This window comes from Acomys minous (assembly GCF_964271855.1).
Source record: "Acomys minous genome assembly, chromosome: 18".
In the NCBI taxonomy this organism is placed as follows: Eukaryota; Metazoa; Chordata; class Mammalia; order Rodentia; family Muridae; genus Acomys; species Acomys minous.
Genome location: NC_140501.1, coordinates 16692921 through 16765009, shown reverse-complemented (window position 1 = coordinate 16765009; position 72089 = coordinate 16692921). Strand labels below are relative to the sequence as shown.

General features: G+C 38.4%; 1 protein-coding gene and 1 long non-coding RNA gene across 2 annotated transcripts; one reads left to right on the top strand and one right to left on the bottom strand.

The window, feature by feature from the left end:
• Positions 1-20750: 20750 nt before the first annotated feature.
• On the bottom strand, positions 20751-41634 carry LOC311589366. Its single transcript, XR_014776521.1, has 4 exons — positions 41574-41634; positions 39621-39711; positions 34346-34422; positions 20751-21759 (listed from the first exon to the last, which is right to left on the bottom strand). It is a non-coding gene; the product is annotated as an uncharacterized lncRNA (long non-coding RNA).
• Positions 41635-41718: 84 nt separating this feature from the next.
• Positions 41719-44624, top strand: LOC311589365 (E3 ubiquitin-protein ligase TRIM52-like). The gene is made up of 2 exons (XM_084767675.1): positions 41719-41869; positions 42210-44624. The coding sequence occupies exon 2, from the start codon at positions 42263-42265 to the stop codon at positions 42923-42925; it is 663 nt and encodes a 220-aa protein (XP_084623801.1). The 5' UTR covers positions 41719-41869; positions 42210-42262; the 3' UTR covers positions 42926-44624.
• Positions 44625-72089: the final 27465 nt, after the last annotated feature.

The following is a 72089-nucleotide window of genomic DNA, read 5'->3' as shown; positions in this document are numbered from 1 at the left end:
CTCAACAAATAAACAACAAGCCAAAAGAATTTCTTTACACGATAATCTGTGTTTCACAGAGGAAGCTGTTTGCCAAAGGAGGGTACAGACCCTGTGCTCTAGGTGAAGCATGAATAAAAACTTGGGAAGAGAAGTGTCTTGGTTAACTTGGCGTGTGTCCACACAAATTTGAAACCAGCCTGACCTCTGGTCATTTCATTTATCAAAGTATCCCTTTTTGAATAAAGATAGTTTTGGTTGACATCTTTTCCTTTACAAACAATGGGATCAGGCCTTTGGTCAATATGTGTATACTTGATATTATCATACATTGAGCAAAAGGTTTTCATGTCATAACAGGGTATTTTCATACAGAATGCCTGATGCATGGCCATCAGCACAGTGACAAGAAAAAGTAAAAAGATGAAGGAGATGGAAGAATATAGGAGAAAAATATCTAACAATTGTGTTGTCATTTTCTGTTTTTCCAATTCATATCAAGTATTCTTTCCTTTAATGCTTTACTCATATTACCACATGAATCCTTTGTTTTACTCATATTAGCACATGAATCCTTTTAACACTCCTCCCTTTGAAATGCATGGTATTTTAATTCCAATTTATAAATGATAAAGTTGACAGTGCTGGCAAATAACCTGTTCAAAGCTACATGACAGGGAAGTGATGACAGCAGAGCTATCTGAGTTGTGGGAGGATGTAAAGATATAGTAGAAACATGACACCCATGCAAACAACTACCCTTTCATAACAAAAAGGTGACATTTAATCTTTGAATTTGCTCTTCTCATCTCCTAATGCAGAAATGAAGTTTAGAGCATTCAGTGGGTATCTTTAAGCTCAAAGATTGTACATATTGTCTATGTTTCATATTCAATTTTAATCTGAAGTGTCCTTGAGTAATCACATGTATGGTCAACACAGCATTCTATGTATTACTTGAGACTGCAAAAAAAAAAAAAAAATGGAGGTGATTCATCTATACTTGAAGCATTCCTTCTCCTACATTTTCCATCATGGTTTCTTTCAATTTTGGGTGACTAACACACTTGCATATTAGAACCTTTAAAATGAATCATTGCCACTGTTTTTCTTTCTTCCTTTGCAGGATCTTTACCAAATTCACACCTCTCAAGCATGATATTATTTCCCATTTTATAACATGCCCATAGAACTCCCACTAGAATATTTTGAAATTGTTATAGGTTTCTTTCTCCAGTACAATGGAAGACTTAAATAATTTCTGACCACTGTAGGGACTGCAACGCTTCAAGAAACTATTCTACATTCCAAAAGAATCTCCTCCTTCTATGTCCCCATCATTTCTTTTGATTCCAAGTACATAAATCTACAGGACAAGAATATCCACCTGGAAAAGAAATTGGTGAGGCAGCTGTTTGTTCCGCCAATCTTGCAAGCTGCTATTTCTCTCATTGACTCTGTTTTGTTGGGAGAGTTATGTGGTCAAAGGATCAAGAATGTATCTGCACCACAGGCTTATTTTAGCTACCCTATTATTCAGTTTTCCCTGAGTGTGGGTGCTGTTTTGTGCTGACTTCAAATGAGTTCATTAGGCTATTTAGTGAATTCTAACACTGAAATATTTTTGAATGCAGTAGATACTTTACTCCTAATAAAATATGTAAACATTATTTATTTTTGGCTTCCATTAAGAATGCTATTACAAATTGCAGCTTGCATTTCTGATTCTTTTCCCCAAATAAATCAGTGTACTCTTTCCAAAGCTTATGTCATATGACCCTGACATTTGAATCACTGCAAAAATGTTTCTTGGAAATGTTTTTATGTCTGTTTTGGTCGAAGTTTCAAAACTTCTGTCTGAGCAACCACTCACTTCTTTATATCTCTTCCTGTTTGTATGTCTACATTTTTAAAGGCTTTGTGTTCCATTCTGTCATATCAAGTGCGGGAAATGAGTAAACCTACTTCAACACGCTCAAGAATAGAGTGCTGCAGTTTTGGCTATGTAAGGACAGCTTTTTTCCTAGTCAGGCTCTCTTGGGATGATAGTAGGTACCAGATAGCTGTTGAAGGGAGTTTTCCCTCTTCATCTATTTTATAATTGTGCTTTTCTCTTCTCTAATTTATAAGTGTTGAATCTTCTCTATTCTAGATTTTCTACTAACTGCTTTCAGATCCATACATCCTGATTTTGTGTACATTGTTTCTGCTTTTGTTTTTCCCAATTTTTCTTTTAAAATATCTTTATTGATTTTTTGAGAATATCATATAACATATTTTATCATAATCACTATAAATTCTTCCCTCTAACTCCTCTCAGATCTATACTCACTGCCATATCTTCACTCAAACTCAGTCCTCTCCTTTTTTTTTTCTAATTCAATAACTCATCAACTCCAGTTTGTGTTGTTCATGTACATATGGGTACAGGATCACCCATTGAGAATGGCCAACCTACCAGAAGCCATCCTCTTAATGAAAGTTAGCTTTCCCTACCCCAAAAGCTATCGACCACAGCTTCCCAATTAGAGTGGTCCACCTTCCCTTCCCAACTCCATCTAGAATGTTGATTGGCTTGATCCTGAGCACATCCTTTTCAGGTATCCAGAGCTGCTGTATTTCATGAGTACACGTTCTGTGATGTGCAGCAGCTACTGGTTTAGTCCTTCACACCTCTGTCTCTTAAAATTTTTATGTACCCTCTCTGTCATTGTTCCTGAGCCTTGAGTGGTTGGTTTTCTTTTGGTTTTGGTGTTTTGTTTTTAAAGATTTATTTATTATGTATTCAGTGCACCTGAATCTCGTTACAGATGGTCTTAAGCCACCATGTGGTTGCTGGGAATTGAGCTTAGGACCTTTGGAAGGGCAGACAGTGCTCTTAACCTCTGAACCATCTCTCCAACCCTGTTCCTGAGCCTTGGGAAGGAGATCTGATAGATATGTTCCATTTGTTGCTGAGTACTCCACAGTCACATATTCTCTGCATTTTGATCAATTGTGAGTTTATTACACAAAGAAACTTCTCTGATAGAATTTAAGAGTTGCACTAATTTGTAGGTGTAGAGCTATGAAATTTGAAGGTAGTTTGATACTATGTCCATTTAGCAAAAAAAAAAAAAAAAAAAGTAGTTGGTCCACTTCTGGGCCTATGAGCTCCCCATCCATGGGTTCTTGCTTAGTGTAGTACCACATAAACATTTCTATCTGTGAAGTGGGCCTTAAGTTGAAGCAGAAAGTCATTGGTTACTACCATAACATTTGTACCACTATTGCACCAATGGACATCACTTTTTATGCTGGTCATTATTATACCTCATAGGGTTCAGACCTAGATAGGACTGATGATGACTCTTTTCCTCCCAGTAACCTGCATAGCACCTTCTGATACTGTGAAAACTAGCCAACAGGGAGGACTCTTCCTGGTCAGTATTGAATTCATGTGTGCCCTGTGACTAATATGTGTGATGTTTTAGCAATAGAATCTGACAATCACATTCTAGTGGGAAACCAAGAGCAATTGCACTAATCATGTATTGTTTTGGTGTCTATGGGCACCTCTGACAAACAGCTAGAGGCAAGGTAACCCACACTTGCCATTGTGATTTTCATTGGCAACCTATGATGCATAGGATGAACACAATCCTTCATATGGGATAACTTTAATTAAATCTTTTAACATATATTATATGTATATAAAAGCATATATACATATATAAACACACATATATTATAGGAAGCTAATTAAGAAGTAGGTTTTCATGTGGCTTTAAAAAACATCCTGTGTTATTTATCTTCCAACCTGTTTCTCTGTTCTACCTTACCATCCTCCTCTTCATATTACCTATACCTCTCTTTAGATCTTTCTCCTCGTTCCCTTACGATGGTCCCTCTCTAGTTTCCTGGACCTGTTTTCTTTTATGCCCATTTTATAGTGCCGTCATTTTATTCTGATTCATCTGCCTGTGCTGAAGATTTTGCTAGTGTTACCAAAGATGTTTTCTTCCTAATTTCTTGTTATAATTTTCTATACAACCACCATAGCATGCATCTTAAGTACCAAGTAATGCTTATTGTTGATTTCTATATGTAAATAAACAAAATGCTATTGACATGGGTCACATCTCAGATGACAGAGCCAGGTCCAGAAGTGTGCACTGAGATTCAATTTTTAGGTCCAAAGCTCACTCATTTGTATTGAAGATTCCCTTTCATTAAAGGATAGTGAACCATCTTTTAGGCCTTAATTTACCATTATATAAATTTTTAACTATAACCTCCAATCTCAGATTTAGTAAGGTGTTGACATTTGTATTTATGGGCTTTCCATTTTAAGTATAATTTTTCATATGATGCTTATCTGAAGTTAGCAACCATGGACATGTACACACAGCCAAGCTTATTTGACTTGGAAATTTCTATAAAGCAGACAAAGGATGTGCATGAACTCAAAGTATCTTTTAAACAGATGAATTACCACAGCTTATTATTCATGTGCAGACCCTTCAATAACTTGAAATCATTGCTTGTCACTCGATGGGCTCTTATTCTTTCCAAGATTAAGATGTTTTCTTACCCTTAGAATCATCTAGTGCTGAAGAAACTTTGAAAGGTTCCCTCTAGTTCCATTGCATTTTCATCTCCTAGTTTTTTTGCTCACCTGATTTCTTTGCTTGTTTAATTATTTATTTGTTTATTTAATATATTTGAACTCCAGCAAACCCAATTTTGTTAAACACAATAGTCACATATACTTTGGTATCTCAAGTGTTATGATTTATCCCATCCACCATCAAACTAAGAAATGTCTTGAGCTGCATTTTACAGAATGCAAGTAAAGATTTAGAGGAAGGTCATAGCAGGATAGAGGATTGCATCTGCTGTAGGCTGTTTAATGATGTCATTTTCTAATGTAATAGAAATATAGTTAAGAGACTTCCAGGAATAAAAATTCAAAGTCACTTGTGTCCTGGAAGAAGGTGACAGGCACAGCATGGCATTTATTAACAGTAAGACACATACCTCCATTTTTAGGTATACCTTCGCCTGTGTAGTTAAGCTGCCTTTGGCAGGCAGTAGCTGTCTTGCTTAGGCTAGAATTCCTTGAGTAGATTGGTTCACACAACTTTGCCTTTAAAGGTATAAATGCAAATGGTGAAATGTAAAAAGAAAACAGAAAGAAAAACAGTTTTTCTGGCATGTAAAATTGATGGAAAGAAGAACGGAGCTCAGAGCTCTAACCTTAAATCAGACAATTGTATTTGGTGATTTTTCCACTCCCTTCTTCCCAATATTTGATAGGGCTTTCTGCAATTAACTGATCTCTCTCTCTCTCTCTTTCTCTCTCTCTCTCTCTCTCTCTCTCTCTCTCTCTCTCTCTCTCTCTCATCTCTGTCTCTCTCTTTTTCCTCCTCCTTCTATCCATCCTTCCCTCTACTTGCCCTCCAGTGTGTGTGTGTGTGTGTGTGTGTGTGTGTGTGTGTATGTGTGTGCGTGCATGTAGGTGGCATTTGCCCACACCACAAAGGCCAGAGGAGGATAATGTAGGATACTTTGTTCTACCATTTTCAGCCCACTCTCATTCTTTTAAGATGGGGTCTATCACTGGATCTGGAACTATGTTGATGGTCCTCAAGTCCCAGTGATACTGTCCCACCTGACTGGCATAGGGTTACAGGTATGTGAGCCACCCTAAGACTTTTATGTGAGTGTTGGGATCATCACTCATGTCTGCATGCTTGCACAGCAAGTGCCTTTACCCACCCAATGACCTCTTCAGACTATTAACTGGGTGTTAATTCTTATCTCAGAGTACTGTTTATCTTAATATAGAAATTCTTTTTAAACGTCTTCCCCCAAATATATGTTTTTTTATGTCAAATTCTCTGAGTAAAGTAGCTATCCCCCACCCCCTGTCATTAGATTATGATCTAATGACTCTGTTCTAATGATTCTGCTCTAAAGACTCTGCTGTCTTTCCTTTATCATGGAGGACTGGGAAAGCTCCTCTATGTAACATATGGTCCTGATTATTTGGACAGGCGAAGAGGCTGCTGTGAGAACCCAGGCTTTTCATGCTTGAGGTCATGCTCCAGAGACATGGTGGGAGGCTATGGTGGTCTTTGGTCACATTGGTCATGTCAGATGCTCATTGTAGAGTGCTTGGTTTCTAAAGCCCTCTGAACCTTGCTCCCCAATTTGTTCTCTGTCTTCCCATTTGTCCCTCTCTGAAATCTTCAAGAAAATACATGCGTTTATATTTTCCTGTCTTTCTGCTGACTTGCCTTGTTAGATGTGAATATACTCCAATATTGTGCTTAGGAGCCTTGATGTGACAAGAGCTCATCTTCTGACATTTCCTGAGCAATAAAGCACTGCTGCAGCAGCTCCCACTGGAATTACACAAAGAAACAAAATAGCATCGTAGAAGAAGTACCTTGTATCCCCCTGGTATATGTTATGTACACCGTAAGTGCTAAGTGACTTTTATGTGGCTCAGATAGAATAGTGATTCTGTCTAAGGTGAGGGATCAGGATGGAAAAAATAGGCTGGAAAAGGATAGAGCAATACAACCTCATCAAGTAAGTGTAGAAAAAGCACTGCCATGGGTGTACAGGGTGTTTTTATACCAAAAGTATATCTATAGGTATGCAGTAGTTTATATACATCCATAAGGGTCTTTATCATGGGCCTCTTATAGAGGCTAAAGTCTACAGTCAGCATTAAAAATAAACAGGTATTATTAGCATATTACCTATATATAGCCTCTTATTTACTTTAAATAATTTGTAAATGTATATAATACATAAGAAACTATAGATTCTGGATAATAATCACACTGTATTATTTAGTGAATGTCAAGAAAGAAGTTATGTTTGTTTTTAATGCAGAATCATTTCATATGCAAATATTACCAGCCATGACCACCAGCCCATGGGTGAGACCATCCACAATGGGCTGGGCCTTCCCACATCAACCATTAACTTAGAAGAGGTACCATAGGCTTGCCCACAGGCCAGTCTTGTGGCATATTTTCCCAGTTGTGGTTTCCTCTTCTCAAATGACTCTAACTTGTGTAAAGTTGACATAAAAGTAGCCATCACAGTTAGTAAGCTTGCAGATTCTCAAAAGTTGAACATTAGGAACTTCATGTGTGTAGACTAGGGCTCTTGCTTCTTTGCCTGGGGATCCATTTAGGAAAAATAGATATGGTAGACTGTAAATGCATAGAGATCAGCCACCCTTTACTGGATGATACAGTTAGCAGGAGAGCTACAGATAGTTTCCAGAACTTAAAAATACCAGCTGCTTTACAGGGAAAGCATTTTAACACATCTCACATTCCTTTAGTGCATGCTGTATGAGAAACCTCCAGAGAAAACTAAAAATGAGAGTACTGGGATGTTGGAAGAGCCTGTGTCTCAGTGTCAGCACAAACTGTAATAGGGAAAGTGAGCTCTGACAGCAGTGAACTTGGAAGTCCTTCTTCTTAAAAAAAAAGAGTCTTGGAATTATTGAGAAGATCACTAAATATTTTAAGTAGTAACGGCATGATTAGATTTGCGTTCGAATGTGTGCCAAGTGGATTGGAACTAAACTGGGGTGTACTAGAAAGCTAGGAAACATTTTAATAAATGATAATGATGTTAAGTTCAATTAAGGACATGTTAATGAGATAGGAGATGATGCATATTATGAAAGAGAAATGAATGACGGGTATCATTAAATGAGCTGATAAACACAGAAGAGGCACTTTTGTTTAGTTGGGGCCTGGAGAAATGGCTCAGTCAGTAAAGTATTTGCTCTGCAAACACAAGGGCTTAAATTTGAACCTATGTAAAAATCTGAGTGCAGCACCCTGGTAGAATCACGCTATCACTGGTGGTGGTGGGGTTCTGGCCAGGGCCAGAGACAGGCACAAGCATGGAACTCATTGGTCAGCCAGTCTAACAGAATGATAGATAACAGTGATTTATAGATGAGTTATAGATGCAGTGAGAAACCCTGTCTTAACAGGCCACGTGGGGAGCAATGGAGGAAAACATCTGAAGTCAATTTTTGGTTTCCACATGCACACACATAAATGCACAGGTGCACCCACATATGATACACATGCATCATACACATACATACAAGGAAAGTACCAAATTGTCATGTGATCTAGCAAGAGTAGGACAGTCTTGAAAGATAATGTGGACCTTTAAAAGTCCTAAGCTATTACACAGAGTTCTAGACTTTTCTAGGTGCTAGCCCTCATTTGCAAAGTAGAAAGACATTCTTATATCTTACTAAATAATGATATATTTCCCTATGTAATCTTTAATACAGATTATATATTCTCTGTGTCATTGCTAATCACTCTAGACATGACGGGAAGTACTTCACTAACAAAGATATTCTTTACTTGAGAGTAAAAATGATTTAGCTCAATCTACCAATCAATTAGACACAGGAATTTTCATAGCTCATAAAGTAGCAAGGTTACAACATTTTAATAAGGGAACAATTCATCAACAAGACATAATAATTATATTTATGCACTAAATTGTGCTCTTAATTTCATAAAATAAACACTGAAAGTCATGAAAGGTGAGATACAGTAATAGTGGAAAACTCTCTCCCCTCATTTTCATCCTTTAATAGGTCCTCCAAGATAAAACTCAGCAAAACCATTCAGAGTTTAACTTCAGCATAGATCACAAAATTTAACATATATATAATCACATATGCAGATTATGGATTTTTCTCTATATGTACTTCTTTAAAATAGATAAGTATTGATGATCTCTAAAGCACATTTGGGTAAAACATCATAGTTATACAGCAGATAAATTTTTTGTTATATGGGAGATGAAGACTTCAGTTAAAACCATATATTCTACCATATATTCTTTACCTCTAGACATATGGTTAAGTGCCTGTTCACGTTGCATATCCTCCAAATATCCTTTAAAAATAAGATGAAACAAAACAGAAATAATTTGCCTTGATATACATAGGAAATATAATTATTTTGTAGGTGTTAAAATGGATATATAGCTTAGCTTTATATTTGTGTATGTTAACAATTAAATGTTACTGAACATTAAGAAATAAAACCCTTTGTGACTTTCTCCCCAAACTATAATACAGCATGATATTGAACTTAACATTCTAATTGTAAACTAACAAGAAATGCTTTTACGATTACTTCAATGTTTGTAAGGCTATGACTCACAGACAGGTTACATTCATGGTTGGGTTGCGTTTATACAAGACAGGGTGTGAATTTTAAAAATGGATCAACAAGATGGGACAGATTTAGGTGTGGACGTATTTACGTAATATGTTTAAATATGGGCATAGAGAAGTACCAAAACAAATATCTCTTTTGGCATATTCAATCCATATAGGAGCACTGTGCACTATTGTATTAATAAACATTTATGGAGATTAATTGAAAATTGGCGTCAGATAGGATCTTGGCAAATAATCCTTGACTTGAGTAAGTTAGAAACTAATGACACTTTATATATTTAAGAGAACATAAAATAATGCCATGTGCATTCTGCATTTGTGGCAGACAAGGGGAAGCTCATCCCAAGGGGCATATTTTCAACAATATGAAAATAAAACTGTTCCAGTGATACTAATGGGACTTTGGTGAAAAACAACCTATAACCTTACAACCCCAAAGCTAGAGTGGAAAATTGCAGTTATGTGTATACCCTACAATTGTCACACTCATATGCAACTAATTATTATTAAACTGTCTTTTTCCATGTCTATTTATGGTTTGCAAATACACCCTGTTACTGTTTTGTGTTTTACCCATACTTAAGTCCTGTGATATGAGATTTTAGGAGCAGACTCTGTGTCTAATGCAGCTCATATATATAGTAGACATTGTAAGGACAGACAAAGTCTTATGATATCTCTTCCCAGAACATTCAGCAGGGTCAAAAAACTGAAGTCTTCCTTATGCTTTCAAAAGCTAACCAAATATCTCCTGACTCTGCCCCTGGGTAAGGCCAGCCTGTTCAGAGGCAGTCTCTGAGCAAGTTGAGAATTGTACAGTAAATAAATAGAACACTATGAATTACCATTTATATTACAGCTAAATTGGTCTTATTAAGAGATTAACTGCAGGACAAAAGATAACTCCTAGAAGCTCAAGAACTCTCTTTTAAAAATGTATCCCCAAGGAATATTGAGGGGAAGCAGTATCATTCAGCTAACAAGCTATTTGAGTTGGGTGGGGGTGGGGCAGGGCATTGAGAAATTATATAAGAAGGGAAAAGAGCCTAGATGTGCTATGCAAAACTACAAGTTAGTAAACATTTCTTTCTCTGCCTCGTTTCTCTCTTTCACTGACACATACATTCTCTATGTCTCTCTCTCTCTCTCTCTCTCTCTCTCTCTCTCTCTCTCTCTCTCTCTCTGTGTGTGTGTGTGTGTGTGTGTGTGTGTGTGTGTCTGTCTCTGTCTCTCTCTCTCTCTCTCACACACACACACACACACACACACACACTTGTAGTCTGATATGGTATTTTCAGGGTTGGTGCTGTTCTTTTTGAGGGAACTCATAGCATCACAGACTGTAGGCAAGCACTTTTAACACTGAGCTACATCCCTGAGCCCACTAAGTGTTTTCATACTGACCAAATTAGATACATTCATATGCCACATTCTACTTTTTTCCCCCCTAATAATGAAGAAGGTTGATTAAATTGTGACTGGTCAGAACTTTGTACTCAGGTTTCTAGAATGTTAAATCTATAGGTAGGTACTTGACAGTCTCCTTCTGGAGCTTTTATAGAAAACAGTTTATTCCCTAGAAATAATTAAAAAAGAATTGTGAAACAAATATTCTTGGTCTGAGCTCCTACTCATATCTGTGGTCTTTCCAGACAGTGACTTGCCATTTCCCCTTCAGCATATATCTACCTCTTTGTTGTTGGTTTTTGAGACAGGGCCTTGGCAGAGAGCCCCACTGTCATCCAATGCTGGATCCTCTACCCCCAGCTTCCTAAGAGCTGGGGTTGCAGGGAACATCACCACTCTCAGCTTTGAAGATGTGTTTTGGCATTCTAGCAGGTAGCTGCCATGACCATGGCTCAGATAAAAAACAAAATCACAGGATTCTTTCAAGGATGAATTCTGCAGTAAAGTTCCTCATAACTGTTAGAGACTACCTACAGAGTATACATGTCCCTGGCAATAGTGTAACCCAAACAATCCTTTAGGGTTCCTTTTAGAAACAGTGGTTATATTAATCAAATCTACTCCCATTGAGTTCTTATAGTCCACCTCAATGTCTTCCCAGCTATTGAAACTAGAAGTTTTCAAACTCAGGTATGTCTGATATGTGGTAAGAGTCCTCAGATTCTCCTTAGGTTCGTGCCCATGTCTGTGAGACATTCTGCATCTTTCTTCCTTATGTCCACATATAAAAGTATACTCACTGTACCTTCTTGCTAACCACTTGAGTCTTCCTATCGTTCTGAGCACTGCTGGCTTAGCTGAGCCAACTTCTCCAATGTGGATGTTGGGGAAACCATTTATTTGCTTTCCTCAAAGCTACTACACATCTAGCATCACTGTTCATGTAATACCACTGGTTTGTTGCATTCTTCCCTCCTTATACCTGTCTAGTGATTCCTGATTGTTTTTAAAAAGTAAATAATCTTAAGCCAATGAGATGTCTCAGTGGCCAAATATCCTTGCTACCAAGCCTGATGACCCGAGTTCTATCCCCAATACCCACACAATAGAAGGAATCAACTGTAAATTATCATTTAACATGTACACATACAATGTGATATGCATAATCTCCCTCCAACAAATAAATAAATATAAATGAAAACAAATACACAATGTGGCTTAGAAGGTACTATAGGTCAGGATATTTCTACCTCAATTGTCTCATATTGTGTAATTCTCTCTTTTGAGTTATATCATCAATTCGTCTTCCAATATTTGCTCCCATTGATCTCAGGAACTTCACACATTTTTCTTCCTTTAAGGAATATTTATCGGTGTTTTATGATCACAATGGGGTTTTATTCAACCATAAAGATGAATGAAATGATGGCACCGCAGAAAACTTGGTGCAAACGGTGAGCATCATATCTAACAAAATATGCTGGGCTGGATTTCAATCTGATTGAAAGCCTTTGTCTGTGAAAAGCATGAGTCTAAGAGGTGGGCATGTTGGCACACATGGGCCCACATGGGCACACTGCTTTTGTTGTCCTCAATGAATGTATTGTCAAGTATGTGTGCCTATACACATAGACTAGTCCCACTCTCAACTTGGGGCAGAGAAACTCCTTTTTTGCTGATGGTGATGGTCAATGCAAAGACTCATATCTTGTCAAAGTGCTGAGACTAACCAATGAGGGCTCAGTTTATAGGACATCTGTATCACTTCTTTCCTTATAAGACCTTAGAGAGGGAAGGAAGGCTGTCAGACATGGAAGATAAGGAAGAGTGTCACAAAACACTGCCATCTGGACACATTCCTGTGATGACCATCAATGGACAGCCTCGTCTTTAGGTATCCACTCAAGACTGCGTTATTTAACTCTTCAACATGAAGAGAGGAGGTACCCAGGAAACAGCATTCCTACAAGAGGAGCCAATGCTGATAGTGGTTGCTGGACGAGGGAGTGCCATATCTCTCATGGTATATATAGCCACATAGGAAAAAAACCAGAGAGCAAGAGAAAGTCCAGAGGATGGATGGAGAGACACACAGGAAGGAGAAAGGAGGGGCATTCAGTTTGGGTGGTTTTTAAGACAGTGTGAAGAAGGAGCTTATTTCCTCTGGGACATTGGCTGTGAAGGAAGGTCAGCTGGGTGCCTTCTCTTCCTCTCCGAGCTAGTAGGTTTTCATCCCAGCATCTGGCTCCTAGGTCTTTATTGCTAAAACTGAACATTTATTTCATATATATAAAGTTTAAAAAAACAAAAACCAAAAAAAAAAAAAACCCTAAAGTTTGTGTGTGTGTGTGTGTGTGTGTGTGTGTGTGTGTGTGTGTGTGTCTGTCTGTGTGTGTGTGTGTCTGTGTGTTGGTGAGAATTTTGCAGGAAAATGAATGAACTGGAGAACGTCACTTGAAGTGAGGTAACTCAGGTTCAGAAATACAAATGTGTGTAATCACTCGCATGCAGACCCTTGCTTTCAGCTGCCAAATATTCATGTCCAGGTAGCAATAAACATGACTAAAGCCAGGAGAGTAGAAAGGAGTCCATGTAACTGAAAAACATCTTTAAAAAGTATTTATTATAATTTATTCATTCTACATCTTGATTGTTATCGTCTCGCTTGTATCTTCCATTCCCACCCTCCCTCCCTCTTCGTCCGTCTGTATTCCCCTCCCTTAGACGTCTCATGGGGGGAGTAGGGATGGGGGGCTAAGGGTGGGGAGGTTGGGGGAAGGGCGGGGGGGGGGAGCTCCTACCCTACTGTCTGACCACAGCCTATCAAGTCTCATCAGGAAAATCATTTTTTATGGTAGTGAAATAAGGAAGACAACAGAGAAAAATATAAAAGAAGGGGGAGGAAAAAAGGATTTTTTGATTTTTTTTTTTTTTTTTTTTTTTTTTTTTTTTTTACAGCCAAGAAGGGAGAAGCAAGATGAGGAAATGGTATGGGATGAGAATCAATGAAAATGAAATAAATAAATCCTCTCACCTGTACCTCAAATGTGGGTTCAAATGTGGGTATTGTTTGTCTCTGCAGGGGAGTCTTTTTGTGTTGCTTAGGATGACCTTAAAGTTGCCATCCTCCTGCCTTAACATCCTGAATGCTGGAAAATAAAGGCATATATCTTTCATTATAGTTTAAAATAAGATTAAACAATATCAACTTATGTTTAAAATTAAATTTCCAGTCATATAGATGACTTTCTATTCCAATAGCATGCTTATATATAACACCAATATTCATTTTATTATACAAAGAAGTTTATTTAGAGACTAGAGGAGACATTTTATTATAGGTTTTTACAAACAGTTTAGTGTTCAGCCCTCTGAAGGACAGTGCAGTTGGCTGTGTAGGTCATCCGGTGACTGAGCAGTTTTTGCGGTTGTAAATGTCCTGGCAGGAAGAAGGTAATTTCCACAGAAAGGAAGTGGAGGCTCACAAGTACAGTCAAGGGGAGACAGTGGTGACAGTTCATAAAAGAGACAGGACAAGATGCATCTGACAATAGATCTTTAAGTGCTAGTGTAACTCAGACAAATTGGTCATGATTAATCAGCTGCCAATGGTGCCGTTTCATGTCTCTGCCTTCTACAACCTTGTAGCGAAGGACACAATAGGTATTAGTCTATTTTTCAGAGATATTACAGCACCACGGTAAAAAGTGAGTTACGACACAGGGATTTTGCTGTATGAATAGCACTAAGGGATTATTAACCTTTCAATCTTGTCTTATGCTTAAGGCTTAGAAAGGTTAAGTGAATTCTTCCGGGTCACATCATTGTGGTAAAGATAGAACCAGACTTTCCTTTTAATTTCCCTTTCCATGTTTCTCAAGTCATGGGCACAATGAGACAAGAATCGGATCCATATTGCTAATAAACAGATGTCAGTAAGTGCTTCTCACAGCTCAGTTAAAGATACTGTTAAGAACTAAATTACTTGGTCTCCTAATCTGAAAGGCACCCTTGATTTTTCTTTTTTCTCTAATCACTTCTAAGGTTTCAGTTAATCTGCTGAGTTGTCTGTCCAATAGGTTATTTATAAACCACCATTGTCTCACTACTTACCCCATCAGAGAGATGCACATCTCTTGTCTGGCATACTGCAAGATCCTTACTGTTTATTTTTTTTTAAATTTTTTAATGTATATATTCACTTTACATACTGATTATAGCCCCCTCCCTCCTCTCTTCTGGGTTCCTTACTCCCACCCTCTTCCCTTCTCCCCCTCCCTTTGTCCTCAGAAAAGGGGATCCCCCTCCATCGCACTCTAGCACATCAAGTTCCATCAGGACCCAAAGAAGCTAAGTTACAAGGAGGCCCACCTTGACTCTCACTCAGATGGGGAAGTGGAACCTTCTTGTTTTCTGCGTTTCTTGTTCTCTCTATTCCACTTGCCACTCAATAGCCAGAATGAGATCTATTTCCAATCTCCTTATAAACACATTTATCTACCATATATCTACAACCTATCAATAAAACAATCTATATATTTATTTGTTTGTCTATCATCTATCATCTATTAATAATTTATTTATGATCTAATTCAGCATCTATCACACATCTGTTTCTATCTAGCCACCTGTTATCTATTTGTCATCCATCTTTAAAAAAAGATTTTTCTATTTATTTTATGTATATGAGTGCTCTATCTGCAAGCATTCTGTCTGTATGCCAGAAAAGGGCATCGGATCCCAATTTAGATGGTTGCTAACCAGTATGTGGTTGCTGAGAATTGAACTCAGGACCTGGAAGAGCAGACAGTGCTCTAAATGCTGAGCCATCTCTCTAGCCCATCATCCATGATTTTTAATCTATGTATCTAAATCACCTGTATCTATCAATCATCTATTATCCCTATGAATCTGTCTCTTTTTACTTAATCTATCATCTTCTACTTATCATATATATTTAACATTTATTTACATTTCTATCATCTCTACCAGATCTATCTTTTTTTCTGTTTACTCTTTTTTTTATTAATTTATTCATATTACATCTCAATGGTTATCCCATCCCTTGTATCCTCCCATTCCTCCTTCCCTCCCATTTTCCCCTTACTCCCCTCCCCTATGACTTTGACTGAGGGGGACTTCCTCCCCCTGTATATGCTCATAAAGTATCAAGTCTCTTCTTGGTAGCCCACTATCCTTCCTCTGAGGGCCACCAGGTCTCCCCAAGCAGGAGACATGGTCAAAGATGGGGCACCAGAGTTCGTGTGAAAGTCAGACCCCACTCTATGTTTATCACTCTATTCAATTATCATTTATTTTAACTTAGTTCACTTAGTTTGAATCTGTCCCTTGCTTAAAGCTCTTTGTGACATCCCATTTTAGTGTACATGTGACAATACATCTTCTCTTGGCCTGCAAGACCCTTGGTGATCTGGTCCTTGCTCTTTACTTGTGTCTTTAATCCACATTCTCTTATATCCTACTTGATTACTGTGGCGTAGGCACAGTGTACTGGTTCATATCTTTGATGTGGATTTCAGAGCCTACCTTCACACCATGTTCATAAATTCCTTTCCCTACCTATTTAGAATAGTCCTTATGTAAACCTTCACTTCTCTGAGGCTTTCTTATCATTAAACCTCAACTTAAATAGCATTATTTCAAAGTCTCTTCCTGAGAATAGCATTCTATTATACTTTCTCTTGTTAATTATTCTGTTTAAATGTTCACAACCCCTAGTACTACTTAGAGTTGCCTATTAAAAAAAAAACAACTGTTATATGATTTTAAAATCTTTTCTCTTATTGAAAGTAGACTTTTTTTTTCACATAATATATGCTGACTATGGTTTACCCTCCTTCTACTCCTCCAAGTTTCTCCCCCTTTTCCCTCCTAGATCAACTCCCTTTCTGTCTATCATTAGAAAGTAAAGAGGCTTCCAAGGGATTATAGTGTAAATAATATGATATGATATGGCTAATTCGGATATACTGGAACTGGACAAAAAAACAAACAGAACGAAAAGAGCCCATGAAAAGGCATAAGAATCAGCGACCCACTCATTCCCAAAATCAAGAAATCCCATAAAAACACTAAATAGGAAGTTGTAGTACCATATATTTCAGACCATAAGACATACTTTTCACCCCCAAAAGAGTTGGGGGAAATTGGGGTGTGCCTTATGATCATGTTGATTTAGAAGGCCTTGTCCTTTTGGTGTCTTCCATCCCCTCTGGGTCTTAACTCTTTCCGTCTCCTCTATTTGAGAGTTCCATGAACTCTGAGGGGAGGGATTTGATGGAACATCCCATTTAAGGCTGGGTGTTTGCTCTTTACTTATGCCTCTTGTTCTCCACATAATGTCTGACTATGGTTCTCTGTGTTTGTTCTTACGTGTAGCAGGAGGAAGCTGTTCTGATGATGGCGTTGTTCTATGAGTAGAGAAGAATAGCATTAGGAGTCATATACAGTAGTGTTTGGTGCCACCCTTGTACTAGTATATCTTGCAAGCAGGACACCATTGTTGATCCAAGGGCTTATGCCTGCCTTGGTGTTTGCAGGTCTCTTTTGGTAGCATGCAGAATGTGTTCCTGTGCTAAAGATACTAGAATAGGAGGATTAAGATCTGTGTAGGCAACAGCTCCACCTCTTCATCATCAGTGCATCATATAAGGGTTGTCCTCAGCAAAAGGACCTTACTGTCATTTTCTGGAGAGCAACCTATAGTTTTGGCAATAGCCCGTGTCCCTCAGAAATTCCTTTGTAACCTAATCCCGCCACTGGAAAATTCATTTGGTGACAAGAGCTAGCCCGTGGGGCCCTGTCTCCCCTCCTCTCCCCATTATTTGGTGATTTCATTTAGATTGCCTTCATATAAATGTTTATTTTAGGAAACTTCTACTGCATTTGGTTTCCAGATTATCCATCAAATGGTCCTTAACTTTTGCTGTCCATTCCCTTATTCCCTCTCTCATTCCCCTTTCTCTTCTATCCCACTTGATCCTCCTGTTCCAGTGCCCACTTCCAATTACATAACGACTCTATTTCCACTTTGAAAGAGATCTGTCTGTTCTCACTAGTTCCTTACTCTGTTACTAATCTCTGTGGTTCTATGATTTATAGCTTGCTGACCATTGACTTAATAGCTAATATCCACAAATAAGGGAGTACATACCATTTTTTCTGGGTCTGGGATACGTCATTCAGGATAGGTGTTTTTATTTTTTATTTTTTAGCTACATATATCTACCTGGGGATTTCATTATTTAAGTTTTTGTTTTCTGAGACAGAGCTTCTCTGTGTAACAGAGCCGTGAGTGTCCTAGAACTCACTTTGTAGACCAGGCTGGCCTTGAAGTCAGAGAGCTCAGATCCACCTGCCTTTGGCTCCCAAATGCTCAGATTAAAATGTGTGCCACCATGCCTGACATTATTTACTTTAAAAAAAATAGTTGCATAATACTCCATTGTGTGAATGTACCACATTTTCTTTCCCCAGTTTTCAGCTGAGGGGCATCTCGGTTGCTTCTGGCTATTGTGAATAAGGCAGCAGTGAATGTGGCTGAGCAACTGTCTGTAGTAGAATGAAGGATCTGTTGGGTGTATGCCCAAAAGTGGTATAGCTTGATCTTGAGGTAGATCATTTCCTACTTCCTGAGAAATTGCCACACCTTTTCCATAGTGTCTGTACAAGTTTGCCCTCTCACTAGCAATGGGTGAATGTTTCCCTTACTCCACATCCTTTTCATCATGAGCTGTCATTTGTTTTATTGACCTTGGCCATTCTGATAGGTGTAAGATAACATCTCAAAGTAGTTTTAATTTGCATTTCCCTGATGTCTAATGATGTTGAACATTTCTTATAACTGTTTCTCAAGCACTTGAGATTTTTTGTTTTTGTTGTTGTTGTTGTTGTTTTTTTTTTTTAGAAATCACTCTTTAGATTTCTATCCCATTTTAATTAGATTGTTTTCTTGATATCTACTTTTTTTTTTCTTTTTAGTTCTTGGTGTATTTTAGATATTAGCCTTCTATCAGATGTGGAGTTGGTAAAAATCATTTATTCATTTTTTAGGCTGAAGCTAGTCCAAACGTTGATGTCCTTGGCCATTCAGAAGACTTTTGGTTTCATGAGGTCCCATTTATCAATTGTTGATCTTAGTGCCTGTGTTAATAGTGTTCTGTTCAGAATGTCTTTTTCTGTCCCTAAGAATTCAAGGCTATTCCATACTTTCTCTTCTATCAGGTTTAGTATATCTTGTTTTATGTTGAGGTCTTTGACACCTAAAGTAGGCAGGAGAGATGTCCCTAACCCTCACCTACTGTAGCACTCCCAAGAGTTGGGTCCTTCACCTCACGTGAGCAGCAAAGTAGATATGGTCCTGGATGTGTATGTGGGGGGTGCAGGTGAGCCAGTCCAAGGGTATGAGCATGGGAGAGGTAGCCCTGACTCTTGTCTCCTTTGTAGTGGCATAGATGAGGCAAAGATCCCCTGCCCTCTCTTTTGCCCGTGCCACCTGTGGATAGAAGGATAGCTCGTTCTACTACTTGTCTGCAGTGTGGTGACATGTGTGAAGGAGAGATGCCCTCCTACACTCCTGCCTCTTGCCAACTATGGCACGGGGAGCTGGCCCTGAGGTCATGAGAGCAGGAGAGCTTTTCTTGCCCCTCACTTGGGAGAGTGGGCCTTGCACCTTGCATAGGCAGCATAGTAGAACTGTCCCTGGATGTGGGGATTGTGGGTAAGCCACACAAAGGTATGAGTATGGGAGAGCCAACCCTGACTCTTGTTTGCTGTGTGGTGGTGCAGACCAGAGAGAGATGCTCTTCTCCCCTCTCTTATCCTTTACCTCTCAGATCCAGGACTTTGAATTGGCCCACACCAACATCTACACTATTGACAAGCTGCTGAAGTACTTAAAGAAGCTAGCCTTACAGATCCAAAACTCTAGGATGCCAATGACACAGGACAACAACAGGATATTTGAGAGAAGTACCAGTGAGGATCTAGTATTGATAGTGCAGCAGAAACCAGATATCCTGTACAATACTAATGACTTGTTGCAATAAACATTTGCAAGCAAAGAACTGTGGACAAAAGGTTATACTGTGGGACACATTGTGACACATTACAGGTTCCACAACAACGTTTTCCTCCCACTGTTGGGGAGGAGGCTGCAAAGGTCGGTACAAGGGGAATGGGAGATGAGTGAGACTGATGCACATGATGTGAAATTCACAAAGAACCAGTAAAAAGTAAAAAAAAAAATGTTTTCCTTGCCTTTGGCCTGCATCTCTTTTCTTCTTATTCCTATTATTCTTGGATTTGGTCTTTTCAGAGTATCCACATTTCCTGGATGTTTTGTGCCAGGAGTATTTAACATTTTCCTTAACATAGCTATCCATTTCTTCTACAGTATCTTTAATGTTTGAGATTTTCTCTTCCATCTCTTGTGTCTTTTTTTTTCAGTGAGCCTTGCCTTTGAGGTTCTTTTTCTAGTTTCTACATTTTGTTTTGCATATTAGCCTCAGTTTGAGTTTTTAAAAATTGATTCTGTTTCCACCTTCAGGTTGTGAATTGTTTTATTCATTTCCTTCCTCTGTGTAATTGGGTTGTCATGGATTTGTTTACAGGATATGTTAGTTTGGTTTTTTTGAGACAAGGTTTCTCTGGTTTAAAGGATTGATTAATCCCCTTTCTAAGGACCTCTATCATATGCATACTCAGAAATCTTTGTTTTGAGTGTCAGTTCAGTTCTCATTGTGAGTCCAGATGTGCAGCTGCCATGCTCTGTCTAGAAGACAGTTTCCTTAGTCATCCACTGCCATTTTCTCTACAATGATTGATGAGTCTAGAGAGGAGGAGGTTTGATGTAGATGTTTCATTGAGGACTGAGGACTTACAGTCTCTAATTCTTTGAGCTTTGACCAATTGTGTATCTCTATGTTCATCACTATCTCCTGAGAATTGAAGCTTTTCTGATGAAGCTTGAGGGGTGAATTAATCTATGGGTACAACAATAAGTTACTAAGAGTCAGCTCAATACCATGTTTATTAGCAAAATAATAATAGTAAGGTCTCACATAGGACCAACCTAGCCACTGATTCTTGTTCTGATTATAATGCCAGATATAGCTTTCATGTTGTGGAGTTGGCCTTAAATCCAATCAGAAAGTGTTTGGTTACTCTCATGATGCTCATGCTACTGTTATTCCAGTGGGTATGTCTTGTCAGGCTAGTCATGGTAGCTTGCAGGAACCACAGCTTCATGATACTGATTATTATTTTTTTCTCCACTTGTGTATGTAGCACATTCTGTAACGTGACAGCTGACTATTGGAATGAAGCTTATAGGTGAGTATCAGCTTTATTTCTTCATGTTCTATAGCTCAAGTCTGTGGTGAGCTCAGCAATAAAGTCTTACTGTCAAGTGTTAGAGTGTAACCAATATAATTAGCCATAGTCTGTAAGGCTTGTGGGTCTGTGGGACCTCACTGGCAAGTAACTGAAAATAGGTGACCTGCTCCTAGCAGTAGACTTTATATTTGTTAGCCTGTGGTGTCTAGTAGAAGCGTTGTCCCCTGTAATAGGGTAACTACATTTTAACTTCCACATGTATTCAGAAGCTTCTACAGTAGTAAGTTTCCATATGGGTTTCCCACATGTCGGAAAGAACTCAGGGACAAAGAAAGAAGAAGGATTAGGAAGAGAGCACGTTAAAATCCCCACCCCCATTTGCCATATGGTTAAGTGTGCACTGCTAGTGGAATTCCCCAGTTGTACACAGTTTAGTCTACCATCAGTGGGCAACTAGCCATACTATAAGCATCAAACCTGAGTGGGAGACAAAATCACGGTGCATTTGTTAGTGTAGAACTATTGTTTAGCTTATTCTTCTAGTATACATGACTGAAGTTTATCTGGAATTGTAGACAAGCCTTTCCTACCAACCAAATACTCTTCAGTTGTTTACAAACAGTTGTAATTTGGGTTCCAATGGATCCATCCATGAAGACAAACAGGAAGGGAATGAACTGGAATGCTTAAAACTTTGCTGCATAAACAGTTGACCAGTGACGGGCTGCAGACCATTCTAGCCAGGTGCTTCCCAGTCCTCTCATGCTTCCCATTTTCCATTCCTGGACACAGATCAGAATGAAAGTAATCAAGTTAGTAGGTTTTTTTCCCCCCTTGTTATTTAAAGCCAGGGTAGAAAAGCCATGCAAAATGTTTTCCTCATGTCTCAGCATAAACAAAAAGCATCCAAACTTTTGTCTTTACTTCAATAACGTGTAACCACCCTGAGGGAAGAGCAGGGTAGGGTAAGTGGGGAAGGTCTTGTTTTACTGCTTGGAACAAGGAGTCTGCCCTGTAATTAACCTCACAATCTTCGTAGTTGAGACAATGTAGGTAATATGCCATAGATTCATTTGTCAAAAGTTACCTCTATTCTCTTAGTCTGAAAATCAGTGGACTCTTGAACTTGGAACGTGGTGAGAAAGCTACTATTTTCCTCTAATCTTAGGGTTTTTTTTTTCTTTTGCTTGGTATGAATTTTTCTAGTTGCATTCCCGGTTTTGGCTCTTGTGATGAGGTCTTAGGGAGACTGTGTAGGAAGCAGAGGCCAGTGATGTGATTCGAACACAGATACTTCCCGAATAGATTTTCAGTAAGCCACATTTCCTCCTGTAAACTGGCTTCACCTGGCAATGTTATGGTGTTCATGTGCAGATGAAAGGAATTAGAAAGTGAGCAGTATTTGGCAGGGCTTCTGTCACATAAGAAACGATTTGTTCATCTAGCTGTGAGCTTCTTTTTTTTTCAGTAGGAGACTTGATTTAGTTTCATTTGTTTAGCTTTTACATTATTAACCAGTGTTTTCAACAGTGTTCTTAAGCAGGCACTAATTTTCAGCACTAATTCTGCCAGTTCCATCTTACTTAGTGATTACTGCTCAAGAGCTAATTCTATAATACACACTGCACATTCCCCCGCCCACTAGCCATCCATTTCACTCCAGTGTAAAATTCCCATCCTTCCTTCTTTCAGAGAGAGAAAGAGAGAAAAAGAGAAAGAGAAAAAGAGAGAGAGAGAGAGAGAGAGAGAGAGAGAGAGAGAGAGAGAGAGACAGAGATAGAGACAGTGGCAGAGACAGAGAGACAGAGACAGAGACACAGAGAAAGAGACACAGAGAGATATACAGACACAGAGACAGAGAGAGAAAACAACTTGAGGGAGTCAGCTTTCTGTCCACCCATATGCGGTCTGGAAATCAAGCTTAGGTTCCTCAGGCTTGGTCCCAAATGCTTTCATCCCCTGAATCTCCCACAGGACCCTCATTGGAGTGATGAGGAAATGGTCCAGCATGGAAAGTGTTTGCATACCGAGCAAAAGAACTTGAGTTTGTAATCTCAGCACCCACAAAAAAGCAGGGTAAGGGGGTCCATGCTTGTAATCCCAGAGCTGGGAGGACTAGACATCACTGCCCAGACAGTTTATCTGAATCATTGAGTTCCAGGTTTAGAAAGAGACTCTGTCTCAAAACATACCAGGTAGCTTAGTTTTACAATGGAGCTTAGTTGTTTAGTGGGTAAGATGTTTTTAGGTCTAGATAGATGTTTTAAGTTGATAATGACAAGATGTAATGGAGATTGGTTTACATTCAGAATTTTAGATGCACCGAGATGGGAAAGATGTTTTCTTCAAGGCTGCAAAATACAAATAGCCAAAACACTGTGAATGTAGCATTAATATAATTCCTGATTGTGCCATGGTTCTTCTTGCTATAAGTAATCTATTGTATGTATGTGTAATAATATAAATGTAAAACATAAAAAATGTTAAGAAAACAAGAACATAGGAAGACACTCAACACCAACCTCTGCCCTCCATATGCATGCACTTAAAAGTGCACAGGCACACACATGTGCATTCCCCCAGTGCAACACACACACACACACACACACACACACACACACACACACACACACACACACACACCATTCAGGTTTTTATAAGTGGTGTTGTTTTCTTTTCACTTTCACATAGTCTGGCAATGAAGGGTCTCTCTCTCCTCATATGGGCATTTCCAGAATCCCGAGACCTGAGTAGGTGTCAGAGTGAGATGAAAATGGTTGAACTAGCTCATTCTACGTGGATCACACCTGAGTGTGCCCCTCATATCTATCTAATGAACTGGCTTTTAAAAAAAAATCAGGACTGGCCAGAGCCAATTTTTTTATACTGAAAACTGATGAATTCTCTCTAATATAGAGCTCTTCTTTCCCTGTTGGTATTGCAAGACTTTCTGCACACTCCAGGGTTTTGCTCCATTTGCTCTGGCCAGCTGCCTCTGTATTCTTTCCCACTGCAGCAATTGCAAGCATATTTCATTATACTGCTTTTGGCAGAGAGAATTGTTTCTTGATTAGTATCTGAGCCGAAAATTGTTTCTCAGTTGAGCAAAATTATCAAAGCTGTCCTAGACTTGTTTACAGTGGCTTGCTGTTTCCTCAGCCCCTTCTAAGGGCAGCTGCAGAGGCCCTTGCTAACTGTTGAGTACATTTGCTGTGCGAGGCACCCTGTGACATTAATATACCATGTGCCTGATGGTTACTGGTCTAGGGAGGCACATCTACCCCAAGGCTATGTTTGAGCAAGGCAAGAAACCTATGGCTTGAATAGCCTGGCTCAAAAAATTTTATTTTTTTATTTTTTGGGAAAATAGCCAATCAGATCCATCTCTTTGGAATTTAGAATTTGGAAACAGACCTGCCTAAGGCATTTAAACTTAGGGACGTGTATCAAACGTGTGCATGAAGAGTTGCTATTGTGTAGTGGGGGCTGAAATAATCACCCGGGGTTTGCAAGCTGAAGCAGGAATGCATCCATAGGAAAGAGACAGATGAAGTTGCTGGCAAAACACAGGGAGAGATGCATGAGAAGATGTTTTCTGTACAGCAAGGAAGGAGGCTAGGGTCTGAAGGCTCTTCTGGTATTATCCCTGTGAATTTCAACTGCATAGCTGTTATCTATACATACATACATACATACATACATACATACATACATACATGTATATCCTTAAAACACAGTCTACAGACATGTTTGTACCTTTGTGATTTGTGAAAATGAACCTCTGTTTATCAAAGAAAGCAATATCCTTCCTATGAAACTCGAGGGAGGCTAGGTCCAGTCCATGTTTGCTCTTTGGTTGGTGGTTCAGTCTCTTTGAGCCCACATGGGCCAGGTTAGTTGATCCTGTTGTTCTTACTGACTGTCAATCTTTTAAGTGACCATCAAGCTATAGTTATTCTTCCTGTCTATAAAGTCTGTCCAGAATATGTCCTAAAGATTTACCTACCTGCTTCCTTCATATGAACACTAAGCCTCCTCAATGCCAATTTTCTCCATTCAGACACTGCAAAAAATTCATTCACTTAAGAATTATACCACTCAAGGGTATGAAATAAACTCACACGGCTATTAAAACATGAATTACCAGCATAAAAAGTAGTTAGAATGTCATTCAAGACAGACTATGTGATTATTTGGTATGTATCAAAGTAAGTTAATGAATATCCACTGATGCCTAGGCTGGGCATTAGTCCCCCAGCATGTGTTCACTTTGTACCTAAAAGTTTGGGCTATGTGACTGGCTTCTCCACATTCATGTTACCTCCAAACCTTAGGAGCTACAATTCTTCTGTTTGTATGACTTCTTCTTTTGTAGAGTCCACATATAACTGAGGCCAGCATTTATATTGCTATGCCAGGCTTATTTCACTCACTCGGTCTTATGTCGTTCATCTACATCGTCACAAATGACACCATTTCCTTTTCAAGGCCAAATCATATTCCATTTTGTCTACATGCTGGATTTCTTCATTCATTCCCTGCTAGATATCAAGGGTGTTTCTTCACTATTTCTTTCTTTAATGTAAATAAGGCTACCGTGAAAGTGGAGGCGCATATATGTCTTCAACATAGTTGTTTTATTTCCTTTGGATTATATATGTGTATATAATCCACATGTTCACACACAACACACACACACACACACACACACACACACACACACATTGTTGTGGTTTGAATAAGAGTGGCCCCCATAGCCTCATAAATTTGAATACTTGGTTCCCAGGGAGTGGCACAATTTTAAAGATATAAGGGGTGTGGTCTTGTGGGAGAAAGTGTGTCATGGGTGTGGAGGAGTAGGCTTTGAAGTTTTAAAAAATCCCATTCAGAGCCCAGAGGCTTGCTCTCTCTTCCAGTAGTCTGTGGGTTTGGATGTAGAGCTCTCAGCTCCTTTTCCAGCACCATGTGTGCCTGCATGCCACCATGCTCCCTGCCACTCGGATGATGGACTAAACCTCCGACACTAAGCAAGCTCTAATTCAATGCTTTCTGTATAAGAATTGCCATGGTCATGGGGTCTCTTCACAGCAAGAGAACATTGATTAAGACATATTATATATGTTGAATTGATGGATTATATTGATATATTGATAGTTCAATTTTATAGCTTTTTTTCTTTTTAGGAAACTCATATTCTTTATGTAATATTTAAACTCAACTTACATTTCTATCAACATCCTAGCAAAGTTACTTTCTTTTACACTTTGACAACACTTTTTATTTATTGCTTTTGCTGTTGTTTGTTTTGAGAGAGGGTCTTCCTATGTAGATTATGGCCATGAACTTGATAACCTCCCTTTTCACCTTCTGAGTTCTTATATTATTAGTGTATGCCGTGAATCCTAGCTTAACTGTTTCTATGGTTAATAGTGAGGTATAAAGCCATAACTTGTGGTTTTTGATTTGCAGTTTCGAGTCTTTTCTCATATTCTTGTTGACCATTTGTATGCCTTCTTCAGAGGAAGGTCTACACATGCTCATTGTCTGATCTATCTTAGCTTGTTATTTACTTATTTATTGTGCATGTTACATTTGCAATATTTTTCTCACAATGTGGTAGCTTTATAATTGTGTTTTTTAAAATGTGTATTATCTGCATGTACACCTTCATGCGAGATAGGGCATTATAGATGGTTGTGAGCTGCCATGTGGTTGCTGGGAATGGGAATTGAACTCATGACTTCTGGAAGAGCAGTCTGTGTTCTTAGCTGCTGAGCCACCTCTCCAACCCAGTTGTTGATTCTTTTGATGCATCAGAATAAATTGTCTTTAATTTAATACAATCCAAATATTACACATTGCCTGAACTTTCAGTATTAAATCCAAAACAAAAAACAACAACAACAACAACAACAACAAACACTATGGTTAGGATTAATGTCATGGAGTTGTCTAGGCTCCATGTCTTCATTTTCTTCAGGTTTTGAATTTACATTTAAATCTTTAATCTGTTTTGTCTTATAGTTTCTATATGGTTCAAAAAAAGCAGCTAATTTTAACCTTTTGTAAGCAGCTATTCAGTTTTCTCAAGACCATTGGAGACTTTTCTCTCTGTGAATTCCTTGTATACTTGTCAAAGATTACCTGACAACATGTGATGGGGTCATTTTTGTGCTCTGTTTTCTTCTCATTGTTCTGTTGGTTGGTTTTTATATCAACTGAGTAATTGCAGCTTTGTGACTGTATTAGTCCATGTTTACTAGAGTAACAGAACTTATACAATGAATCTCTCTCTCTCTCTCTCTCTCTCTCTCTCTCACACACACACACACACACACACACACTCACACACACACACAAGATGGCAAGATTTGCCTCTTTGATTCCTGTTCTAGTCCTACATTTTTCACTTGCAGATATCCCCCAGTTTGAGTTTTCTTCATTAAATTTCTTTCCGTTTTCACATTGTGAGCTGTTTTAGTCATTTATTTCCACTGTTTTTTTTTCATAAATTTCTTGAAGGAATTTATTAATTTCCTCTTTAAGGACCTCTATTATACTCATAAGGCTATTTTAAGGTCCCTGCCTTTAGCTGTGTTGCAATACTCAGGGCCTGCTGGGCTCTAGTTGAGACGTATTGTCCTGGACTGTTACTGATTTTGTTTTTATGCTGGCTTCTAGGCATTTGGGTTTGAGAAGATTGTAATTCTAGGTGCTGATATCTCCTCTTGTGGTTTTGTTTGTTTGTTTGTTTGTTTGTTTTTTTGGTTCGTGTTTGGTACCTTGGTTTCAGTGGCTCTCTCTAGTTCTTAGGAGAGTATGGTGGCTCTGTGTTCTTTGATAGGAAATTTTTCTGGGATCCTGAGAGGTCTGGTCACTGGGGCTTCCAAGTAAAATGTTTATCTAGATACTGAGAACTGTCACTAAGGAATGGGGGTGGGCTTGGGACCAGAGGCTGGAGAAGTTCATAGGAAAGAGGAAAGCATCAGAATCCATTGAATCTCTTGGAAATGGAGGCAGAAAGCAAGTCAAAACCACAGCATAAGGCCTACTACAGAGCTGGGGATGAGAGTGGTGGGTTGAATTTGGAGGAATGGAGGAAGAGGGAAGATGTGCAGTTAGTCGACCTACTTCAGCTTTCTAGAGTGGCATACAGGTTCTCAGGGAATGCCTATTTGAGTTGGGGACTGGACTAAACCACTGAGTTGGGCGGGGGTGGGTGGGTTTGGAGGGGAAGATCTGTGTGGTCCACCGGAGGTGGGAGCTGAGGTGCAGGGAAGAGTGGATGCAGCCTGTGGTCTTCTGCAGAGGGAGGGATGGGACTGGGGCATGGGATTTGCAGAAGAGAAGGAATAAGTGAAAGTCTGCAGTTAGCCTATTTGCTTTCCTGGTCAGAGTGGCCTGTAGGCTCCCAGGGATTGCCTGCTGAAACTGGGATGTGGGGTAATGCAACGAATGTAAAGAATTAGGAGGTGAAGATCTGTGCAGACCACTGGAGTGTGTGTGTGTGTGTGTGTGTGTGTGTGTGTGTGTGTGTGTGTGTGTGTGTATGTCTGCAGCATGTAGCCTGCTACAGAGCTCTGGATAAGACTGGAAATTGGTTTTAATGATCTCAAAGAGAAGTGAAAGCTCCCAGCTTGTCTGCTTCCCTGGCTGGAATGCTCTATGGGATTTTCATATGTGTTTAAAATTTCTTGTTTGAGGAAAAAATAATGTCTTGTCTTCGATGGATCGGGATTCATTGCTTTATTTCTCGTAACTACCAAAATTATCACTCCCATAAATCCAAGTGCCCTGAGAACATATTGAAAATCTTTAAGGAGCTACTTGGGGTCACATTGTTAAAACAATAGAATCACTTTCACAGACTCTAGCTGCTAGGAAATTATTTAGCGCCATGGGCTGTGGGCTGTTTAGGTTGAGGTCAGCCATTATGATGTGCACATTTCTATTTCAAATAATTTTCCTAATTTTTCAAGTTTATATATTTAAATTGATGATAATATCAGGGTTTATATGTAGTAGTTAATCATACCATAATCTATTATTTTCAAACCTTTACAAAGAATAGATGGAAAAAATACAACAATGTATTTCTTCCATAGTAATAGTTTAAAAGAAGAAAGATATTTACTCTTGGAAATTGGCTCTTATAATTCTTATTCTCAATTATACCTTTGGGTGTCTTTGTCTATTTTGTGTGACTATAACAAAAAACCCAAAGCTTGGAAAAATTTTTTTATAGCAATCAGGCTTAGAGGACCAAAAACTATGGTATTAGCTGCTTCTTGACTCTGTTGAAGGCTTTTAGGTATATTACAACATAGTCAAGTGACATTATCATGGGACTCCATGTCAGAGGGAGTGTTCACATAGTGAAAGAAGAAGCCAAAGAGTGGGACATCAAAAAGTTCCCTCTTTTTCTAACAACCTTCTCTTGAGAAAACTGGTACCCTTCTTACTAGACTTAAACTACTCTGAGACACAGCATTTAGTATTCATGAGAGTAGCACCCCGGTGACTCAGTTACTTTTCATAAAGGCTCTATTTTGTAAAGGTTGCACTATGTAAACACTGACAAACTGAAGACCAAACTTTAAGCACATAAACCTCTTGAGGACAAACCACTCCCAAAGCATTGCTGTGGGTCCTCTGATTTTCACCATCTCCAGACAGCCAAAGAGAAGAAAGATCTGACAATGGTTTGTCAAGAAATCGTACTCACATTTCACCTTCTCATGTTCTGAAGACTCTTGTGACATTGCTACATGAAGAATAAATATGTGTTGTTCATAGTATGTCCATAGAATTTACAGCTAGATCTCTGTTGAATATTTCTTGGGAAACTGAAGTTTCTAGTTCAACACAGTCAAGGTCTTCATGCAAAGAAGTCAAATCAGTTCATGTATTGTATATGTCTACACAATATAAGCACAGTATTAATTGTTGATATATTTCCTTTCATTTTTCTTGTTAACACCCTGCCCCCCAGTTCTGAGGATTTTGTACATGTTAAGAAAGTTTTCTGCTAGTCAACTGTACTGACAATTTGTAAACAAATGGGTGTGGGAGGAACTTTGTACACATTGCTGACACCTCATTGCTTACCTACCTATTTTACTTTTTCTTTTAAAAAGTTTTTATTGTTGACAAGGCATATTACATCAAGGTTTTTATTACACATATTTACTAAATGTGCTACATATTCCTTCAATTTCTTTTAAAGCAAATTTATCTGTTTTTATTTATGTGCATTGAAGGATCCATTCTTTACCTTTTTATTCTTTCTCTTTTTTGAAATTTCTTGGCAGGAGATTTCAAAAGACAGATACAGCAGATGAATACATAAAGAAAAAGAGGTATACAGACACAATGGAATTTTATTCAGTCATAAAGAAAATGAAACTGGCAGGAAAATTGATGAACTGGAAGCTAGTATACTAGTGAGGTAACTCAGACTCTGAAAGACGAGCAGCACATGTCCTCCCCAGTGTTCAGACTAGATCCTATTTGCTATACATGCATATTTAAGAAGGGCATGAGGGGCGGGGCTAGAATACATGCAAATGAGATCAGGTGGAATATTAGACTGCAATAGGACAGCTCGGCTGAGAGTCAGGGACAATGGTGGGACGAACAGGGAGAATATTACCCAAAAATCACATATTAAAATAAATGTCATAAAGAAACTTGTTACTCTATACGGGTGGCTCTCAGCCACAGAGAACAGCACTAAGAATCTAAGGCCTACAACGGTGGGCATAATTTCTAGGCCCTTCCAACCCTTGTTTAGAACCCACCCCGACAACACTCCATGGTGTGAGAGATGAGATATATCCTATGAACCTTGTCCACATTCCTGAGATTCAAAGCTATGAATAATATCGTGGAGGTTGCTTTAAGCAACTGAGCACTGGAATGGGACTGTATGCAGCAATCATTGCTGGAACTTTTTGTATCCCCCTTGACCTCACCTATCAGTCCTGGGAAGAATCATATGGAATGCATTGTTTTGGTGTTTTTCCACAGAGCAATCTCCTGATTACACAACAGTCGTAGCTGAATTAATTGCGCTGTATATGTCTCTAGAAAATATCTCAAGATTAGTCTGATAAAGTTCTGCAACTGTTAGTGTGATTTTGAAAGGCAGCTTTGTTATGACTTGATATTTGAATTCATGGCATAATACAAGTCGCTAGATTATATAAGGGCATGAGGCTGCTAATGCAAGTCTCCCTCAAACTCCCCTCAAAGTTGGGCAAGCCATAGTCTTGTCACCAGCCTTAGAGAGAGTCACCAACACAGTAGAGATTGGAAGTAGACAGGAATAAAAGCAACGGAGGGATGAAAAGAATGGCAGCGTAACCACATCAGGCCTTAAGGCAGCTTGATGTACTTGTTCTAAAGCATGGTTTTGGATTTTCATTTTAGAGTAAAAATAAAAATGATGAAATAGCTAGGTGTGGTGGCACATGTCTTTTATTCCAGCAATTGGGAGGCAGAGGCAGGCAGATCTCTGTGATTTCTGAGGCCAGCCTGGTCTACAAAGCTAGTCCAGGAGAGCTAGGGCTCTGTTACATAGACAAACCCTGTCACAAAAACCTAAAACAACAACAACAACAACAACAACAACAAACAACAACAGCCAAAACATAAACAAACAAACAAAAAAACACACACACACACACACCCCAAACAAAAAAGATGAAATAAAGCAATAAAAATCGTATGGGAGTGAAAGCATAAAGTCTGCTCTTTACTCTCTACAATGAAAGAAAAAGTTGAAATATATATTAAATCACATTTAGAACAAAATGTGACACCAATATACCAAATAATTTCCATGTTTTTATGATGAATAAAGTAAAAGAAGGAAGATATTTTTTGAGTAAAATATATTTCAAAAGAAATGTGTGCTTGATAAGAACGCTTTCACCAACCCCTTCCTTCTGTCCTGAAGATAGGTGAGTCATACATAAAAGAAAAGAATTGAATTGCTAAAAAGAGGTTTTGGTCACTTTCCTTTAAATAATTAAATTTAACTTTTTGATTGGTTGGAAATGGCTTGCTATCTTTACTTATCTGGCACACTGGGGAAGCTGTGCCTTCTTTATCTGTCTTTATTTATTCCATTAGTGTATCAATAACCACAGCCTGTATTGCATAAGCATTGAGGCTGCCTCATTTTTTTTTTCCGGAAGAAAGTCATTCATTCGGCTGCCTTCCTCAGTAAGAGCCATGTTCTCAGCTGCGTTGTGGCAGGAAGCCAGAGAAGCAATTTCCTTTCCTTTAAACGGGGTTGGAAAGCATATGATTGTATCAGGAAGAGGCATTTCAGCTTTCAAGGTGAAAGAACACTTGCTTCTTTTAAAGATACAGCTAGAAATAAGATACAGTAGTGAAAGACAGAGGGCTGGCCAATTAAACAAATCCAGGAAGGGCGGGATATAGTCTGTCTACAGGCTATCTCAAACAAGTTAGCAGAGCAGGATAACAATAGCACCTTTTCCAAATCCTGTACTACTTTGCTCAACTTTTCATCTTGTTTTTACTTACATTTTGTCTAACATGTAATGAAAGTATATCATTTTGAAGTGTAATGGTATATTTTGGTTTATGTAGTCATTAGAAAATGGTCAGAACAGAAGAATTCATCTATCATAGAAAATTTTCCTTTGTTTATGATTAGAATGTTAAAGATTCTCACTTCACCCAGCCTTCTTTAAAATTGTATGTTTTTTATTATTTTAAACAATTTTTAAATTTAAATCAGTTTTGATCAGATCCTTCCCCTCCCCCAAGTCCTTCCAGATCCTCTCCCCCTTCCTACCTACCCAACTTTAATTTCTTTCTTAAAACAAACAAATAAAAAATCAATACCATCCCTGCCTCCCTAAAAAAATCCGCAAGACAAAAAATAAAACAACACCCAAAGAGGAAAACAAACAAAACAAAAAACCAAAACCACCAAACTGTAATGAAATAGAGGCACACACACACACACACACACACACACACACACAAAACAAAACCCAAAAAACTATGGAGTCCATTATCTGTTGGTGACCTACTGAATAAGAGGTCGGCTCAGGAGTGGTTGATGTACCCAGTATCACTTGGAAAGACTTTTTAGACCTAAACAAGTGCTGGTGTAATTGTCATCACTTAGAAGGTCTTGAATTTGTCTTCCTGTTTCAAACTGATAGTAAATACTTACCTGAGGGGTTAAAATTTAAGATAAAATTATAATTAATTTTAATTCCTGTCTTAATTTAAATGAGAGGTATTTCACTTCTATTTTATGTGTATTAGTGTTTGACTGTATGTATGTGTATGTATATGTATATGTATATGTATATGTATATGTATATGTATATGTATATGTATGTGTGACTGGTGCCCTCAGAGGCCAAAGGAGAATTTTAGAGCTCCTGGAACTGGAGCTGCAGATGGTTCTAAGCCATCACTTGGGTGCTGGGATTCAGATCTGAGTCCTTGGTAAGAGCACCATGTGTTCCCATGCCCTAAGTCACACATCTCTCTAGACCCAAAATTTCAAATGGAAGAAATTATGGAGGCTTTTTGAGCTCTAGGATAAAATAATAACAGCTGCTGAAATTATTTTTAGTTGTGATGACTCTAAGAGTAAGTGAACATGTCCAAAACATCTAAAACATTTATGTTTTGCATTTTATATTTTAGTTTTTAGTTAGTAATGCTCAATAGATCTGAAATACAAAGGTGTTACTTCTTCTTTCTCCCCTTTCTCTTCCTCTTTCCCCCTCTCTCTTCCTTTTCTCCTTCCTTCTTTCCTTCCTTCCTTCCCTCCCAGAAACAGAGTCACTCAATTTGGTCTGATCTCAAAGTCACTATGTAGGTACAGCTGACCTTGAACTCCTACTTATCCTCTTTGGATTATAAGCATGTCTCACCTGTTTGTTGCCTGTTTTCTTGATGGTAACCCTTCTGATCTGAGAAAATTAGAATCTCAGTGTATTTTAATTTTCATTTTCCTGATGGATAATAATGCTGAATACTTTGATCACGTGTGTGTGTGTGTGTGTGTGTGTGTGTGTGTGTGTATGTGTGTGTGCGTGCGCACATGTCCTTACATGTGGATATCAGAAGTGGACATTGATTTCTGTGTCCTCTATGCTCATTCTCCATTCATCTTGGTCATTGTTTATTTTTAAGACAGGTGAAACTTGTGATCATTAATTCTGACAAACTTGCTAACGAACCCTAAGTATCTTTTTGTCCTGACTCCCCACCATTGGAAAGAGAAGCACAGTGCTTTCCCACTTTATTTATTTATTTATTTTGAATGAAAATGGGTTCAGGGACATCAAATCCAGTTCTCATACTTACACGACAAATACTTCACCACTGGAACCATCTTCCTAGTCTCACATTTTCAAATATTTATTCATCATTTGTGTTTCTTCCTTTGGGAGGGAAGAAATTAATTGTTAATTTATAGGATCTTTTTACTCCTGCAACTCGAGTCCTTCACAAAACATTCTTGCTTTTGCATCTTGAAATGCTTTGCCTATGCTTCCCTATAGCAGTTTTACAGTTTTGAGTCATACACTAAGGTATTTGATACATTATAAATTAAGTATTTTTGCGTAAGATGAGAGATATAGATAGAATTTCATTGTGTTGCATGTAGACATCCAATTTCCTCACACTGTTTGTTAAGAGGGATTTTTAAAAATATATATTTTATTAATTTATTCATATTACATCTCAGTTGTTATCCCATCCCTTGTATTCTCCCATTCCTCCCTCCCTCCTGCTTTCCCTCTACTCCCCTCCCTTATGATTGTGACTAAGGGGGACCTCCTCCCCCTGTATATGCTCATAGGGTATCAAGTCTCTTCTTGGTAACCTGCTGTCCTTCCTCTGAGTGCCACCAGGCCTCCCCATCCAAGGGACATTGTCAAATATGGGGCACCAGAGTTTGTGTGTAAGTCAGTCCCCACTCTCCATTTAACTGTGGAGAATGTCCTGTCCATTGGCTAGATCTGAGTAGGGGTTTGAAGTTTACTGCACGTATTGTCCTTGGCTGGTGCCATAGTTTGAGCAGGACCCCCAGGCCCAGATCTGCCCATCATAATGTTATTCTTGTAGGTTTCTAGGACCCTCTGGATTCTTCTATTTCCCCATTCTCCCATGCTTCTCTCACCTAGAGTCCCAATAGGATGTCTTCCCCTCTGTCCCAGTTTCCTGGTAAGTGAAGACTTTCATGGGACATGCCCCTTGGGCTAGTGTCCAGATATAAGTGAGTATATACCATTTGAGTCTTTCCGTTTCTGGGTTAACTCACTCATTATGATTATTTCTAGTTCAATCTATTTGTCCATAAATTTATAGAATTCCTTGTTTTTAGTAGCTGAGTAGTATTCCATAGTGTAAATATACCACAGTTTCTTTATCCATTCTTTAAGAGGGATTTTTAAATGTATGTTTTTGACATTCTTGAAATGATATCATTTGTCTAATATATTTTATACATTCTTTCTTCATGATGTGTCACCTTTAACAAAACTCCCGTCATTCTTGAATTTCTATATGGACTATTCTGTTCCTCACTCTGGTAAGTTTGGGCATAACAGCATCTTCAACTTGTAAATGTGTATATTAAGAAGGAAAAACAGGGGAGTTAGAACAACAGGATGTGACCCGTACATTAGGGAAGCAAGGCCTCAAGTTCAATGCTGGAAACTTAAACCAACCTCAAAGTAAGTAGTAGCTTTTGGCCTCATTGAGAAAACCTCAAAGAAGCTAGAGCTCACGCATAAAATAAGAGTTAGAAATTTATTATGTCTTTTTTTTTTTTTTTTTTTTTTTTTTAGTAAATAGATTGTGTATTTCTATTGTCAAAATTGTGAAATTCTCTGATAATAAAATAGTCTAAATGCCATAATGCTTATATTTCGTAATCTATTACATAAGTTCAGGGTGTGAAATTTGTATAGCCATCTGTGATTATGGAATAGTTTCAAAGGGTGCCATATGGCAGTCTCTCAACTGCAGTGTAGTTAGTGGTAACATCACTTGGCTTGTTTTGCATGTGGGATAGATCACTCCGTTCACACTCAATAATACTATTTATTATCCAACAGCATCCATCATCCTGCCATTTGCTGGAAGTTTTTTTCTCTTTTATCCATTTAACAACACCCATCATGCAGTATTTTCTATTACTCCCATTTTTTTTGCTAAGACAATTATATTTGCTTCTACTACTGGTTTTTAAAATTTAACATACACAGAAAACTATATTATAGGGTTGGAGAGCTAGCTTAGCGGTTGGGAGCACTTTACCGTCTTGCAGAGGACCTGGGTTTGGTTCCTAGCACCCATGTGGTGGCCTCCAACAACTGTAACTGCATTGCTAAAGGATCTGACATTCGCTTTGACCTTCAGGAATACCAGACAGGCACAGGCACAGGCACAGGCACAGGCACAGGCACAGGCACAGGCACAGGCACAGGTACAGTCATAGGCACAGGCACATTCATGCATGTAGGGAAAACATTTATATACAAAATCCCAAATAAATAAATATAAAAGGGAAAGAAGAGAAAGTACACTCTATCGCGTCTATAGAGCACTGAGCAGTTTTCCCAGGTAGTTATCCCCCAGACAGCTATGTGAAAAGGCAATTTGTGTCACATAATGACTGAAATGGATATCATATTCCCATGGCTCAGAAACAAAACAAAACAAAACAAAACAAAACAAAACAAAACAAAACAAAAAAACCACGTTCAATTCAAAGAGTTATCAACGGCCACTTTTCTCAATGAAATATTGACTATTTAGAAGACATTTAAAGCTTTGTAGATTTCCTAGGGAAAATACTAACAACCTTTGTAAAAGTAACTTTTATTTCCCAAATGTAATCGTTGTCTTGGAAGCTTACTGCCTCCATCTGCTAACCTAGGGCTGGTCCAGGAAGCTTCTAGCCTCCGTACAATCTAATCTAGGCCTAGAGTGTTTTTAGCCTCTGAGATTAACTTGTGAGTAAGCTCAGCCTTTCTAGCTTTTTCTGAACTCTGGCTGGCTGGTTCAAATCTGCTGTTGTGGCACAAACTCTTCTTTTAGCTGATTGGCTCAATCTGACGTCTCTCTAGGCCTCTGACTGAATTGCTCTGCTTGGCCTCATACTAACTATAGCAATCTGTTATAATCTTCTGTCTCCTCGTTCCCTGGCTGATTCTGTCTTCACCTGTGTATAGCTAGTTCTCTCTTCAACCTGTCTTCGTAAAACTATCCCAATAAAACTGACTCTGAAACCTATGAACTGAACTGCCACAAATTTAACTCCACTGCTCTCTGCCTCTCAACTTATTCTCAACCAAACTGACTCGAATTTAGAGCCCAGGATGCCTCTGTCTCCTGAGTTCTGGGATTAATGGCATGTACCACCACATCTAGACCTAAGCTTTTCTCTTCTTGGAACTTGCTCTATAGCAGGCTGGCTTTGAACTCAGAGATACCCTTGATTCTGTCTCCTGGGATTAAAGGCTGTCTCTATTCCAACCAGATCACAGACCTAGAAGTTCTCTGGATGTGATCTCTTGTCAAAGCAGTCACATTCTGAATTAAAATTCCTCCACATATCTTAAAGAAACTCTCAATATTTCTTGGGAAAGGATCGCATGCATAATCCAATCCAGAAAATTGTAATTGTCGAAGGGTCAGTGAGAGATGCCAAAGTCCCAGTGAAGAAGTGGTTATGTGTACTCAAAAAAACTGCCTTATATGCCTTATCTTAAAGCTGATCTTGAAGAAGAATCTGAACTGAATATTACTGTGTTCTGAGTTTTCAGTTCTTTTCAAAGGACTATGAGATGAGGTCTTGGTCCCTAGAAAGGAACTATGAAGGTAATAAAATCTTTAAGAAGTAGAAACTAGTAGGAAGCTCTTGAATCATTGAGGATGTGACTCAAAGAGGATTATGAACCTCCAGCTGCTTCCTCACCCCACCTTTTGTGTCTCCTCCTGCCCATAAGGTGAGTGGTTTAGTTCTATTACACCCCATGCTGGTGGGCTGTTTGGCATAGACGCAAAGCAACAGAATTAATCGATCACAGGTGGGACCTCCAAAACCACGGGCTAAAATGACTCTTTTCTCTCTATAAGTTCTCTCTATTTCATCGCAATAACATCAAATTATTAACATACAGATATTCCGAGGTGGGCACAATGAAGAATGCAATTCCTGAATGGTGACGGAACTAGAGTCGTTGTACAGCACATGGTGTCAGTGAGGGTGTGGAGGAAATGTATTGAGGTTGGACCATATGAGTGAGGTGTACAGTAAGAGGTAAAGTGGAATAGATGGCGAAGGGGTTTGCCCCAGAAGGCTGTGTGCTGAACCGTTTGGAATTTGTTTGGAAGGTAATGAAAAGCAATTGTAAGATGTCAAGCCACTGAGCAAACTAATGAGGGGGCCTCGGCCTGGTTAAATAAGCCTAACTGACTCCGTGGCAGGCTTCATTTCCTCACTGAGCCAGCATAGGCCAACGTTTCTGTTTCTCAGAAATAGAAACTTCGGTTACAGGACAAACCACAGAAAACCAGTCAGAGTCAGCCAAGAGTTCTGGCCAGTGGAGTTAAGGTTGCCCAGATGCTGGTTTAGCAAGGCCCTAACTCAGGACTAACTCCTGACTTGGCACCAGCCAATCCCCAGTGCACCGGAACCCTTGCTTCCAATCTACACCAATGGAAATAGAGATCACCTAACTGTACCTGGAATTCCCCTAACTGGCTTTAAATGGAGCCTGCAAGCTCACTTCAGGGTTGCTGTTCTACCTGAGTGGTGAATTCTGCATGCTGGACTTCTGCAGAAACAACCACTCTTTGCTGTTTACAAACTGAGTCGGGGGGCGGGGGGGGGGGCTCTTTCTTTCAGCAAGTTTCTGATCCTAACACTAAGATTTTTATTTTAGTTTATATCTTTCTGACACCAGTATAGGAGATGCACTGGAGATGTGGCATACATGAGGGAAGATGCAGAGGGAAGGGAGTTCCAGAACAGCCAAGGCTGTTAGGCTGTTACCTGAAGAAATCCTGCCTTGAAAAACCAACAAAACAAAACAAAAAACAACCCAAACAAATAAACAAACAAACAAACCCTAAGCCAAACTGTCCCTCTCAAAAAAACCAAAAAACCCACCACCAACAAAAAAACTCATCAGAGACTTGACAAGGAATAAAAATTAATTATCTGAGTAAATCGGAAGTGCAGGTCATCAGCTTCCCAAATGATAAAATGACAAAGACAATTTGGTGCCCGAACAGTCACCGAACACTCTCTATAACATTGGAGCATCATCTTCAGCCTTCTGGCCCACTATTTCTAACAGACATATTTGTGAGGCAGGAACTATTGAGGACTTGCTTATGTTTAGGGGCTAAGACGTTTTCAGGTCTAGATAGATGTTTTAAGTTGATAAAGATGAAATATGATAGATATGGATTTACATTCAGAATTTGTAACTGCTGCCTATCTAACTTCTGCGTCTTTTAAAAATAAGATAGTTTGATTTAGTAAAATCAATATCTGTGGGCTACAAGTTAAACTTAGCCACATACACATTCATAATTGATTTTTTCCTAATATCATTACCTGTTATCCAAAATTGTTTCCTTTCTCTTAAGTTCTTTTTTTTTTCCTGCTTTATGTTGGAAGCTTTCTTCAAATGCCTAGGGAACTGTGGCTGTCAATAAAAATGTAAAAAATGAGTCATTAATTATCTAACTTGTGGGATTGAATTTGCTTCCTGCCTTGTTGGGTAACCTAGTTCCACTGTTTGGTCGGTGAACCATGTTTTGTAGTATTTTTCGACCCAGATATTTTTCATTAATCTGTTTAGATTCTCTAATCCATTTCCTTCCAAGCGTGCCCAACACTGGCTGCTGGCATTACAGTTAGATAGGAAAGGTTGTAAAATTCTCATGGCTCAATGTGTATTCAGTAAAAGAAGTCTCCCCTGTGTGTCCTGTGTTTTCTATACTTTTCTCTGATCCACCTTCTATAGTAGGTAGGCCTCAGTTTCCTGCAGAGGAAGGACTTAGCTGGGGAGGGTAATTACATATCTATTTCTTTACTTGTAGATGTCAGTTGTCTTGATGTGGACAGCTGAGCTTGTCAGTGTTTCAGAATCTTGCAATTCGTTTCTCCTCCATTTTCTCTATGATTGTTTTTTTTATCGTTTATTTAAAAAATATTTTTATTTTTATTTACCTTTCTTTAGGCTTAGTTAATATTTGTCTTTTTGTTATCTAGTGTGGCTGCAACCTTTCCTTGGGTAACATGTGTTATTTGTGATTTAATATCTTAAAAATCCAGATAATTATATAAGTAAGATGCCATGAGGAAACAAGAGTACAAGAGTGTGCTTCAATTAATTAAAAACTGAGAACAATTTAGACCATTTGGAATATCTAGGTTTTCTTTTTTCTTTTCTTTTTCTTTCTTTCTTTTTTCTTTTTTTTTTTTTTTTTTTTTTTTTTTTTTTTTTTTGACTTGGGGTTACTTTAAAATGCTTGCTTAAGCTTGGGAATCACAATGTTGAATGCTTTGCAAAAAAATGAAAAAAGAACAACAAACAAAACCCTCAAAGAGCCCAAACTTCTAAAAATCTTAAAAGCAAAGCCTTTAGAATAACAGATAATCTACATCTATTGTCACATGCTTAATATGGTTTCTCAATAACCTTGAAGGGATTTCAGTATTCTCTGTAGACGAGTTTCATTATTAATCATTTTAAATTTTATAATTGCAGGTGGTGCCAAAATATCTCCTCACTGCAGCTGTGTATTCCCAGTTCCGAGCATTCTTTCTGGTATGACTTGATTATGCTCATCAACTTTGTAAGACTCTTCTTATGTGGGTCAAAATAATAGAGAATTAAGTCTTGACACTTTTTGGAGTGGAATCAGAGCGCTAATATTAATTTTGATGGGAAGCAGTTATTTGTAAAAGAATTGAGGCAGTTTTTGTGTAGAAGAAAAAAATCCAAAGAAGGAGGAGGGGAAGGGGAGAGAGAGGGAGAGGAGGAGAAGGAGGAGGAGGAGGAGGAGGAGGAGGAGGAGGAGGAGGAGGAGGAGGAGGAGGAGGAGGAGGAGGAGGAGGAGGAGGAGGAGTACAAGAAAAAGAAGCAGAACTATTGAAACATGAGGCCTCGAGCTGGGCGTGGCAGCGCACGCCTTTAATTCCAGCACTCGGGAAGCACAGGCAGGAGGATTGCTGTGAGTTCGAGGCCAGCCTGGTCTACAAAGCGAGTCTAGGATAGCCAAGGCTACACAGAGAAACCCTGTCTCAAAAAAACAAAAACAAAAACAAAAACAAAAAAAAAAGAAAAAGAAACATGAGGCCTCCTTATTTTTAGTAGTCTGTGCCCACCAGTCGGCTTTTAATCTGTTTGTCTGGGTATCTCTGTATTTATTTAGAGATACGTTTTATGGCCAAGCTGAGTTTCACAATTGCTCTCTGGCGGAGGGTGGTGAACTCCTGACCTTTCACTTCCTGAGTGCTGGGATTGCTAGTTTGCTCTACCACCTCACAGTTTTCACTCACCTTCCGTCCATAAGGTCCCTCACTCGAATACCATCAGAATGGAGGTCCGCCAATGGCCCAGAGCGTCGCTTCCTGGCGGGCGGAACCTGTAGTACGGCACGCTGACGTCATTTCCAGGTGCTCTTTATAGCATCCGGCATAGCCCGGCAGGGAGTCGCCTGGTGTGCTTGCTGCTTGCTGCCCGAGGGTCCTGCTCGCTGGCAAACACGGAAGTGGAGGGCTGGGACCTGTCGCGTCTCCCGAGGCTCCAGTCACCTGCCGGGTTCTGAGTTGAGGGCTCCGGAGCGAGGGCAGCGGTGAGTTGGTCTCCCGTGCTGGAGTTGTAGAGAGCCTAAGTAGAGCGGAGGGCGGCGGGTTGTAGCTGGTCCGCAAGGCCGGCTGGTAGGGCGGCGAGGCCTGCCGCCTTCGTTGTGTCATGGCCGGGGCAGCGAGGCTTGGGCCTGCCGCCTTCGTGTGTCATGGCCGGGGCAGCGAAAGCCTCCTCTCGCCTTCGTGTGTCATGGCCGGGGCAGCGAGGCTTGGGCCTCCCGCCTTTGTGCCTCTCTCCTGGGCGGCGAGGTCTAGCACGTTTGTGCCCTTGGGTGTGATAAAGAAGCCCCCTCCACTTGCGCTTTCCTGCTTTGTGCTTTTTGGCAGGGCAGCAAGGGCCACCCAGCCTCTCGTTTTCGGAGGAAGCTGTGTGCTTTAAGATGGCAGCCCCTACAGGACCTCCCAGCCCCATGCAGTCCCTTCGGGAAGAAGCGGTGTGCGCCATCTGTCTGGATTACTTTAAGGACCCCGTGTCCATCGGCTGTGGGCACAACTTTTGCCGAGGCTGTGTGACCCAGCTGTGGGGCAAGGAAGACGATGTGGACCGGGAACAGCCTGCCGCGGGGCACCCCGTCATCGTTAGACAGGTTTTATACCGTGGTCCCACGGAGCAGGATTTGTTTCAGCACCGAGCACATGCTGGAGGCTGGGTTCGCGACAGCCGTCCTAGAAGGCATCGGGGCGATGCGGACTCTGTGTGGGATGACGAGGAAGAAGAGCGGTACAATTTACAAGGATTGGTACGGGATCTAAGAATTAGAGTTTTTCCAGAAGAAGTGAGGGAAGAACGCCACCACAGTGGCCACCACTATTATCACTACGGCCGCTACCGCCACCGGCACCTGTTCTACCATGGTCCCCCATATCCACTTGTGCGGCGGCAGCTCTATCCAGACACCCCGCTAAGGCCGCCACCTCGTCCCGCATCCCGGGTCTTCAGCTGCCCACAGTGCCGAAGGACTTTCCCAAGTCGCAGTTTTCGCCCCAATTTGCAGCTAGCCAACATGGTCCAGATAATTCGGCAGATTTGCCATACTCCATGAAATTAGCCAAGCATATGCTCCAGAAACGAGGACGCCCTGAAGCTCTGTTGTAAGGTAGAGGAAAAATCCATCTGTGTGAGTGGGTTTAGCTTCTAAGCTCCGCAAAAATCAGTGTGGTGCCATTGGAGGAAGTACTTAAGAAATACAAGAAGCACCCCTCCCATCTCCTGAAATCTGTGGAACTTTAGTCTCAGTGCTGCCCCAGTTGGGGGGAGAAATTAAGAAATTCCAAACTGCATCAGTGCCTGCAGCCTTATGTTAGGTATAGCGTTGGGTATGTAGCTCGGTAGCAGCATGCTGCGTCTACACTTCCAATTTATTTTGAATTAATGACTATTAAGCTTCAGTTTTAGAAAACATTAGTGTGTTCTTTGTTGCTGTTAGCTGAGAATTTACTTATGAGAGTGAGGAAAACTTATTTGCTTAGCTTCAAAATTAGGCTGCCAGAACTGAATGTTTTCATGAGCCTGGTATTTGACTACTTAAAATATTTTGAGGTTGTTATTGACTGAACTGGGAACATACTTTATAGAAATGTATGTCGGTAGTACTATAGTAATGCCATACTTTAGGTTTTTTGGCAAAAGTTGAAAGCCTGTTAAGATCTGCTATGCCATTGATATCTATGGAAATCTTACAGTTTTCTGTCATCATAAACTAGGAAAAACAGTATGCATAATTCCAGCTTGCTTTTGAAGATATGAAGACCTTTCAGTGTTTTTTTGTTAAATCTGAAGTTCTTTGTTTATAAAAGAGAGCTGCATTCAGCATTTGGACAACAATCCCAACATTAGGGAACCAGTGAAAAATTGAAACTGAAAATATGAAACTTTGAAAAATTAAAACTTTCAACAGAATTTCAACATTGCTTTTGACTCTGAAATGCACTGGCCCTGAAATGGCAATAGGCAAATACTAATATTTTCATTGTGAAATATTTAAAACAAAACTTTCCCCAAATAGTGTATGCATGTGTGAACAGATTCATATAAAAAATGCTTAATTTTGTTGGCCCAGAAAATAATTTAAGAACCAGATTTATAAATATTTTTAAACTTAAACAATTCAAGTTAATATTCAAAATAATGGATTTAATTATGACAGCTTCATACTTGTTTATCATTACACTTTGCTCATATTTGCTCCTCTGCTGTACTTCAGCTATTTTACCTTTTCACCCAGCTAGTCTCTAATTATATGACATGATATCTTGTGTAAAAAATTACTGAGCCTAAATTCTGAATGAGAAAATACATTGTTCACCATTACCATTTTTTTTACTACCCCGTCCTCTTTCCCTTCACATCCCCATTTTCTTGTATAGTTCTCCTTCATTAATGCTATTTCAAGGGGAAAAAAACTAGAATATTCAGAAATACTTTAAGTGGTGTGTTTATGACATGTTAAAATCTACACGTGCTAGCTTTGAGAGGATAAGTAGATTTCACCTTGATGCCCAGTTTTTACTGAAAAGCTTCAAGAAGAGTTTGTGGAATTTAAGTAAGTTTGATTGTTTTGACTAGAAACTTAATGTATAAGCTGTATGTGCAGATTTGGCTTTTTTTGCATTTATTTTTTAGCTTCTATTTTTTTTTTTTTTTACTGTTTCTAATTGGAAGGAAACTGTAAATGTTTTGTTAAAAGTGACTTAGGTTTTATCTCATATTATACAGTACTCAATAAAGACATTTAACTTTCACAGTGGCATGCTTATATTATCTGAATAAAGGTTTCATTTTAAAATTAGAGATTGAATGAAAATTTAATTTTAAAGGATAAATGTTGGAAGAAGTAGAATTGTAAATATTGAAAGTTAAAAGAATAGAAGTATTGAAGATAAGATGATCAAAATCCTAATGATATCAGAGCCTGCAAATAGTATGCTGGTAGGACAGTAAATAGTAGCTAAATTAAATCCAGAATGGCATCCATTCCTAAAAACTGTAGTTCTGAAACTTAACTTCACTCTAAGAATAGAGATAGTTTACATCACTGTTTTTATAGGGAACTTGTAAATACTGAGGGTTAAGTTAATGGGGTATGTGTTGTTAGACATGTGACTAAAGAAAAATACACAGAAAAAACATACTTTATTAATGTAAACTTCATATTTTTTCCCTTAAAAAGTTGATGTATTTTTTGATAAATACTATTATTCCTATAATAGTTACTTTTTTTTAATCACTGACAAAATATCTGAATTGAATAATGTAAGGGAGGATTTATTTGGGTTCACAGTTTAAGAGATTTCCATAGTATTTGGTTTTGTTGATTCTGGGCCTTTGGTGACACTGAATGCCACAGTGGTAGGAATGTGTGAAAAGCTACTCACCTCATAGTGGATAGGTATATAGCCAACAATGACATGTTCCTCTTCTGTTGACCCATGTTGGCAAGCTAGGCTCCACCTAAAAATATCTAGACTCTCCCTCCAATAATGCATTTTAGCTGAAAACCAGTCCTTCAATACAGAAGTCTATAAAGGATACTTAAACTCAAACCACAATGCATAGCAAAAAAACTAGCAAAAAATGCACCGAGGAAAGGGAAATATTGCAAGATTTTCTAAAATTAAGCTAATAATAAATGAAAATTTAGCATATCCATGTTTTTCCTTGTTAGAAAACATTAAGCACTTGACACGTGATTTCATAAATAAACTATAAAGGAAGTAAAACCTTGTAGTTATATCTAATTCTGAATTTTAAAGCAAAGGTAACAAATAAAAATTAATTCTGCAAAAATCTATAGAAATACAACACAGAACCAATTATAAAGATAAAAACTATGATCATTAAATTGAGTCTATTGTGCTTACTCCTGAGACCTTTGTCAAGATAGAGCTAATGTACTTCAGCAGTTTTTCAAAGTTGGTCCTTTGGTTTAGGGTTTCTATTGCTGGAACAAAACCCCCATGACCAAGAAGGAAGTTGGGGAGAAAAGGATTTATTCTGCTTATACTTCCACGTTGTTCATCACCAAAGGAATGGCTTGTTTTCCATGGCTCCGTCAGCCTGTTTCTCTCTCCCTCTCTCTTCCTCCCTCCCTCTCTCCTTTCTTTTAACTTTATTGGTTCTTTGTGAATTTCATACCATGTACCTCAATCCCACTCATCTCCTTGCCCCTTTATGCCTATCTTTTGCCCTTGCAACTTTCTCTCCAAAAGAAAAAAGTAAATCTCACGGATGCCGAAGTCTGTCACAGAAGTCCCATAGGCCACCCTTTTGTCCACACTTCTCTACTTGCAAATGCTAATTGCAGTGAGTCATTGGTCTGGTATGAGGCATCTGGCTTCTGCTACACTTATCAATACTGGATCCTCACTGAGAGTCTTCTAGGCTATCCTGTTGTCCTCTGTCATGGAGATCCGGCAGCTTTGGATCTGTAGGAATGGCCTCTTCACATGCTCCAGCAGTTCATCCAGCAGTTCATATTCACAGATGAGGTACATGTTGGTGTGGGCCAACTCAAAGCCCTGCATTTGGGCCTGGGTGGTAGCTTAGCTGGTCAGCCTACCAGCTCTCCTGCAGCTATAACACCCAGGCAAGCTCTCCAGCACTGCCCAGGCTAGCTCACCTAATGCCCGATGCCCCAGCCAGCAAGCGGGCAGAGCCATTTCTACTCATGCCTTCAGGGCTGGCTTACCCTTGCCCATGCCAGCAGGGCTAGTTCTACTGTGCTGCCCAGGTGAAGTACAGGGAGGGCCTGCTCTCCGATGTGCAGGCATAGCCTGTCTGCCTATAGAACCCGGGATCAATAGCTTAGGATGGCATCTCCTAAAATGGGCTGGGCCCTCCTCCATTGATCACTGTTTTAGAAAATGCCTTAACAGATGGATCTCATGAAAGCATTTCCTCAAATGAGGCTCCCTCCTCTCTGATAGCTCTAGTTTGTGTCAAGTTGAAGTAAAACCAGCCAGTACAACTGAACCCTTGTGAACGTGACAAACATATCACTATTAAGCCACAATCCTTTCTTACTTATCCCCAAGATCTCACATTAAAAACATAAATACCTTTAAAAGTCCCACAGTCTTTACAAATTCTAACATTACAATTTCTATCCCTTTAAAATAGCCAATTTCTTCAAAATTACAAAGTCTTTTAAACTTAAACACTCAATTGTGGGCTCCAGTAAAAAACAAAACAAAACAAAACAAAACAAAAACAAAAAAAGAAACCTAAATGCTTTATTACTTCAAGAAGGAAAAATCAGGGCACAGTCAGTCACAGATCAAAGCAAAAACGAACTCCAATCGTCCAATGTCAGGGACCCACCACTCACGATCTTCTGGACTCCTCTGAAGGGCTTAGGTCATTTCTCCAGCTCTGCCCTCTGCAGAACACAGCTTATCTTATAGGCTCCAGCTGGCTGCACTCCACTGCTGCTGCTAATCTTGGTTGTCCTATGGCACTGGCAGCTCATGACCCCTTCATGCCTTCAAAACCAGTACCACTTGGGTGACTCTTAACACATTACCAAGTCTGGCTGCCAGCAGGAGGTACAACCTTGGCAACCTGCTGACTTTAATGAAACATGTCCCTTAAGATTTCATCTCAGTCATTCTGGTCTCTTCTCAATCACCACTGATTTCTTAGCTCCAGTTAACAGGCATCAATTGTCCCACCACTTCAGTGGTGCTGGTCTCTTGTTAATCTTGGCCGACTCCAGCCCCAGCTGACCAGAATAACAGAATCTTAGTTCAACATAGCAAATGCCTCTGATCAAATCTTTAAACTTCTATCTGAAACTTTACAAATCAGGCCTCCATCTTCTGCACTGTTCCCAACAGTTTTATCTTCCAAACTCCTACAGAACATCCCCTTGAGCTCTTAACACTCAGTGGCTTTCCTAGCCCAAAATTCCATAGCCCTTCCACAATCCTCCCCAAAACATGGTCAGGTCTGTCAAAGCAGCACCCCCTATGCTGGTACCAACTCGTCTTAGGGTTTTTATTGCTGGGACAAAATACCATGACTGAAAAGCAAGTTTGGGAGAAAAGGGTTTATTCAGCTTACACTTCCACATTACTGTTCATCACCAAAGGAAGGCAGGGTATGAACTCAAACAGGGCAAGGATCCTGGAGGCAGGAGCTGATGCAGAGGCCACGGAGGAGTCCTGCCCATTGGCCTGCTTCCCCTAGCTTGCTCAGCCTGTTTTCTTATAGAACCCAGGGATGGCACCACCGCAATGGGCTCTTCTTTCTCAGGTTGATCAGTAATTGAGCTCCCATGGAGGCATTTTCTCAAGAGAGGCTCCTTCCTAGCTCATGACTCTAGGTTGTGTCAAGTTGACAGAAAACCGGCCAAAACTGGCCTGCTTTAACATAGCATGCTGAGAGAGAAGGGAGCAGAAGCTGAATGAGCTTGGAGAAATAATAGAGCTATCGAACTGCAATCATTAATTGTGTTCAGCGGTAAGGAAGAAAACCCGAGTTAAGACTTGCTTGTTTGACTCATTTATGGACTTTATCTCTATTCCTCCAACAAGGAGGGGAGAGACTAAACAGAGGGAAGCTAGTAAAGTTCCTCAGTATATTAGACATTTTGGCAGTGCGGAGTAAAATAATAGTGAATTTTTTTTTAAAAAAATGGTTTATTACTGTAAATTAAATGACTTTTCTTTTTAAAAAAGCAAGTAGTGGAAGTGTGTTACTAATACCAGTTGGTTGTCACATACCTCATACATCTTATTTCCTTATCCCTGGAATGAGCATCATTAAAGCTTACTGTGCCTGGAATGGTGCCTTTGGCAGATAGCTTTAAGAAGTATATAGACAGGAAAGGTTTTGCAGATGGAAATTCTGCTTTCCTCACTTTATTGCTGTAACTATTTTTCACAATTTCTTGGCCACAAACAGGAAAAAATTAATAAGGATGCTTTTAGATTTAAACTCTGTTTATAATAACTAGGTTTATTTTGTTATCACAGGATGACCAGATGTGCCTAAAAACCACTTTGTGTTTCCCAACATACATCATATTAGTCTCTACTTTTTCTCTTTTTGGACCAAGCATTAAACAAATGGTGACCAGACCATCTAGTCTAGAAAAGCATAATTGCCTACTCTGACTTTAGTGGGGGTAGAGAAACTCCTTAGAGGGAAGTGGGAATTTAGTTTCAAGATAGTAGTTTCCATGTGCAAGTGCGTTTTCCTTCTCCAAAAGGGGAAAAATGAATAGCAGAGAAAACCTGCAAAAAAAAAAAAAAAGACTTAGCATACGTTTATTTTTATAGAAACTAAAATAGTTGCGTATAATAACTTACATAGCTCTGTATTACTAAAAATAATTACCTTTTTTTGCAGACCTTAAGGTTTCTCATCACCACTTTAAAAGGAGCTAAGTGAGCTGACAGATTTCATTACTCAGAGTAATCTGTCTCATTTTTTATTTCACTTTGACATAAGACTTGGCACAAATCTGTTATAAGCAGTGCTCATTTATTGCTGCACTTCTAAGTTATAAATCTGGTTTATATCTATGGAAAATGTAGTGTAGTATTGAAGACATGTCCAGTTATCTGGGCAATTTGTTGTATGAGTTTATGCCAAATTAAATAGAAAGCATTGCCAGTATTTGTTCTTCCTCTGTGGGTTGCGAGTCAGTTAGAAAAAAATCCTTTTTGAACAAGCACATTCAGAGTTCTGGCTCTTTAGTCTGTTTCCTGAATGGGTTCTGATTAAAACATGATCTGAAAGTCTGATTGATGGTCCATTTCCTTTCTTAAAACAGGAAATACATTCAGAGTGTTGACACCTAGAAAAGGTAGAATCATTGCTGCTGGATTGCACTCTCTTTGTAGTTTTTAATATTTGAAAAAAATGATTTGGCCAAGAGACAGGCAACACTGGTATTCTCAGGGAATAATTACTGAGTGTACAATATTTTATATAATATACTTTAAACGTTTAGAGTGGCGTAAACAAATAAGATAGAATATTGTAATGTGAATTGTAAACAGCTTGGTTGCTGGTAATGGAGAGAGAAGGTTTGGTTATGATTGGGTGTAAGAGGGAGAAGTGCTGTTGTTTCCTTCGGTAGGTCTCTTTTGGGAAGCAAGTTTGTTTAGAGATACGGAGGAGGTGGGGAGGGAGAAAGGGAAACAGATCAAGAGGGTTTTGAGGGAACAGTTACAGATGGATTGTGGATGGCTGGATTTTTTTTTTTTACCATTTGGGATTGGGGTGGCTGGCTTTTTTTTTTTTCCTTAAAAGTATAGCAAACTTTTTTTTTTAGTAGCACAGATGTTTTCCTTGCCTTTTAATATTGTCCTTTATTTTATTTTTTTTAAGACATGGTCTCATTTAAGCCAATCTGGCTTCACACTGGCTATATAGTTAGGGGTGAGCTTAAACTCTGTTCTCTCCTGCCACTACCTCTTAAGTTCTGGAATTACAAACATAGCTGGCCTAAATTATATATGCTGTTAGGATGTTGCACTTATTGTAAGTTGACTCTGAATTATTTTATCAGCTCTTCTCTCATGCATGTTGGAGATTAGAGTTTATATATTTTTTGTTTTGTTCTGTTTTATTTCCTAGGTGATACTGAGTCATGACTCTCTATCATTTTTTTTTGAGATTATGTAACTATATATTTTTTTATTTTCTTTCCTCCTTTAAATCTTTTCCTTGTAACTCTTCTTTGTTCTTTAAATTCATGGCCTCTTTTCATTAATTGTTGTTACATGCATATATTTATATGTATATGTATTCCTAAATATTACCTGGTTAGTCTGTATATTATTATTTGTATATGTTTTCAGGGCTGACTGTTTGGTTTGGATAACCAATTAGCATGTTTTTCTCTGGGAAAGATGTATTTCTTTCACTGTCCACATTCCTTATTTGTCTATAGTTCCTTGTGTAGAGATGAGGCCTCATGATCTTATTCTTAGTCCACTTTGGCATGTCTATTGGTGTTCTTGATCAGGTGATGTTTAGGCAGTTATGTTGATGAGACTAAAGGTGTAGCTTCTGATGTTACTAAGAGTCACAGTCTCACAGTGAACTCCCTTATTCTCTGGCTCTTTAATTTTCTGCCTCCTTTTCTACAATGTTTCCTGAGCTTTAGGTGCAGGAGCTGTTTTATATATGTATCCACAGGGACTGGGCTTTGCAAGTCTGTATTTTGATTGGTTGTGGGTTTCTGTAATGGTCTCCATCTATTGCAGAGACACTTTAATTGATAATGGTTGAGGCTTAACCTTATCTGTGGATGTAAGGACAAAAACTTAGAATGTAGTTAGGGATTATGCTGGTTTTATGAAGTATGACTTCATTAACCTTGCGTAGTTTGCTAGGTTTCCAGTTTCAGGCATGGTTTCCCCCTGGTTGACTTGGTCTTAAGTCCAGTTAGACCTGCTTAGAACTGTTGGTTGCTTCCTTCCTTTGGTAGCTTGCATAGCATCTTTGGTACCACGTAAGACCAGGGAGCAGACATTTAGGTAGGCTCAGCTCAGGGGTCTCTGAGCCTGGTGTCTGAAGTATATGGTGTCTTCAGCAATAGGAATTTACTTCCTACCTCTTAAGGCAGGGCAAACAATAGCAATAGCCCGAATGGTTTACAAGTCTCTGGTAGAACCCTGACAACTCTGGAGGGCTGCTCAAATCTGGTGTTGGGGTTTTTATTAAGTAGTCTTTTGGCACTTGGAGGTCCAGATGAGGAAATTTCATATGCATACTTATACACAGACTTAAAAAAATAGTTTTCATAGGTAAGTAGTTAATAGTTTGATTGCTTATGACTTACGCAGATGTTGCTACTGTTTATCCTCATTCCTCCTTTTTCTGCATTTATCTCTTCCCTCTCTAATGCAAACTTTTGCTTTTCATCTTTTCTTGGATCAGATAATGTGTACCTTGCTGATCTCCTTTTTATAGCTTCCCACCACCTACCCTGACAATGATCCCTTTTTATTTTTATGGTTTCAGTTATTCCAGGATATGTGTTCACATCTGAAGATTTGGAGATAACCCAATAAGAAAGAATATGTAACATTTGTTTTGTGATCTGAATTACATCACTTAGTATGTTCTTTCCAAGTTGTATTCATTTAACTATAAAGCTAATGATTTCATTTTTCCTCATAGCCAATGATATTCCATTGTATTTAGGTAACACACTTTAATTATCCATTCCAAAGACATATTGGCCATTTCTATGCTATTGTGAGTAGAAAAGCAAGGAACGATGCTGAGCACGTATCTGTAGAGTAAGATGTTGAATCTTTTGTGCATATGCCAAAAAATGTTATAGCTGGGTCATATAGAAGACTTATTTATAGCTTTATTTACCTATAAAATGATAATTTTATTTATTTAGAAAAGAATTTTCATATGGATTTCCACAGTGCCTATACTAGCTTTCATTCTCTTCAACAATGAATAAGAGTTCCTTTTCACACACACTCCTGTCAGAATTTTTTCTCACTTGTTTTGTTGATCTTTGACATTTGATTTTTCATTTCCCTACTTTCTAGGGACTGTGAACATTTTTGAAATATTAACCTCTTCCTCTTCTACCTGCTCCTTCTCTTTCTCCTGCTCAGGTTCTAGGCCCATTTTTTGAGTGGTCATTTTTTGGGGATGGTCATGAGTTCTTTATATGTGCTGAATATTAATCCTTTATCAGATTTTTTACCTTGCAGAGATTCTGCCCATTCTGTGGGGGTTTTTCTTGATTTATTATTTCTTTAGTTATACAGAAGCATTGTAGTTTTATGAAGTCCCACTTGTCATTTCTTGGCTTTAATACTTGAGCAAATGGAGTCAGCCTATTCAGGAAATCCTCTCCTATACATATATGATATAAGGTACTACCTATATATTCTTCTATCACTTCCAGGGTTTTAGGTTATATATTTAGGTGTTTTGATTGGTTTGGAGTAGTTTTTGTGCCAAGCAAACACTTAGTTCTTTTTCTTTCTTTCTTTCTTTCTTTCTTCCTTCCTTCCTTCCTTCCTTTCTTTCTTTCTTTCTTTCTTTCTTTCTTTCTTTCTTTCTTTCTTTTAATATCCATCCATGTATTTATATAAAATGAACAGTTGAAATGTGAGAACCCAATTATGGAACACTCCATTTTGGCCTGCAACACATTTAAAATATTTTCCTCCATGTCTGTGTTTTACATTAACTATGTTGCTTGGTCCTTTAATATCAAGCATAACAGATCATATGTTTTGGGCTTCCAGAACAGAAGACTTGAGTTTTCAGCCCATTTAGTTATTTTTCTATTGCTACATGGTGACACCGTGACACGACCAACTTACAAATCATTTAACTGGGGCCTTGCTTAGAGTTTCAGAGGGTAGGTCCATGACCATAATGGCAGAGAGTGTGGCAACAGGTCAGTAGCTGTGGTGCTGGAGAAGTAGCTGAGAGTTCAAAGCCACCCACGTGACACACCGCTTCCAGCAAGGCGAGCAAGGCCATACCTCCCAATCCTTCCCAAACAATTCTACAGTCTGTATCATAAGCATTCAAATACATGAGCCTAGAGTGGCCATTCTCATTCACATTATCACATTCCATTTTCTGGACCTCATAGGCTTGTAGCCATATCATAATACAAAATGTGTTTAGTCCACCTTCAAGAGTGCTCACAACTCTCACAGTCTGAACTCAGTTTAAAAGTCCAAAGTCTTTTGGAGAATCAAGACAATCTCTGAACTGTAATAGCCTGTAAAACTGAAAGAGGAAATTACATCCTTCCTGTATCGTGACCTAGACTATAAATTACCATTCCAAAAAGGGAAGAAAGCAGGCATAATAGGGAAACGCTGGACTAAAGCAAGGCTGAACATAGCAAAGGAAACTTTAAATCTTGAAACTCTATGTCTAATGTCAGAAGGTTAGGTAGCTCCCCTCTTCTAGCTTTGTTGACTGCAACACAGTTATCTTTTGGTGGGCTGGTTCTACCCAGTTTCTGAAGCAGACATCCCACAGCTCTAGCATCTCCAACATCTTGGGGTCTCCAGCGCCTTCTATGCTTCATCTTCACAGCTTCACAAAATGGCCTCTTTTGGCCTCCATAAATGGACTTCCCAGGCACATACGTGGCTTCAGTGGCTTTTTCTTAGCTGCACAGGAAGATTCTACAACCCCTTTACTAACGTATTCTTCATGACTCTAAAGCTAGAACCACATGGCTGATGATGCCAAGTGTTACTGCCTGATTGGGATAGAATCTAGCCTCCTCCTTGAATTACATTTTCATAAGCTTTCCTTTGTTGTTGCTCTTTAGCAGCCCATAATTCCTCAAGGCTTTTTCACAAATTGCAGGATTAGATGGGTGGAGATTTACCCCAGGGCACCATTCCCATTGTTTTATTTCTTATCTCTTTCAGCACAACCAAGGCCTGGTGCTTTTATTCTCCTCAGACTGTACATTTTTATTTCCATTTGCCCACTAGCCCTTTTTCATTGTAGATCTGCATAGGAGTAATAGCAAATAACCACCGAGCAGAGTCAACATTTAGGCTGTCATGAAATTTTGTCTGCCAAAACAATTAGTCCCAAACTATTTATTTTAGCCTTAGGCAGATTCTTTGGACAAAGGCACAAATCAGCCTTTTTCTTTCTCAAATATCATAAGAATGGTCTCTAGCCCAGTCATTAGTATTATTACTCTCTGAAGCATCTTGAACTGGGCACATTGCTCTAAGCATTACTATCTTTCACGCTCCTACTAGGATGGCCCATAAGCCCAATTTACAGCATTCAACTGCTTTTCTAGTCTAAAGCCCCCCACATTTTCCACAGCATTGTATACCAGTCACAATAATACCTGACTCCTGGTACCAAATTCGGTCTTAGTTAATTTTCTGTTGTTGTGAAGAGACACTATGAAAAAGGCAACATTAAAAAAAAAAAGCATTTAATTGGGGGACTTGGAAATGTTAAGTCCATGACCATCACGGCAGGGTGCATGGCACAAGGCATGCATGCAGGTAAGAATGACAGCAGTGAAGTAACTGAGATTATATCTGATCCACAAGCACAATGCAGAGATAGAGAGCTAACTGGGTATTGCATGGGCTTTTGAATCCTCAAATGTGACATACCTTCATTAAGACCACACAGCCTAATCTTTTTAAAAATTTCCACCAAATGTGGTTGAAGCACAAATATATGAGCCTATGGGGACCATTCTTATTTGAACCACCAAAGTGAGAAATAATGTGTCTAATTTTGTTCTTTTACATGTGGATATGCAGTTTTCCCAGAACCATTTGTTGATGCTTTCTTTTCCTTAATTTACAGTTTTGGCATCTTCGTCGACTATCAGGTAGCTGAAGTTACATGTACTTACATTTTACATTTAAATCTGTAATTTTATTCCAGTGGGCTATATATTTGCATTAATACCATATTGCTATTTTTTTAAAGCATGGCTCTGTAATATATTTTAGGATTGGGAGTGGTAATTCTTCTATTGTTCTTTTGTTTATGATTGTCTTGGCGATTATCTTAGAGTTTTTGTTGTTGTGAAGAGACACCATGACTATGGCAAGTTCTATAAAGGAAAACATTTTGCTGGGGCTGGCTCACAGTTTCAGAGGTTTAATCCGTTATTGTCATGGCTAGAAGCATAGCAGCATACCATGCTTAAAGTGTATATCTATCTATCTGTCTGTCTATCTATCTATCGTATATAATGTATAATATATATATTCTATATATATATATAATGTCCATTTGATGTATGATTCAATTAATTTTTGATGTCTTTCTTTTTTTTTTTTTTTTTTTTGCCCAGATAATCTGTCTATTGGAGAAAGTATGGTATTGAAATCACCCACTATTAATGAATTGATGCTAATTTGTGTCTTTAATTTTAGAAGTAGATTTTTTTCAGTGAAATTAGGTGCTCCAGAATTTGATGCATCCATGTTTCACATAGTAATGTTGTGGTTAACTGTTCCCTTGATTAGTATGAAATATCTCTATTGTTTTGATTAGTTTTAGTTTGAAGATTGTTAGCTATTAGGATGGAGGCTTCTGCTTGCTTCCTGGTCCCACTTAATTGGAGTTCTTTTGCTTTTTCCCAGTCTTTACTTTAGGGCAGTTTCTGTCTTTAAAGATAAGTTGTGTTTCTTTCTTTCTTTTTTTTTTTTTCTCTTTTCTTTTTTCTTTTTTTGGTTTTTCGAGACAAGGTCTCTCTGTGTTAGCCTTGGCTGTCCTGGAGTCACTTTGTAGCCCAGGCTGGCCTTGAACTCACAGCAATCAGCCTGCCTCTGCCTCCCGAGTGCTGGGATTACAGGCGTGCGCCACCATGCCTGGCTAAGATGTGTTTCTTATAGAGAACAAAAGTATTTTATTTCTTGATCCATTCCGTCAGACCATGTCTTTTGATTGGAGAATTGATGCCGTTGATACTTAAAGTTATTATTGAGGGCACTGCTATTTGAAGTTATGGTTGAAATATGTATGTTAATTGTGATTGTCATGTTACTGTTTTTTTGTGTGTTGTTTTTGTTCTTAGTGGTACTTTGTGTTTTAATAATTATGGTTTCATATTTCTATCCATTGTCTTTCTGCCGTGCTCATTCATCTCTTCAGTATGAAGTATTATTTTTTTTTTGTTTAGGTTTAGTTTGTTGGATATTACATTTTTAAGGCTTCTTATATTGTACAGTGTTTTTCTTTCTCCAATTATTACAGATAGTTTTACTGGTTATATTAGTCTAAAATGACTATTATAGTCTTTTAGGATTTGGAAAGCATTGCTTCAAGCTTATATGGATTTCAAAGTTTCCATTGAGAAATCAGCCATTTTTCTGGTGTGTTATCCTTTGTATGTGATTTGTATTTTTTCTCTTGTAGCTTTCAATACACTTTATTTATTATGTATCCTTAATGTTTTAACTGTGATATTCTGTGGAGATTTCCTTTTCTGGTCTTGTCTAGTTGGTGTTCTGTGAGCTTTTTACATCTGTAGGGGTATGTGTTTTCTTAGTTTGGGTAAGTTTTCTTCTATGATCTTCTTGAATATCTGGCCTGATAAATGAGATGATTTTGGGTGGAATGAAGTCAAGCGAGTAGAAAAGGATAGATTTATGTAATGTGTGCCTCTTGGTCCAAGCCTATAGTGCTGGGGTAGATCTGGCTGTGTGGAAAGGTTATATGTGGTGTGGGAGGACCCTGTCAGCTAAGGGTAAGTAGGTAGAGTCCTAGCAGAAACCTAGAGGTTATCTATTGTGCAGGAGGGGTTACTACAGTAGGACAGAGCCCTGGATGTGGGACTCAGGCTTGGTATGATAGACTGGGGAGATGTCTTGGATAGGGAGGCTAGAGAGACACACTGGGATAGACCCTGGAGAAGGAATTGGCAAGTCTGGTTGCTAAAATTTCTTGTCCGAGTTTCTGTTGCATCAGTTGGGTCAGCTTGTATTGGCTCAGACCTGGGCTTAGGGTTTTACACTACTGTGATATAAACTGTACTCTATAGTGTTTTGGGTAAAATGTAAGTGAATGTATGTTTCTTTAGTGGCTTTTCTTCTTGTTTGGGTATTTCCTGTTGTGTATAGGGGGATGACAATTGCTTGTGACTGTGTCGTCGGAATCTCTGATGCTCACCTTCTGTTCTTGCTGCTGATCTCTGGAGAGGCCTGTTTTGCCTGATAGATTTTCTATACTTATAAAGTTACAACTGTTTACAAGCTGAAGGAGCACAGCTGAGTCTTGAGTTCTTATTGTTGTTTTCTGCCTTGCATTTCCTGTGAGTTATTCTTTATTTCTCATTATCCTCTCATCTTTCAGGGAATCTATATAATTTCTGATTTGTGAACAGCTTCTTATTTTTGTATATGTATATGTCCTTTTCAGTAAAGTACATTTTCTACTATATGTGGGGATTTTCATTTCTAGTGATGACAGATTGAATAAATCTTGCTCCTGTTGACATTTAGGAATTTCAGCAAGTCTCCTCATCTTGAAAATTCACCAGTTTTCTCTTTATTGTAGATATTTACAGTCATAAATATCTGGAGAGGTATTAGAAGAAAAGAGCCATATGGAATAAAATTATTACTATTAAGAAATTAAAATATTGAAAATTACTTTAGTTCTTTTTAGCATACAAAGTAATGAGTCTCATAATTGCATTTTCATATTTGTCCTTATAATTTATTGCACCTTATGTCCCCTGCTGTCCTCTGGCAGGTTCTTTTCCTTTCTCCCCATATTACTCCTCTTTTTTTTTATGGCCTTGAAATTGAATCTTGACCTTGTGTATATTTCATAAGCATTATACCACTGAGGTATGTTTTCCAGACCAATTTTCTAACTTTATAATTTTTTCTTTTTTGTTATTTTTCCTTTTTTATATATGCATTTATATTATTACACATATATACAATAAACTACCTATAGCAAGAAGAACTACAAAATGATCAGGAATCATATAAATGTTACATTCTTAGTGTTTTGGCCATTTGTATTTGGCAGCCTTGAAGAGAACATCTTTCCTATCTAAGTGCATCCACAATTTTGAATGTAAATCAATATCTTATCATATTTCATCTTTATCAACTTAAAACATCTATCTAGGCCTAAAAACATCTTAACTCCTAAACAACTAAGCTTAATTGTAAAACTAAACTATTTTGTCTTCAACCCTGTCAGAGACTTGAGAAGGAATAAAATTAGTTATCGGAGTAGACAGGAGTGCAGGTTAGTAGCTTCCCAAATAAGAAGATGACAGAGACAGTTTGTTCCCTGAACAGTCATCCAAAACTCTCTATGAAGTTGGAGCATCATCTTTAGCCTTCTGGCCCAATATATCTGACAGACATATTTGTGAGACAGGAACTATTGAGGACTTGCTTACCCTGTCTTGGCAGAGTTTGGCCATCGACTCTGCCTGCATCCAAGCTTGCCCTTTTTTAGGCAGAATTCTGTCTGTGGCAGACAAAAGGAGTGAAAGAAAAAATGAGAGAGAAGGAAAAGATAGGAGGAGAAGAAAAGAAAGGGTGAATCTTACGGGAAGAATGAAGAAAGAAGAAAGAGAGAGGGAAGTGAGAGGAAGGCGTCCAAAAGAAAGAGAAAGAAGGAGACATAACCATGATAACACTTCAGTTACTTGAATTTATGGTTTTTTGATTTGCATATAGCTTGGTTGTTCTGCAAGATACCTCAATGTCCTTCTAAAAATGTGATAATCTGAAATTAGTGTATGTTAAGTATTTGCCATTGCTATCAAAATATTTCTCATGAATGTATATATCTATATCTATGAATTATGGCAAGCCTGATAATATGGTCCATGGCCAAACATAGGAACTGTGATAGAAATTATTTTTGTTATTTTTAAAAGATTCTGAGTGGAAAAGAAACTGTCAGTATATTGAGATACTGTGAAGACTTTCAGATGTTGAAACTTGGGTTTTCTTCAATGGGTTGGAATAACAACTGTAAAATATGTTTACATATGAGGTGTGCTTACAGAGTTTGCCTCGTGGAAGCGTAAATATTCCTGTTGATTTATTATTAAATTGAATTACTTAGTTGTCAAAATGAATCTAAATATTTTTTCTACAAAGGTTTCATTACCTTTGAAATAAGTTGTTAGAAATTCAACCCCAGTTGCACTCCTATTTTAACAGGTTTTCTAAGGATCTTTATTACAAAGGCAGTGTTCTCAGTTCTGTGTTGATATTAAAACCTAGCCCTTGAGTACCTCAAGTTACATAATGTGGATAACAATTAAAAGTTGTTAGAATAATACTGAATATCACTTGAGAAACATGAGGTTTACTATAATGATTTGAGAACACTGTATCAATAACCTTTGACATTTCCAGGGTTCTTTTCCTGACTTAGCCATAACTTGGAAAAGTGGAAGATAAAACCTACTAGGTCTAAAAATCTTTTTTATTGATACTGGAAATTGAGCCCAGCATCCTATACATTACCAGGTAAGTATACTATCATTGAGTTATGTCTCAAGCCCTTTCATTTTTTTTTTTTTCATTTTGAGATAATATTATGCCAAGTTTCATTAGCTCTGCTGGTCAGATATACCTTGAACTAATGGTTCTACTTCATCCTCCCCAGTAGCTAGAAATACATGTCTGGTCAGCAATTCTTATTTATAGTTAATATATTTATTATTAATACTTTTAAATACAACAACTAAGCAGCCTATTTTGTGAGAATTATAAACAAAGGCAAGAATATTGTCTCTTAATATAGGTGTCTTAGTTACTACTGCTGTGACAAAGCACTATGACCAAAGCAATGTGTAAAAGAAAGCATTTAATTGATGCTGGCTTACAGTTTGAGAGGGTGAGCCCATGACTGTTATAGCAGGAAGCAAGGCAGCAGGCAGGCAGGCATGGTGCTGGAGCAGTCGCTGAAAGACCTTACGTGTTGAGACAAAACCCACAAGGTGTAGTGGGGAGAGGGAATTGGCAAGATAGCTGCGAGGCTCCCAGAGAAATGTACCTGAGTACTTGTTCATACTACTGCTGTCTGACACAGTTTCCAGTTTCCTTTCAGCAGGTGCTACCTCTACAAGCCTTTTGCTCCTGGAGTTCTGGCTTTTGTTCAAATTTGTTCTGTCTTGTCTTGTTTCTTCTAATCTGTATCTATGGCACATTCATTATCCTCAGTTTCTGACACTGACTTATTTTCACCTAACATTTCTCTTTCCCTGTCTTCAGGGTTGAAATCTCAAAGAAACTGTAATTTACATCTCATTTGTTTCTTAGTTTTCTTAGGAAAACATTAAATTAATTTTAGGAATTTATATACACTTACATAAGTCAGTTTATATCCCTTTCAGGAATCTCCAGCTGATAAACTTGAGAATTTTTAACAAATTGCAAGGGATGATCGTGAGAAAATAGCTATTAAAGACAGAGAGAAAACTACGAAGGTTTGAGAGCATAAGTAAGGCTGTTAATTTCAAGTAAGGCTATTATATTATTCTGCATCTCTCTTTCTCCTAATAGTGAGGCTTTCAATTAAAAAAAATTTTTTTAACTTTAAAAAGTGATGTGTTATGGGTTGGAGAGATGGCTCGCCGTTAAAGGCTAGGCTCACAACCAAAAATATAAAAAGTGATGTGTTATGTATCTTTGTGTATATGCACATATGTGGGTAATTGCAGTCCAAGAATAAGTTGTCAAATGCCTTGTAGCCGAAGTTACAGGGAGTCGTGAGCCTCCTGATGGTGGACTGGTCTCAGTTCTCTGGAAGAATACCAAATGCTTTTAACTACTGAGGAATTTCTTCAGGTAGTAGTAGTAGTAGTGGTAGTCGTTGTTGTTTTTCTTCTTTTTCTCGTTTTCTCCTCCTCCTCTTCCTCCTTCTTGTAATATTTAAGTAAATAATACATAATTGGTTATAAAAGCCATTTCAATAAAGGAGTAAACATTTGAAGAAAGGCTTCTGAAGAATGAATGAGAACTTTTAGTCACCTGACCTCCCTTTGGGATATGAAAGGAAGGAAATAGTTATGACTCTTCTGTGGATTTTTGGTTTAGTGTTTGTGGTTAGGAATATGACTTACAGAGCAAGGAGGTTAGAGGAGCTACTAACTAGTAGATGGTTGTTTCTTGTCAGTTCTAATCCAAAAGGAACAATCCAATAACGAACTAGATTTTTCATTTGGAATTGAGATGGAGACTATAGATCTGGGTTATATGATGGAATTTTAGGGGGAAGGATCCCAGTGTTTAGAGAGATAAAGTATGGAATATTCTATAGAGAAGATAGGAAAATTTGATGGCAAAAATGGAAAAGGTAAACAATAATGTCATAGAAAGCTAAAGAAAGTATGGAATACATGAACCTTTGCATGTGCTGGTTCTATGGTAGGATCTAGCTACAGGAGGGATACAAAATTAGAGGATTTGCTTAATGCCTTTGTGGGGACTTTTATCACAGTGGCTCTTCACTGTGATCCCACCCTGCTTTTCTTTCTTTCTTTTTTCTTTCTTTTCTGATATATTTTATTAATTTATTCATATTACATCTCAGTTGTTATCCCATCCCTTGTATCCTCCCATTCCTCCCTCCCTCCCATTTTCCCCTTACTCCCCTCCCCTTTGACTGTTCCTGAGGGGGATTACCTCCCCCTGTATATGCTCATAGGGTATCAAGTCTCTTCTTGGTAGCCTGCTATCCTTCCTCTGAGTGCCACCAGGCCTCCCCATCCAGGGGACGTTGTCAAATATGGGGCACCAGAGTTCGTGTGAAAGTTAGACCCCGACTCTCCACTCAACTGTGAAGAATGTCCTGTCCATTGGCTAGATCTGAGTAGGGGTTCGAAGTGTACTGCATGTATTGTCCTTGGCTGGTGCCATAGTTTGAGCAGGATCCCTGGGCCCAGATCCGCCCATCATAATGTTCTTCTTGTAGGTTTCTAGGACCCTCTGGATCCTTCTATTTCCCCATTCTCCCATGCTTCTCTCACCTAGAGTCCCAATAGGATTTCCTCCCTTCTGTCCCACTTTCCTGATAAGTGAAGACTTTCATGGGACATGCCCCTTGGGCTAGTGTCCAGATATAAGTGAGTATACACCATTTGACTCCTTCTGCTTCTGGGCTAACTCTGCCTTTCAATAGGAGTAGCCACAGGCTACTGAAGGCATCTTGAGTTGTAACATCATACCTGTATAACGACAGAGCTTTCTACACTCACTTGAAATTTCCATGAAATGTTCACTTTTCACTGTCATTAACTGGAAAACATCTGTAAATACCAGTTTGTTTTTACTCCTCCTTTTATCCTTCCTTCACATACTCTCTCTTTTTGAGATAGTTCTTTATATGTGTTCAGGTTGACCTATCCCTCCTAAATGTGTGATTCCCAGACCTCAACATCTCAGGCTTGGGATTGCAGGTATGTTCTGCCATATACAGATTAATTTCTTCTCCTGGTCCCTGGACTGGGAGTTAAATCTATGTCTTAGCACATGCTAAGCTGTGCTCTTTCACAGCACTGCAATTCCATCTAGAATGTAACTTCTGAGTTCTTCAAAATAATCTCTTAGGTGTCCATTTGACTCAACATTTTCACGTTAGCCCATAGTTACTGGTTTCCTATAGGAAACCATGTTTGAATGTAGTTTATAATGCATTGCTTTGGTAATAACTTGTGTTAACCCTGCAAGCATCAAACACATAAGTGATTTAGTTTTTAGCTCTGGAAGACTGAGTCCACTTGGAATCGGGCCATTACTCTATTTTATGCTTCTAGTTTTTATAAATTGGAGCACATATTGAATTTCATAGTTCCCAAGGCAAGAATATATTAAAAACTACGTATGTTCTTTTCTAGTGGAAAAATGGGAGTGATCTCCAGTGGAGAGGGACTCCCTCTTCTGTGAGTTTTTGTGCAAAATTAGTTATTTATGTGTGAGCTCAGAGCCACTGCCAAAAAGGTGGTTATGATATATCCTATCTATAATTTTGTTCTTTTGTTAAGATTATTTTATGTTTAAAGGGATATAAATCTTGTTTATTCCCTTTAAATATTCATGTAAATTCATATATTAATATATTCATGTTTTATTGGCATAATTCATAGATTGGCATTAACAGCCTCTATAATTTATGAGTAAACCAACTGACTCCATAAATATGAAATGGAATCAGCCAAACCACTATAATGAAGATACCTAAGTCAAGGTAGGTTGTTCTGGAAGTGGATATTAGAAAATGAGAACTGTATTTTTTTAGAAAAGGACAGATAAAAAAGAAAAAAAAAAAAGAAAGAAAAGGACAGATGACCTCAGTGGTAGTTAGAGTAACCCAATTACATCATCAAGCAGTTTGTTCTGTACTATGATAGGGGGAAGTAAATTTTGTATATATTTGTAGACCGAATATTCATGCCTACTCAAATTCTTTATTATCCTTACAAGTGTATGTGTTGTTATGACAGGTTTAGAAACAAAATATTCAAAATCTAGGTATTACATAGGATACATGTGGAGAAGCTGAAGCACAGTCAGGAAAGACTTCCTTTTAGATGTGTTATTATCAAGAATGAAGTAGCTTAGTTTTGGGAATCAGGGGAAGAATAAGAAATGGCCATTTTACTGTTTTTTTGTGCATGTGTGTGTGTGTGTGTGTGTGTGTGTGTGTGTGTGTGTGTGTGTGTTACTGTTGTATATTTTAAATATTGAATAGAAACAATTGAAAAGGAAGAGATAATATTTATTTATGTATTTTTTACTTGAGTGGAAATGGAACTTTTAAAATATTTAATTTTACTGGATATTGTGTAAACAGTTTAAAAATGTCAAGGCACTTAAATCTGGGTTAATTTTGATTCTAGAAATAAAGTCTGTTTTGCTAATTTATATTCTTAGTTTATTTTCTAGTGTTGTATCATAAAATAATTTCATAGGATTTCTAAGTTTTGTTGCATATACTTTACTATTGTGAATGCCTGTTTAGAAATAATCTGAGGAACTGTAAATGGATTTGAGAAATCATTCTAATTTGCTGGAGTATAGGGTTTTATTTCTACTGAGGTCTAACCTTTGGTGCCAGATTTCTGCACCAATTTCCTGACTGCGACTGAAAACGTAGTTGGCGGTGTAGTAGAGTGGCTCAGATAGCCAGGAACTGAGATTATATTTACCATTTTCATAAACGCTCATGGAATACATATAGGTTCCAGTCACCCTTTCTTCTACTCCACACTATTGCCTTCAGCAGGAAGGAAGTATCATTTTCATCTCTTGGTACAATGAAAGCTCTGAGAATCTAGTTACAATATCCCTTAACAAATGGAGACCCAGAAGTGCCTGCATGAATCTAAAATACACATGTATTCCCCTCTTGTTTTTTAGACAAATATCTGCTCTTTAAGTTATTCCATTGCTTTACAGAGGAAGTATTGATTACAGGACTGCAAGCATAGATCAAGTTGGGATGTAATTACAGGGCTTGCTTTGTCTCTGTTGTCCAACAGAATTAGCCAGGAAGCATTCATGATGCCAGCAGTAGAAGGCATTTTAAAGCCCATTGTGGCTTTGGTTCTCTCTAGAACTCAAGCATGGATCAAGTGACATTTCTGCTGCCCAGCTGTCTGGGAAAACAAAGCAGCAAGGATTAACAAGTTACATTTTTATAAGTTTAGGGTTGTACATTGGTAGAACATGTAATACATAATAGTAAAAATGTATTAATCTATATCATCATGCTTAATTTTTGATTTTCTCCTTTTTGTAGATGCGTGGGTGTATTTCTAGCTGTACATATGGCTATTGTGTTAAAAAATAGATAAAATGATAAATAGGTGTTTGTATTACAGTTTTATTTGTTGTTAACATTTCCATTTAAAATTGTTTTTATTGTCTAATTGCATATCAAAATTTAGAATAAAAGCACCTATTTCACCATTTATTTATTTTGCTATTTTTATATTCTGATTTTTCCATTATTCTTATAAAGTTTAATGATTGCTTTTACTTGCTAATATTCTCACAAGTTCTCACCCAATGATTATATTTACCTTTAGCTTTTAAGTTCCTTGGCCAATGAAAAGTTTAAAAATTTTTTTTCTGCCATCTTCTGTCATTAGAGGTGTGATGCCTAAGAATTCTTTCTGTGATTCTAGTGTCTTCTGTCTGTCTTCCTGTCTGAATTGATTTGGTAGTTCTGCTATCACTGCTGAGCAGGTGCTCCCTCATCTTTACGCCTCCCTGAAGGTTCTGCATTGCTAGCTTGTTTCACCTTTAACCCACGTCCCATGACTCTCTGCAAACACATTGTACTTAGAGCACATTTTTCCCACTAGAAACATGCTCAGAACAGTCACATCAGTCTGGGTTATGAGACTGACCTTACGCCTGTCCGGCCGTTGGCACTACTTCTCATTTTGTTTCCTTTTTCCGTCTTGCTTCCACAAACCAGATTGGGAGAGGTGAGTCTTCAGGTGTGACTCTGCCTCCTCTCTTTTCTGATTGCTCTTATTTTAGGGAGGGTTATAGGCACAGGTATAAGAAAAGTTCAGGGAAATACAGTCCTGAAAATAACTTGAGGAAATATTATTCTGTATGCCAACAGAATAACTAATAAGAACATATTAACAGAAAAGACATTAATAGGAACTATTACTTTGAGCTGAGGAGTGGTGGTGTATGCCTTTGATGCCAGCACTTGGGAGGCAGAAGCAAGTGGATCTCTGAGTTCAAGGCCAGCCTGGTCTACATGCTGATTACCCGGATAGGCAAGGCTACACAGCGAAACCCTGTCTTGAAAAACCAAACCAAACCAAACCAAACCAAACCAAACCAAACCAAACCAGAAAACAAAAACATTGCTTAAGCACAGAGGCTTATGTTTTGACTCTCACTTTAATTGTTTGCTAGGAGGATAACACTTCATATTTATTGTTTGCTTTGTTTCTGGAGCCAGTGAGAAATTACATATAATGAGTTGGACAAGTTGAAAACAAGTGAAACTGGCATATTAGAAAAAAACAAAAATATTCAATAGGAGCCAGGTGCAGTGGTGGACTCCTGTAATTCCAACACTTGGGAGAGGCAGAGGCAGGCAGATCACTGTGAGTTGTAGCCAGTCTCGTCTACAAAGCAAGTCCAGGACAGCCAAGGCTACACAGAGAAATTGTGTCTCAAACAAAACAAAATAAAACATCCTATGAGAATATAGTGTGTCTTAAAAGGCTCATGAAATAACACAGAAGGAATAATGACACCAACTCAAAAAGCCTAGGGAACGGTCTTGGCTCTGCTCTGTATTCATGTGCTGTTGCTGCATCCAGTCTCTGAGTGTTAGTTGTCTGATAGAAAAGAAAAAATTATATACATTTTTGAGCTATTTTAAAAATTATCCAACGGGGTAATATGAAAATGCCTAGTTGTATTTATAACCGTTTTCTCTGTTCTTGTATTAGTTTGCTTGAGTTTGCTTGTTGTTTGTCATGAAATTCTTTTTAAGTCTGTGCATACTGTAGAGCAGGAACCGCTGATCTGTTAGAGGAAGCTCTATTATTGCAGGGTCAAGACAGATCTGTGTTCACTTCTCAGCTCCTCAGCTTCCTGGTAATGCGATCTTGGGCAAGATCTAGAACTTAGCTTCCTTGATTGTAAACAGGCAACAACAACCCCCAGTTTAAAGCACTTAGCACAGAAACTAGCGTATACTTTTTGTCTTCAGTTGACGTTCGTGATCATAAAACAACCCTATTCTTGACTGCAACTCCTCAACAGATCCATTAGTAAGCATCATAGTGTTAGGTATAAAGGTGGTGTTGACAGATATCTTTACTCCCAGCACTCAGAAGGCGGAGGCAGGTGGATCTCTGAGTTCCAGGTCAGCTTGGTCTACAGGAGTTGTAGGACTGCTAGGGATACACAGAGAAATCTTGTCTTGTAAGTCCCTGGCATCAATTATATATACTATGTAATTCTACTTCATAAAGTTGGCATTTTTAGTGAAATATTTCAAAATATGGATGGACAATTTTATTATTAAAAGAACTGATAATATTTATTCCTTTGATTATTACATGGGTGTTTGTGATGAAGATATGTTAATATTGATAATTGTTGCTTGTTGCTCATCCTCCCGAGGGTCCAGCCCTTGGATGAGGGCAGGAGGGTCAGGCTGAGGGGTGGGTAGAGTCACCACATGGACATCTCGACATTGATACACTGGGAGTCAGGTAAATACAAACCAAAAGAGAGAGGCTGCTGACTCCTTTATTAAGGAAGAGACAGCAGGTTATATGGCTTTGGACAACCAATCAGGTTCCTTTATGCCATCTTTGACCTGGCCAACGGATGCTCATCTCTTGGCAAACTAGTCAGGTTATGCATCCTCCACCGACCACCTCTGCAGTCACTACTAGGGAAGCTGCCCCTGGCCAGGAGCCCCAATGGCCCTTGGCCAGGAATGCCCACAGTTGCTAAATCACCTTTAGAAAGAGCACTTTTTTTTTTTTAAAGAACAGATAGCAGAAATCTTGCCTTTGTAATGTGGAAGCCATCTATTCCAGCCAGTCACTAGTGGTGCACTTAGGTATTGGCTTGAACTCAATTTTTGATCTTCAAGATATCCATGACCCCTAATTGCACTTTTTTCCTTATGACAAGAGAATAGAAGCACTTTTATGCAGAAAATATCTGATTAATTTTTGTGTGTATGTATATACATATGTATATACATACACAACCAAATGTAGGACAATGATGATGTAAATTATTCAGATTTCCGTGTATATATGGTATCTGAGTTTAGTAGCAAAGGGAAGACTAGTGTGATATGTTTAGGTATGGGTATTATTGACTCACTAAATAATTAGCTAATTATTTATAGATAGAATCTGGTACTTGCTATGTAATCCATGCTGTCCTCAAATTTATGGAAATCCTGCTTCAGACTTCTTAGTGCTGTTATTACAATTGTTTACCACCAAAGACATACTCAGACTACTTTTTTTTTTAAGGATTGAAGCATTAGTGCTTTCAATTTCTGAAAACCAGGACCTTAAAAAAATTTAGAATAGGTTTCTAGGGACACAAACACCAATAACTAATCAAAGATTATTGATATCTGAATTGCTGATGCATGTACATCTTCCTAAATTCTTGAAATATTTGAAATTATTTAACATTCCCTGACAACTTATATTCAATATATCCACTTCACAAAAGACAAAGTGATATTTGTTGTGAAATAGATGGCTCTCTGCCCAAAATGACTGTTTTCTCTCCTCTTAAGTCAGGGGATGTCACTGGGAAACGTCTCCTTGGTTTTCCAGTGGGACTGTTGCCCAGACCTGCTTGTGCTGACGTGCAGCCCGCGGATTGTGTGCTCTACATCAGGAGAGGAAGGGAGGAGCTTCTTGTCTAGGTGTGCCCCATTTAACTTTTTCAGGACTTACCTTCTCTGCTTTTTTTGGGCTTGGTTTGATTGGAGAAGACCCTGGGAGGCCATAGAATCCCTAGGAGGAAGAGTATGCACAATTACATGTAGATGCTTCTCTGCCAATGCATAGTAAAAGCACATATTCTGGCTATTATAATAACAAAATTAAAATTAAATTCTTTACATGAAACAGACATGTGGTTTTCTCCTTTCTTTCTTTCTTTCTTTTTTAAACAGTTTATAGTCTTAAACTTAATTTGGACATAATAGTGGTATCTAGCAAAGCTTAACTGTCTCCACAGTCAACACTCTTACAATTCTGCACAGAAATAGTTTTTATTAAAGACAACCACTTTATTTCAAGGCTCATAAAACCAGCTGAAACAGGTTAAGCAATAAGGGGAATTTATTACAATTTCCGGGATATCTCATAGACTGGGACTAAGACCAGTCCCCAGTAACAGCTGGGAATGAGGAATTAAATTCTACATTTCTGTATTTTGTTTTTATTTTTTTTCTTCAGGAATATATTTAAAGCAATTTCTTTTTTCTTTGTAGGTCATATCTTTTCTCTTTTTCATTTGAAATTCATTCTTTTAAATGAAAACACAGTAGTTTTGTTTTTTTTTTCCCCCTAAAGGTAGGCCATTAGAATACAAATCTGAAAATTTGCTTAATGCTTGCATTGCTTGCACTTTAGCCCAGAGCCAAGTTCTGGGTTCAGCACTCTGTAACTCCTTATTCTCAGCACTTTGAAGAGTTGTGAGTCTTTGATTTGCCTGTTGCCTATTGCCAGAAGGGGCTTTTCTCACCAAGAAGAAGAGGTGTACTATCTATGGGTATAAACATTTATATATTTATATAAGGTATAATATTTATATGGTGTACATAATATATAGATAATATTTATATAAGGTATAATATTTATATAAACTATAAATATTTATTAGGTAGGTTGACTATATGTCTACATAACAAACATCAGTAGTAGGTTCCTCCACCATACCTGTGACCTGTCTAGCTGTAGGCTTTTGGTCAGGTTTACAGAACCAAGCATGCAGTCAAACCCTTCATACATGTGTATTCAGGATCCTCTGATCCACGGTATGCTACAGCCCAAGCTTTATCTCTTAATTTTCCCTTTTAATTGCAAAATATACATTAGATACTTTGATTTATTCTTGAAACACATCTTGAGTTTTCCCATTTAAGTGCTTTCCTTATTTTGTTATCAGTACCTGTTATATTTTTACACTGTGAAACATTAATATTTTAAGATACATTCTTATAGGTTTATATATATCTGACATACTATTGCCTACTTTAATTTACAGTCCTTCTTTTGTCACTTGTCTTTGGAAGATGGCCTCTTGGGATCCTTATTTACAGTCAATAAGGGAAAATAATATTTATTCATGTGTTCAGTTTGGCAAGCACACATGGTAAAACTGGACTAATGCAGAAAGACTAAGTTCTTCTACAAGGATGATGTACAAATCTGTAAAGCTGGTGTGTGTGTGTGTGTGTGTGTGTGTGTGTGTGTGTGTGTGTGTGTGTATGAGTGTTATCTAGGGAAAAAAATGTAATGGAAAAAGACTGCTAGGATTGAGGAAGGAAGAACCAGGAAGGGAAAAGAAGGATGACAGGAGGGCAATGGAAGATGAATATGGTCAAAGTGCATTATAAGCATGTGTGAAAAGTGTTGTCTATTATTTTGTACTGTTAAGTATAAACTAACAAAATTCTCATTGAGATGGAGAAGTGGAGAAAGGAGTGTAGTTCCACCATTATATAAAAGGGTAATCTGAAGGGTCCTTGTGGTGGACTACTGACATACTCAGTGGTGGAGCATATGTCTAGCATGTGTGAGGCCTCAGGGTTAATTCACAGTCTCCCAAATAAAAAAGACTGTTGTGGCAAATAGATACTTATATGTGATTGTGTATGCACACATGTTTCTCTATATATTTAAGGTGGTGTTCAGGATTCTCTAATCCATAGGATTCTACAGCCCACTGACCAAGCTTCATCTTTTGATTTTGCCCTCTAATTGCTAAATAAACACTACTTTCGTTTATTCTCAAATCTCATCTTGAATTTTCCCATATCAGTGCTTTTCTTATCTTGTTACCAATACATATTATATTTTTACATTTTGAAATGTCTTTAATCTTTCAGGACTTACATTTATAACTGCCTCATTGCGAACTTACTGAAATAATCTCAACTTTATAAGTCAATTGTGCTTTGTAGTCTGTCTTTTAATATGGTCACTGAGTTTGAGGGCATCCTGGTCTACAAAGTGAGTCCAGGACAACCAGTGCTACACAGAGAGACTCTGTTTTGAAGAACTAAAACCAATCAACCAAAACAGCAACAACCTTCGTGTGTGTGTGTGTGTGTGTGTGTGTGTGTGCGCACATGCACGCACGTGCACAAGCACCCATGAGTGCTTATGTTCACCTACCCATAATTCAGATTTATAACTCTGACATTATTTAGAGACTTTCTTGCCTTAGAGAAAAGTTGGACTTTATGCCACCTAATGGAAAATAAACAACTTTTCATTTTCTAAAATCACTTGAATACATAAATAGGACTTTGATGAAGAAAATAAGTGGATTTTAGTTGGGAAATTTATAAAGACAACAGTTTCAGGAATAATCTTGCCATAGAACCGTCTTTACTTTGTCTTTCTTTTGTGCCTTTAGCCCTATACAGGTGTATAACAGAAACACAGTCCAGTCTTTGCACAACTTTCCTGCAGTCAGATCTCTCTGAAGCCTTGGTATATAGGCCCGCTTCACTCAGGCTTCTTAAAAACACTGGGCTGCTGGCCATCTGTCGGCCTTTCATTATTGCGTTCTGCAACAGCAGCAAGTGTGTCTCTTGTAATTTGAGTTGTTAAGTGACACCGGGTGACTCAGTATTAGATATCACATTGCCTCCTCACATTTAGGGTCTATACAACAGAAACACAAGTAGGGGGTCATGGAATACATACCCAATTTCCATTTCTGTTACATGAGTAAGGTATTTCAGAAATTTTCAGTGTCTCTCATCCCCTCCCCCCATACCTTTATTATACTTAAAACATTCTATCCTCTGCTGTGTAAGGAATCAGTTAAAAAACAGAATTTAATTTGTGGTAAGAATTGCACCAGTAGCTTGTATGAGGAAAATATTAAGGGAAAACATGTATAAGTTTATTAGCTCTGTTCTGGTTTTACTGGCCTACTATAGCTGATATCTTTACCATGAACTAGTGGGCATGTTTTGAACTTTAATATATTATCTTAATTTCA

Bases quoted from the DNA above. Each gene is read 5' to 3' on its own strand.
- LOC311589365 (XM_084767675.1), top strand. From the start codon at position 42,263: ATGGCAGCCCCTACAGGACCTCCCAGCCCCATGCAGTCCCTTCGGGAA.